Below are 72,089 nucleotides of genomic sequence, written 5' to 3'. Positions count from 1 at the left end.
AGAACATGTGGTTTATTGAATATGTATTCCTAATATGCTCCTAATGCTTGTGTTTATGGTCAGTTAATAGAATCATACCTAATTATCCAAAACAGATTTGAATTACGATTTGGTGAGAAGAGAGGGTTACAGAGTTTACCTTCAAATCATAGAATTTTAGAATCGGAAGGAATCTTTAAGATCAAAATAGTGCAGTCACTTCAGTTGATGGATGAAGTTATGGAATGTGCACAGGGCTTTATGAGAGCACAGATTCCTCATCTCTGGAGGCACAGGGCAAAGCACCGGGGAAGAGCTCCCAGCAGGTGGTGAGGCCGTATCCTGAAATCACAGACAGTTTCATTTTGTGCATCAATGCAGTCAGTTGGTAGAGCCCGTCAGAGTCACTTCACTGGGACAGATTTTGAGGCTCAGTTTTGGCCCAGCAGGAAAGAATGCCACAACCTCTTAGCAGTATCTTCATGGGTGCCGTGGGGGCAGTGACAGCGTGCTCCACATATGTATAATCTCTGTTTCAAAGGATGAATGTTAGCCAGGAGAATAGAAAGAAGACTGTTCCAGCTAGGGGCAGGTGAGAACTTGCTGGGTGGGGCCGCTCCACGGGCTGGTGCCTTGCTGGGGCAGAAAGGCAGGGAGGGAGGGGGAGAGACGAGCCTGGAGAAATGCCGGAAGGCATGGGGTACCGAGGTGAGGAGCTTGGGCTTTAGCTCTTAGGGAAGAGGGAGCCACTGAAGACTGTTCTGGAGGACTGTGCCACGCTGAACTGAGAAAGAGGTTTGAGACGACAAACATGCTGCTTTGAAAATGTGTTTTTAAAAACCTTCTTCTGCATTCTAGCTATAAGCCGATAGTGGAATATATTGATGCCCAATTTGAGGCCTACTTGCAAGAGGAACTGAAGATCAAACGTTCTCTCTTCAACTACCACGACACCAGGATCCACGCGTGCCTCTACTTCATTGCCCCTACTGGACATTCTCTGAAGTCCCTGGACCTGGTCACCATGAAAAAGCTCGACAGTAAGGTACTCACTGCTGCTCTGCTTACCATCCACCCTTCTTTTAGCTCCCCTTTATCCCAAGGCCCCAGTTTATTCTCTGCTCTCAGTGTACTTTGGTTTTTTGTTTTGTTTTATTCTAAAAACACTTTTTAGAGCAGTTTTAGGTTCAAAGCAAAATTAAGAGGGAGGTACAGGGATTTCCCATATACCCCCTGCCCCCACACATGCACAGCCTCCCCCATTATCAACATCCCCCACCAGAGTGGTACATTTGTTCTAATGTTGATACATCATAATCATCCAGAGTCCATATTCCACATGAGGGTTCACTCTATGTTGTGCATTCTGTGGATTTAAAGACAAATTTATAGTGACGTGATCCATCGTTACAGTGTCCACCAGAGCAGGTTCACTGCCCCAAGAATCCTCTGTGTTCCACCTGCTCATCCCTCCCCCGCCCCCAAGCCCATAATTGGTTTTTTCTGGTTTACAGAACCATAGGGTTTAGCACTTTGAGAAAAATGCTTCAAAACCTCTCTGGGTGTTAGGATACAACAAAACAAAACAAAACAAATAAACAAAACCACATAGCTTGTTGCGAAGTATTTTTAGCTCTTAAATTAGCACCAGCGTATGTTCTGTTGAAGGTTGGGGATTATGTAGTGGAGACACCTAAGCGGTCATAGGAAGGGTTAAATTTGGGGAGATTGAACTATAATTCATGATTGATTTTCTTAAAAACTTTCTTTAAATCTCTCTCTGAAAGGTTTTTAGAGGTTTGGTTTTAATTTGAAATTTAGAATGAAAAAAAAAAAAAAACTCAATTTTTTTTCTATGTAATAAGGATGGTCCAGCTTCTTAGATTTTAAAACCGAACTGCACCCGTGTGTTCAACAGAAGGAAAGTCTGAGTTCCAGTTTGACCTCTGAGCTTTCCACTTTTATAACCTCTCTGTAACTACATTTGGAGGAAGAGCCTGATAAGTCTGATAACATTTGGTGATCTGCTTCACAATTAATTTGATTTTCCATTTTGAAAGAAGTGGAAGACAATACATTCTGAAATAAGGAAGCAGCCAATGGCAACAAGAACCACCACAAAATTAAGCTCTGGTATTTTCTCTTCGATTCTAACCTCCTTTTGAGTTCAATAAAATGTCTTCTCATCTTTAGAGGGCTTTGCTGGTGATATTTTCTGTCCAAACAACACTGATTAAAAGATGCTTTCTCTCCAGAGGGACACAATAGTGAGAGAATGCTGAGAAGATGAGCCTGTCCCCAGGGCCTCTGTCTGAACCGGCCTACAAAGGGCCTGCAGTGGCTGAGGCAGAGCCCGCCTCCTCAGACTTCCAGCGCGCGCACAGCATTGGTTTACAGAGAATATTCTAACGGCCTCAAAGGATTACCGCAGCTGGGGTACTGTTGGCAGGATGAAGAGAAACCCTTCTTCATCTCCTTTGACTCAGCTGCAGTTAGCCATGGCCGGTGGAGGGATCCTGGGCAGTGAGGCAGCTCCCTGTGCCCTCACGTCCTTGAAAGCAGGGCTGAGAAAGGAGGAGAGGAGAGTGGCTTCCTCACTGAGTTTGTAGACCGAGCCAGGCCAATATCCAACAATAGGGTTATGTGAAATAGAGTTGACTTAAAAAGGAAAAGAAAATAAGGCAAAACAGACACAGCTAATTAAAAAAATGATCACAAAGCAGGTTAAACCGCTCTCAGAGAGCCGATCTCGTTGTAGGGTTGCAGTGAGTGGTAGGGAGCGTCTGAAAACAGTACTGTCAGAGCTTTGTTTCTACCAGTGAAGAGTTAAGGCAAATGTGTGATAATTTCAGAAAAGATTTTCAGGCACCTGCCACCTAGGAAAAGGATGTTAAATCTAAATTGCTTGTTTGTCTGTCTGCTCTGATCAAATTGGCCAGGAGACAGTGAGCCTCTGCCGTTTGTCTATGTCGACATTAGCCGAATACTAAACGTGTACAAAAGAAGCCAGTAAGAACAACAGGGAAGTTTTCTGTTCCTGAGGTCCTGACCCAAACATTTCCCCAGTGTCAGTGCTGTTTATCTTAGTCTGCAGCTTGTGGAGGAAGCCCAAGCATGATGGGCTTAGGAGTGAGGTAGAGGAAGAGGAAGAATAGATTTTTCTATCAGCCTGTCTTCTCATTCTGGTTTATCAAGGATTTTGAATTTGGCTCTTGGGATAAAAAGAGAAGCAAAGAAATGCAGACATGACCCGGAAAACCTGCCTGAAGACTCTCCTCTTTGGCCAGGACTGCTTTCTCATCGAGCCCACTTCCTTTTCACCTGAGCTGGGTGGAGAGCATGGTCCCAGGCGTCAGATGTCAGTAGCATCTTATTGAAACCTCTGTACCTACCAGCGAATGGAACACAGTTAATCTTTAAAAATGAATTTTAAAAAATATGTCCTGTGGACAGTGCTGGGGGACGTTGGGAGAAGAATATCCCACCTTGGGTTTGGGTCCTGCACTCAAGGCTCTCATTCTGGGCTTTCTGCCGTTGTTGTCATACGCTGAGTTCTCCCTGGCCTTTGTAATCAATGCTGTAAAAGTAAGCCTGGCCTTTGACACTAGGTTTCCTTCTGGCATGAAGGAGTAATGTGATAGAAGCTGGTGTTCGAAAGAATTAGTTGGTGTGATTTTAAAAAATTTAAAAGTTGGTGAGACTATTTTTGTTTTGGTTAATACTTTGGTTCTTCTCTCCTAGCAGTTTTCAGGTCATCAGAAGAAAGAAAGGATGTTATCCTGCATACAGCTGAATGTTCCACTATTCTAAGTAACAAAAACTTTGTTATTATACTGTTAGGAACATGCAAAAATCAAGCTCCTAAAGGAGCTAAGAGGGGGTCTAAAGGAGTGGTTGGTTATTCAAAGAATAGGCCCTCTTTGCTATCGCTATTTGTCATAGAGTAACACTTCCTCTTACTCTGTAAAGAAGAATGAGGTGGCACAGAAGAGGAAATTACAAGTATGCTTTCAGTGCCGAATGGGAGGAAGTAAAAGTGTTCGCAGATGGAACGAAAAGATTATCCCGTATCTTGTTAATTGTGCATTTAGGTAGAAAGTCCAATTCTCAATGTCATCTCTATTTTTTAAGTGCAGTTTTACAGTTTTTATTTGTGTGCTATGTTTTATTCATCTAATTATTTTTCTTATGTTGGAATTGTGTAAAAGTGGATGTGTTTGTTTTGTAGGTGAACATCATTCCAATAATTGCAAAAGCTGACACCATTGCCAAGAACGAATTGCACAAATTCAAGAGTAAGATCATGAGTGAACTAGTCAGCAATGGAGTCCAGATATATCAGTTCCCCACAGATGAAGAAACGGTGGCAGAGATTAATGCAACCATGAGTGTAAGTCTGCAAGTAAGGAAGGACCAACCAGTGACTTTCTCGAAAGCTTTTCCTGGTAGCAGCTTGTAGAGTGGCCAGAACACTGGACCAGGAATCCAATAGCCTCAGTTGTGGTCCAGCTCTGCCACTACCTCAAGTCACTTCACCACCCTGCTCCTCCATTTCTCCATCTGTCACATGGGAGAGTTAGACAAGAGGACCTCACATTTCCTTCTCGCTCTAACAGTTATGATTTCTACAGCAAATCTTGTGGGAAGGGAATGCCAGCCCAGCACCATTTCATAGAAAGCAGCTTAAAGCTTGCTTGTGCCAGTGTCCCCCTGCCTCACTTTGGCTTCTGTGATTGGTTCTTGCCTTTCCTTCCTTTCTATTTCTCCCCTGTTTCCTGAGTCATTAGATAAACTGACAGTTGAGGGTATCATTTCCACAACTCAGGGAGGAACTGGTCAGGAGAGAAATGATTAACGCTCCAGCAAATCCAGGTGCTGTGCTATCATCTGTCCTGGTGCACCTCCACTGTGCCAGGTGACACCTGAATCTTTCCCTCTGCTCCCTTGTGAATCCCATAGCCGTGGCTCATCTCCGGGCCACAATGACTATACGTATCCTTTTTCATTTAGGAATGCATAACTTCTGTAAAAACAGCATTCCTTGCATACAGTTGATGCCCAATGATGGTTTTTGGAATTTGTTGAAATTGTAGGTTAGCTTCAGTGAAATGTAATTAGAAGCTATTAAATAACTTGACCTTCCCTGAATGCATGCTAAAAAATTGATTCAAAAGTGTGCTGGTGGCAGCGGAAGTCAGTCTAGACTTTTAAATTTGTGGTAAGTTGACATATATCCTACTTTCCTTCGAAGATCTGATCATGAAAAGTTGTGTCTAAACAAGTCATTATTAAATGCACTAATGACACTTAAAAAAATTAAGTTTTATTGAGATATAATTGATACACTGTACAATTCGTTGGTTTTTAGTATATTCACAGAGTTGTGCAACCATTGGCACAATCAATTTTAAGAACACTTTCATCACCCCAGAAAGAAACCATGTACCTTTTAGCTGTCAACCCTCTAACCATCCTAGCTGTATGCAACCACCAATCTACTTTCTTGTCTCTGTAGATTTGCCTACTCTGGACATTTCAGAGAAAAGGGGTCATACTGAGGCTCATCCAGAGAATTAGGTGACTCGGTCAAAGCCATCCAGTTGATAGCAGCACTGAGAATTCACTGCAGCCCCTTGGTCCCAGTCCTGTGTTTTTTGCCATCATAATTCAGGAGATCAGAGTTATTCCACAAAACCGCTTCTCGTTTCTTCAGTTCAGCCTATGGATTTTCCCTTATAAGGCTGTTATCATAGAGAGAGGAATTTCTCCCTTGAATTAATCCCATTATGACTAGGACTTTGGCAGCAAATGTAACTTTCCCCCTTTCTGGGGCTGTTATTGTATGAATTTCAAATTTAGGGAGCTCGTTAATGCAGAGACAGTCCAGCTCCACTCTGACCTAGTCTGGTCACACTCTGAGCTGTGTGATCACCCTGGCTGTCATGCTCCTGTGGCCGGGAGAGTGAAGGCTCTGGAATCTCTAGAAGAAACTGGAGAGCTGATTCTTCCTGGGAAATGGCCATGAGGGGCCTGAAAGGAAGGTTGTCATAAGGGAGAGTGACTCGACTTATTCAAAAGACAGAACCAAAACTGATGGCCAAAAGAGCGGAGGGGTTTGGGGCCAGTATGAAGACAGTGTAACGATTGGCACCATTGCAGTGCAACAAACACGTTATTGAGGTAGTGAGTTCCTATCACAAGTGGGTGGAGGACAACAGATTCTATTTCAACCTGCTTAGAAGAGCAGACACCGTGGAGGGAATTCCTATACAGGATCAAACTGGATAATACGTAAGATCTCTTCCACCTCTAAAATTCTCTGGTTATGGGTATTAAGAGTAGTAATAGCAGTACCAGGCATTTTTTACATTTATGGAGCATTTACTATGCACCAGGCACTGTTCGAGTCTTTGCATTTCATCCTCATAACAATCCCGTGGGTAGGTCGTATTATTATTCCCACCTCACAGATGAGGGACCTGCAGCCTTGCACCTCAGACTGCACAGCTGTCAGCAGTGGAGGTGGGATTTGAACCCAGGCAGTTGGGCTCTAGGGCATTTATGCTGACTGCCCCCAGGCAGAGGAGTGTGCTTGTTTATAGCAGTGTCAAAAGCTAGGTCTCAGATGGCACTCGCTCATTCTGCTGTCGAACTGCAATGTGGGATGTCAGGGTGGAATTCAGGAAGTGCTGTGCATGAATATCATCTGATTTTCTCTTTATACCCTTCCTCATCCTTTTAAATAATTTTGCATGGTCATGAAACGAAATTTGTGTTAAACTTGCAAAGAAAATACCCATGAACTTCTGCTGTCTTTCTCTCTTTATCAGATAATTCAACTGAAGATCTTTGACGATCCCAAATTAATCTTGCTCTTTACCAAGAAATGTTCTTTTAGGCTCTTCATTGCAAACATTTCCTGGTGATGAAATCTCACGATATGTGGAAATCTGAGGAAAGCAGATTTCATTGGCGGTTGCTCTGTCACTCAGTTTGAGAGGAGAAGGCAGTTGCCTTGGTTGCTACAGCAAAATGTTGGCCAGGAGGGTCCTACTGCTCCATATCTTCACAGAACACATTTCAGTTTCAGACTTAGGGTTGAGAAAGAGAATGCACTTTCTTTTCTTCCTACAGAGTATGAGATGAACTAGAAAATTTAAATACCTCAAGCAACTTAGACAACCTGGGCTGAGGGCTATGCCAAGCTCTCGGTGGGAGAGGATCGTTTAAAACATTCTTCTCTTTCTCAACTTATCTGTAGTAGAACAACACTGGATCAAAGAACCCTAGATGATAATTCTCAGAGCAGCCATTTCAAATCCTCTTATTATCATATACTAATAGGAAAAAGATGGAACTACTATTTTCCCTCCAGATTGTAGCCATAGCTACCAGATAAACCAACATGGAACGGTCAAGTGTCATGAACACCATCTCTGCTTGAGATAAGTCTGGGTGCAAGGCTCAGGCCAATAGTTTGGGCTACAGTGTATTTCCAACTTAAATTTTGTGAGGGTTCACCTGAATAAAGCAGTGCTATTCAATAGAAATATAATATAAGCCACAGAAGTAATTAAAAATTTTCTAGTAGCCACATTAAAGAACTTAGTAGGTCCAGCCCGGTGGCATGGTTGAGTTCCCGTGCTCTGCTTTGATGGCCCAGGGTTTGCAGGTTTGATCCTGGGCATGGACCTACACACTGCTCATCAGGCCACACTGTGGTGGCATCCCACTTACAAAATAGAGGAGGATTGGCACAGATGTTAGCTCAGAGACAATCTTCCTCAAGCAAAAAGAGGAGGATTGGCAGCACATGTTAGCTCTGGGCCAATCTTCCTCACCAAAAAAAAAAGGAAGAACTTATTTAACCCAATATATCCAAAATATTATCATTTCAACATGCAATCAATATAAAAATTATTAATGAAATATTCTCATAGTAAGTCTTTGAAATCCAATGTATATTTTACAGTTACAGTACATCTCAATTTGGATGCATACCCAAGTCACTCCTATCATAGTTGAAAGTTTTCCACTGTGAAATAAGTACCAAAAAGATGATTTTCTTTTAATGTTTGCATCCACATTGACAAAACTGCTTCTTCTTGTTTTAGAAGATTTGAGTTCGAAGCAAAGTGAAATGCAGTCCTACCAAAACAATAATTTTGGGAATTATTTAAGGGAAAAATATTTTACACTGCTTCCATTTTTTAATTTAGATGTAAATTAGTTAAAAGTAAATAAAATTAAAAATTCAGTTTCTTGATCCCACCACTCCCATTTCAAGTGCTCAGTAGCCACATATATTAGTGTGTATAGTCGCAAAGACTCATGCCGTTTCCTTGAATCCAGCTCATAGCAAATGTTCAGTATTTGGTTGTAGGAGAGGTAGGGTACCCCCAGCCACCCTGCGTGAGCTGCAGCATCTCCTGCCTCTTCCCCCCTCCCTATTTTCTCTTGCCGTGAAGTAGAGGCCTGCAGAGGGTGGGAGAAAATAGAGGCAGGTGGAGAACCAGTCTTGGCAAGGGCTGGGCAAGGTAACTGCTCTCTGTCCTTGTGTTGCTTGGCAGGTCCATCTCCCCTTTGCAGTGGTTGGCAGCACTGAAGAGGTGAAGATCGGCAACAAGATGGCAAAGGCCAGGCAGTACCCGTGGGGTGTGGTGCAGGGTATGTGTGCATCCTGGGGAAGGGATTTTCCACATTTAACCCCTGTGGGGACCGTCCCCATGGCTTTCCTCTTTGGGGAGGTCCACAACCGTGGGCAGGCAGAGGGAGCGGGTTGTACCCCTTGCAATTGTGGGAGTGAGGAGGAAAGAAACGGTGACCAGGTAGGTAGACAATGGAGAGGAGAGGCTGCAAAACCCTAGTGCCCATGCGGCAGCCCCTCAAGGATGTTCACTTGTGGGGGAAATTCAGTATAAAGTACTGATAGAAAAGAGTTCTTCCAGGGCTGGCCCCGTGGCCGAGTGGTTAAGTTCGCGCACTCTGCTCAGTGGCCCAGGGTTTCGCTAGTTCAGATCCTGGGCGCGGACATGGCACCACTCATCAGGCCATGCTGAGGCAGCATCCCACATGCCACAACTAGAAGGACCCACAACTAAACTATACAACTATGTACTGGGGGGATTTGGGGAGAAAAGGTGGGGAAAAAAAAAAAGATTGGCAACAGTTGTTAGCTCAGATGCCAATCTTAAAAAAAAAAAAAAAGACTAATTGGTTTGCAAAATAAGTTTAAAAAAAGAGTCCTTCCCTAGGAGTTTGAACTGCTGTTGAACCAGTTTCTTCAGCAAAGTGTAAGAAACCTGCAAAAGTTTCTTGCAAACAAGAAAATACTTGTTTCTCCATTATCTCTGGAAAAATTGTCTTCCAATTAAATGTTATCTTAGTGAATATCTGACCTATATTTGGCATTGGGGGACATGACCACGGTCCCGAACCTGAAGAAGCTTCCCATATGTCACCTTGATGGGCAAATACTCTATTACCTTGTGTCTTCTGAAGGAGTATGGCTATAGAAAGTTCTTTTGTTCTTTATCAGTCCTCCTTTTCCTTTCTTCTGAATAAAGGCAAATAAATCTGTAAGAAGTGAGAAGAAGCTTTGTACCTTTGAGATTCCTAGGAAAATTATAATTTTTATGAATCTTACCGATTTCTCTACAATAAGAAAACTTTTTCATAGTGTTGTTGATTAAATGAAATGATCTCTAAGAAACTGCCTTGCAGAGTTGCAGATGGCGTGCAGTGGTAGAAACAGGCCTGGCTATGGAGCCAGATGGCCCAGGGTTTGAATGTAGAGTCTGCCGCCTCTATCTGGGAGGTCGGCTTGCTTGTCAAAGCCGTGCTCTACATCTGCAAAACAAGGGTCACAGTGCATACTTGGCAGAATTATTAGAAAAAGTAAAGACAATATTCGTAAAGCTCCTCCCACAGTCCCTGCACTGAGCAGGCCCTCGGCAGTCACTGTTGTCATCAGCATTATGATCATCGTTGTCAGAAATCTTGTCTTCATTAGGAATGTAAAGTGACTCCAGCAAAGGATGTTCAGATGGCTTTGACACCTCAGAGATTTCAGGAGCGATGGTAACAAATTGGAAGCATCACTTCAGGTTTTCAGTGACATCGTCGCTGATAGCCCCCCCACCCCGCCTTTGTTCTTCATTTCTTGCAGTTGAGAATGAAAACCACTGTGATTTTGTGAAACTTCGGGAGATGCTGATCCGAGTGAACATGGAGGATTTGCGGGAACAGACTCACAGCCGCCATTATGAGTTGTATCGGCGCTGTAAGCTCGAGGAGATGGGCTTCAAGGACACTGACCCTGACAGCAAGCCCTTCAGGTAGGAGGGCACCTAGCCATCGGGTGCTTCCAGAAACAGACAATGCTGAGAGTGGCGTGTTGGTAATCACAGAAATGCTTATTGGATTGAGGTATCAGGAGGGAGGGACCTGATTGGGCGCAGATGAAGAGCCCACATTGCCAGGCGTTGTGAGAACCACTTTACTTGCGTTATCGCAAGTAACCCATGGAGTTGATGTCGCTATTCTCATCGTCGTTTCACAGATGAGGACACTGAGGCAGTGAAAGTATAAACCAGCCCAAGGTTCTACAAGTAGCAAGTGACGGGGCCGAGTTTGAACCCCTGCTTTTAATCATTATGCTTGCAGAGCCACAGAGCCTGGTCCAGGCATTGACAAAGGTGTCGCCACTCATTACAGTTTATCTCCTTCGTTTCTGCTAACCAGGTTTAACGTCCCCCGGCTCTTACTTTTTGAAGCCCTTTCCCAGCTTTCAGTGGTTCCGTACAATTCTAACAACAGAAGAGGAGAAAAGGGAGTAACGTGCAGAAAACTTCCTAAGTATTTTCCGACATCACTGAAGGATGGAGATGAAGGGGCAAAATGTGAAGGGGAGAATATCGAAATTAAAGAAGAACAAATATCTAAATTAAAGAAGAACGAACGGCCTTGGCGAAGCCGCAGGCCCCGGCAGAGTGCGGGGTGGGGGTTGGGGAGCGTCGGGGGGCGGGGCTGGGTGAGTGATGGAGGGGAGGTGGGGCTGCCGGGCCAGGCTCGCCACCTCCTGGCACAGGAGAGGATTGCCTTGTCCAGACTGACCCACACCGTTTCTTAATGGAGATTTGAGTGCAGGTGAGGTGTGTCTGGGCTCAGTGTTTCCTCCTCTTTTGCGGCCAGCCCGGTAGCTCCCACTTTGTGTCTAGGAGCCGGCTGGCTCCTGAGGCAGCGTGTGTGCGGTGTGGCCAGATTCCCTTCTCCGGGATCCGAGCTGCCACTGGGGAGGGAGGGGGTTTATTTTCTTGCAGTTGCTTTAGAGAGAGTTTAGTAATGTCCTGACTGTTCTCCTGGTACAGTGCTACTGTAGAGTGTTGTCAGCGTGTGTGTGTAAGGTGAGAACAGATGGAGACCCCTTGCGAAGGGCTTCTAACCAAGAAGTTAACTTCTAGTCAAGTCTGCACCATTTACTCCTGCCTCGGGAGGTGGGGCGGGGACGGTGGCAGAGGGGGCATCTTCAGCCGGATGAAACGGCTCTTTCTGAGGCAAGGAATAGGACGCCTCTGTGTACACAGGTTAGCTAATTGAACCTTGAAATGCGTTCACCAAAAAATAGTCCCCGCAAAATCAAGCCTCCTCCATGGTGGTTAAACCTGATGAAAATGGGTTTTGTGTGCGGGAGGCTATCTGTATTTTTTCATGGAGTCTTTTTGTTTGATGCCTGCTGGTGGAACGAGAGGAAGTGCGGTAAAATCGAGCTCGTTTGCCCTCTCCCTCATTCAGACGCTGGCCGTGTTGAAGAGCACTGGGCCAAGAGTCAGGAGCGTGGGTTCAAGTTTTGACCCTGCTACTGCTCAACTCCTTACCCTCTCTGGGCCTCAGTTTCTTCATCTATAAAACGAGTTGCTGGCCTAGATCAGGGGACAGATCTAGTAAGAGGACTTTTTCCATAATGGGCCAGATAGTGAATATTTTAGGCGCTGCAGGCCATGCGATCTCTGTCACAGCTACTCTTGTAGTGTGAAAGCAGCCAGAAACCATAAGGTAAATGAATGGGTGTGGCTGCCTTCCAATAACACTGTTTACAGAAACAGGTGGGGGCCCGATTTAGCCCGCGGACTGTAATTTGCGGCCCCTGCACTAGATTAGAATTTGGAGCCCGAGAACTGCCTGCAAAAGTTAGAATGCACATGGCTGTTGCTAAAGTCTGTTAGAGGTAATTTACCTACCAATATGTTAAGAACCATCCACCACAGCTGTGTCCTTTTTGGCTGTGGACTCTGAAGAGTCTGTGCTGTGTCCCCTTAGCTGCCTTCCATGTCTCCACCAGGGTCCTCGGGTCCCCTGGGAGCCCGGAGATGGTGAGGATTGTCTCCTGCTGCAGACGTGCAACCTCCTCTGCCGTCTCTGTTTTTGGCTTTTTTTTTTTTTTTACATTGGCACCTGAGCTAACAACCGTTGCAAATCTTTTTTTTTTTTTTTTGCTTTTTCTCCCCAAATGCCCCCAGTACATAGTTGTGTATAAATATATGTACTTTTTTTTTTTTTTTCTTGCGGGTCCTTCTAGTTGTGGCATGTGGGACGCCGCCTCAGCATGACCTGACGAGTGGTGGTGCCATGTCCGCGCCCAGGATCCAAAGCAGCGAGACCCTGGGCCGCTGCAGCTGAGCGCAGGAATTTAACCACTGAGCCACGGAACCGGCCCCTGTTTTTGGCATTTCAGTTAAAATAGCTCCTGCAAGCCCAAGGCAACTGGCCACCAGGGGGAGGTGTTGCTGCCTAGGTCCAGCGTGCCTTCTGTGAGGCCTGGCCTCCCTGTCTTCAGGGGGCTTCAGGATGCGGGCGGATGTCACTGATGCCACCTGACTTGTAGAGAACATGCTTTATGCACACATCTCCCCTTCTCCATTAGCATTGGTTCCATTTCTACTAGACTGAGGTTTCCTTTTTGATGATGACAAGGGGGAAATATATACATATATGAAACCAAGGCCTTTACTCTTTTCTCTATAAGAAAATAAGTAGAGAAAAATAGACCTTCTAAAAATACAATACCTTCTATCATCTCAATTACTGGGAACACTGGGAGCAGTGTTTCTAAGTTTCCTCTTAGAAATCCACTCATTCAACCTCAGGTGCCCCTCTTGGTGCAGGCAAGATCATTTGGAACATAAAAGTTGGCTTTGAATCTCATGTCTTGGCAAATAGCAAGGTGAAATGAACTTGGTGTTCCTTTTCCTGGAAACCACTACTTTACAAAGGGCTCAGCCTTTCCCTTTGAGGAGTTCCCGGCAGCCCCAGCGTGTTTGTGAGCCCACACTGAGGGAGTAGTTCAGTGAAGGACCTCACTGAGGGATGGCGCAATTCAGGAAAAGCAAAATCCACAGCCAATTGGAGTGATTTCCCAGAAGTTCGTCTTTGAAGTCATCATTCCTGGATGCTCTTAGAAGATTTTTCTCCCATATGAATTTAGGGGGAGCCTGGAGGAGTAGAGATGAAGGACTCAAGGTTCCTTTATATTCTCAAAGTAGAGGATCCCTGTGTGGGTGCACAGTGCGGTCCATCCTTCCCTCTGAACAGCCCATGTCCGCCTTTTGCCCTCTAGGCCCAGCTTATGTTTATACCAGGTGTTTACAAAGCACAGAGTCACCTCTAATGCCAAGGCTAGGAAGTCGGAGCCGTCACCTGGATATACTACCTGGTGTGAAACAAGACCAGGAGCTGGGCAAGCACAGTAAGAGGCTGTATTTAAGCCTGGAAAGTAACTAGGCCGTAAAGCTGAGTCTGTCACTGGTGGTGGCCTTAAACCTGCCTAACTTCAGAGATGTGTCTTTCTTGTCTTGTGGCAGAATATAGACACACCTGGCTATCTGCATATCTGTCTCCAGGTGTCGACCTGCTTTTCCTCGTGCCCTTCTTTCCCGCCTGCTGCCCTGCGGTCTTGGAGCTCATGCTTCAGCCCAGCAGGAGCACCGTGCCTTCCCTGGACCCGGGTCCCCTCCCCGCAGACCTCAGCCCCTTTCTGGCTGGCATTTGGGGTAGAAGAGGGGAATGGGATGTAGGACACGAGTAGGGACTGATCTTGTCTCTGCTTCTTTCTCCTGAGACACCACTGCCCTTTTCCCAACAGACCCTGTCCGAACCAGAGATCACAAAGTTTTCAGGCCCCTGGGACCCTTTCATTTTTATGAACATGTGGGCCCCAGTTCCGTGCAGTGCAGTGGGTAGAGCTCCTGCTTGAGCTAAGTGGCCTGGGTGCAAATCCTGACTCTGTCACTTCATTGTGGCCTGGACAGATCACTAAACACCTCTGTGCCAAGTTTCTCCAACTATAAAATGGGAGGTCATATTCATACCTACCTTATTGGGCTTGTAAGGATTAATGCATTCACCTTTGTGAATTGCTCCATACATACTGGTGGTGTGTTAACCTCTGGCCTGCCCTTGACTAGGCGGTTCCAGGAGACTGTAACAGGGAGAGAATTGTGCTGTGTGAATTGCCAGAATGAAGGATGAACTGAAATGTCTGTACTCATCTCCCTTCTCTTGACTTCCATGAGCACAACTTACCTCTACTGAGGGCTGTTAAGAGAAAATGGGAAGACAAAATCCTCATTTTCAAAGCAACCGAAAACCTCATGAAAAAATTATACATGTCTTACTTAGAAAAGGGCGTTAATAACTACAATTAAAAATTAAGTTGGGGGGCCAGCCCCGTGGCCGAGTGGTTAAGTTCGCGCCTTCTGCTTTGGTGGCCCAGGGTTTCACTGGTTCGAATCCTGGGCGTGGACATGGCACCGCTCATCAAGCCATGCTGAGGCGGCATCCCACATGCCACAACTAGAAGGACCCACAACTAAAAATACACAACTATGTACCGGGGGGCTTTGGGGAGAAAAAGGAAAAAAAATAAAATCTTTAAAAAAAAAAGTTGAAAGAGCTAAAATTGCAAAAGACATCATCCCTTTAGGCACTGAGTGGATGACATAGAACTGGTTCCTTGTCAACTGGTCCTTTTTTTTTCCCCCCCGAGGAAGATTAGCCCTGAGCTAACTACTGCCAGTCCTCCTCTTTTTGCTGAGGAAGCCTGGCCCTGAGCTAACATCGTGCCCATCTTCCTCTACTTTATATGTGGGACGCCTACCACAGCATGGCGTGCCAAGCAGTGCCATGTCCGCACCCGGGATCTGAACCCGCGAGCCCCTGGCCGCCGAGAAGCAGAACGTGCGAACTTAACCACTGCGCCACCGGGCTGGCCCCCCGGCTGGTCCTTATTGACTGGAAGCACTGGGGAGGGTTTCTGGTGTCTCATTTACAGCTTAGTTGGTAGAGGTGCTGGGGAATCTGAGTCTGCAAATGCCGTGGTTGTAAGTCATTTCTAAGTGGCTTACTGTAGTGTGGCTCCCTGGAGTCAGGTCTTATGATTTCTTTCTTATATATTGCTTATCATTTCTAACATCAGTTCAAAAGCTCGTTCATGTCCTAGGATACAGTGATGGGATAAATAGCATTTGTTGAGCCCGTTTTCCTGTTTCAGCACAGGATGTCAAAACTGCCACCAGACTCCTGGCTGAGGCCATTTGGCCAGTGGCAACGTTGCTCCTTAGTCTTTCTCTAGGACAAGGACTTGCCAGCTTTGGGCTGAAACCTAAACTATAGGATATGTTCTGTGTCCTAGTTTACACATGTCATGAAGTAATACCTGCTTTTATGGTTTGCACTGCATTCTGGTATTTTCTCTCCTATTCTCTTAAACTTTCTCTTTTAACATAGTGGTTAAGACCCTCAATTGGGTCATGACCAATAGTTTGAAAATACGTCTCCAGAAACTGGAGCCTAAGCTAGGTTGTGGCTGGTACTGGATAAGGCAGAGTCATCTTGAGAGTTCTCAGTATTCTGGGTAGCATTAGCCAAAGTACATTCTCTCTGTGGCTGATTTAAAATGAGATTCTGTGAGTAAACACATTGGAGGAGCTCTAAGTTCATCAACTTAAACAGATTTTTTACTGAAGGACTTCTCAGAGCATTTAAGAGCAGCAGTGGTTGGCAAACTAGTTACATCAAATCACCTGGGAAACATTTAAAAAAAAATACAGAGGCTGGCCGCATGGCCGAGTGGTTAAGTTCACGCGCTCTGCTTCGGTAGCCTGGGGTTCGCCGGTTCGGATCCTGGGCGTGGACATGGCACTGCTCGTCAGGCCATGCTGAGGCAGCGTCCTACATAGCACAACTTGAAGGACCTACAAGTAGAATATACAACTAGGTACTGGCGAGCTTCGGGGAGAAAGAAAAATAGAAGAAGATTGGCAACGGATGTTAGCTCAGGGCCCATCTTTTGGAAAAAACAGATTATTTTGCCTTAGGCTGCATGCTGAATCAGCATCTCTAGGAGTGGAGTTAGGAGACTGTTAGAAAAGTCCCATAAAGCATGCCCAGGCAGTCCTGGGTGCTGCCAAGGTTGGAGCCGCTGTGCGTTGAGACTCTCCTGAAGGGAGGTCTCACACAGCATTCCCATTTACGGCTTCGACATGGGAACCTTCTTTTGAAGATCTCTTGAAACTAGTGATCTCTGAAACATATTTTGGGTAGCGTTTCTGTAAAAGGTGTTCCACTGTTCATTAGAAAGAAGAGGGAGATGTATTCGTTATCCTAAAATCAACTAAAACTGAGCTTCCCCCCAAATTTCATAGCAAGGACCAGTCATCTTCTGCCTTTGGCAATTCTGACACAAATAATGGTGATTAAAAGTTTATTGGAAGCTAACAAGCAAAGTGAAGTTCATGAATTATTTTATAGTTCTATTACCAATGCATTTCTATATCTCTGTGGCTATGTATCTTTTTGTTTGTTTGTTTTTTGCTGAGGAAGATTTGCCCTGACACCCATGCCAATCTTCCTCTATTTTTAGTATGCGGGCTGCCAGCACAGCACGGCTGCTAACAGAGTGGTGTAGGTCCAGGCCTGGGAGCCCAACCCAGGCTGCCTAAGTGGAGCACACTGAACTTAACTGGTAGGCCACCGAGGCTGGCCCTATATATCTTAAATTTCAAGTCCAAATATTGTTATTAATATTAGCCAACATTCACATTGGCCAAACTTCTTGTCTCATAAGATAATGTGAAAGCTAAATATGCCACTGGAAATTCAAAACACGCGATTGTGCATTAACAGGTCGTGTTGATACTCTTGAGGGCAGGAGAACTTATTTTTAGTCAACCAATTACAGTGTTGATCTAGAAGTATAAACAACCCTAATTAATACATTTTCTAATTGTTTAGTCCTTTGTAAATCTACGCGCATGTGTGTCTCGCCACCCAAATGTCCTTTTTCTCCTTCTAAAAGGATGAGGGTGAATGCTAGCGGGCGGCTCTGCATGGCGCCTGGGTCGCCTGCAGCCTCTCCGGTTTGGAGTCAGCACTTTGGGTGAATTTGGTCCATGGGGAAGGGTGGATAATCTTGCAGACTTGTGTTACTGTAACAACTCTGGTTCTAGGAAAACTGCCAGGGGGAAATAGAAATAGCGCCTTATAACATCAGGAAATGTTTCTCTGTTTGGGTGTGGGTCTGGGCATGTGTTTTCTTAAGTTCTGTTATCAAAGATGATTTTTCTGTAAATATGTTTCTTCTGTCTTAGAGATAAAGCTGTGTCTGACATTTGATTTAAAATATTGGGCTCTAAGTTCTGTAGACACTCAGGAGGAGGATAGGGTTTAAAATAAAAATAAAATTCCTCCCTGCTTATTTACAGTTGGTAAGATAACTTGAAAAGAAGCGATTTCCTCTAATCTTTAGACATACTTTGTCTCTTTAGATGCTTCACTGAGTCTGCTTTCTAAATTGGGGGCTGGAGGGAGGTGAGTGTGGGGGTACCATTTGTCAAGCCCTGGCGGTATGTCCACTGCTACTCTCCCTCTGCCCCCATTTAATTCCCGTAATCATATCCCTGGAAGGTGAGTGCTGCTGGATGCATGGCTCACACAGAGAGCGCCGAGGCTGAGAGGCTGTGCCCTTCCCACGATCAGTCAGTCAGTTGCTGTGGCCGAATCCAAACCCTGATCTGTCTGGCGCCAGTGCCTGTGCATTTCTTTCCCTACACCATCCTACCTCCATCTTCTAAAACTCGAAATCATATCTCGTTTGCTGATCTGGAAGATACCAGCCAGCCCAGCCCAGGCTTTCCTGGTATGAGTATACGTAGCATAAACCTTGGCCAGTGAGAGACATAACTTTAGTGCTGCCTTGCGCTTATTGACTCATTTCTGGTTCTTGACGTGCTTGTCTTTATAATTGCTGCGTAACTAAAAAGAAGATGGTGCCATTTTGTGTGTCCTTTAATATGGTAAGTGGCAGCCTTATCTATGTTTTAGAAGTGGATGGGTAGAAATTATATGAAGTGACGTTTCTTACTGTGCGACTTCACGACGCTGTCCTTGGTTTGTGGCTTTTGAATAGTCTTCAGGAGACATACGAAGCAAAAAGGAACGAATTTCTGGGAGAACTTCAGAAGAAAGAGGAAGAGATGAGACAGATGTTTGTTATGAGAGTGAAGGAGAAAGAAGCTGAACTTAAAGAGGCAGAGAAAGAGGTAAGCCATCTGTCCTTCAAGGGAGAGAAACACAGCAAGGTGTTTTATTAGTACTTCACATTGTGTAGGACTCCGTGCTGGTCGGGCACTGTCTGATGGGTGATGGCTGCACATGCCATGTCTGTGCTCATGCTGCCGCCTTCGTAGGCATGCTCCTTGTTCCAGCGCCCCTCTGACTCCCTCTCCCTCCCCGTGCCCGGACCAAACGAACTGCTTCCTAGAAATTCACATGGATTTCTGTTACAACACTCATCCCATTGAGAGAGAGAGACAGAGTGTGCGATGTTTGCCTCTTATAGGAGATGAGGAACTCAAGTGCTTGACCTGTAGCTCAATACAATTCCAAATGAAATTGTCTACATAATTTCCTCATCATCCCCTTTTAATTTATCTTTATAAAGACTACTGAAATTTGGAAGTTATTTAAATAGCTAAGCATTCAATATAGTTTTGCTCCACAGAAAGGAAAGTTGAGCCTTATTTGCTGTTGGCTTTAAGTACCAAATGGATGCTAGGTAAAAATCTAGAATTATCTAGTAAGAATTGTTTCCTCCCTCCCTTCCTCCCTTCCTTCCTCCCAGTTTTCATTTCTGCATTGTGATAATTTTTTAAATTCAATTTGTCAAGGGCCAGAAATTTCTGAACATACTCTTATTCTTTGACTAGCACATATATATATATCTGTAGTCACTGTGTATGCCCCTAAGGAAATGTATATTGTACATTTTGAAAAAGGACCAGAAGTAAAGAACTACTCTTAGCATTAGGGTGTTTCCTACTAAGAGCATGGCTAATTTTTATTTTCTTCCTGATGTTTTTTACAATGAATATGTACTTTATTATCAGAGAAAGTGTACAAGGATTCTCCTTCGTCCCAGGGGGTCTAAGTTTCAAAGGAGTGTAGGGCTCCAAGGGCTGCTCCTCACCGTCTCTGCCTGGCTCTTCCAGGAGCCCGTGTAATTGAAGTGCGTGCAGCAGTGCGGCACACGGTTTGTTTTTGAACAGATCCCAATAACCTTACACCGGTAACCTTCTCATCCCCCTCTCCAAGGCTGTCTTCCTCTTCTTCTCTCCAGCTCCACGAGAAGTTTGACCTCCTAAAGCGGACACACCAAGAAGAGAAGAAGAAAGTGGAAGACAAGAAGAAGGAGCTGGAGGAGGAGGTGAACAATTTCCAGAAGAAGAAAGCAGCAGCTCAGTTACTGCAGTCCCAGGCCCAGCAGTCTGGGGCCCAGCAAACCAAGAAAGACAAGGATAAGAAAAAGTAAGCAGGTGTCGCCCAGGTCCTGGGGCCCTCTCACATTTTATTCTTCTTGCATGTCTCTACTTTTCCCATTTACAGACTGGAAACTGGTCTGTTACCAGAAAGATAAAAGCAAGTATTTTCTCTACAGTGCAGGGAAGATGATAAAGGTTTTTAAAGTATTTCTAAAGGGTACACAAACATTAATTTAAAACTTGACCACACGATCAAGCAGTCGGGACTGGAGTAGCGTGTTGTCTCCGGTAGCATCTTCTGCACCAACACTAGGACTCTCGAGAAGACAGTTTATTTCTCTTCACTTCTCTCTGGAGACAATCCTCATGACTCTTTGATAAAGAGCACCCTAAAGTTACGATTGTTAAAATTATTTTTCTATTCTTTGTTGGTAAGGCTTGGTGAGCCAGTCATTGAAAGTCTTGTTCCCAAAATGAAAGATTTAGAAGAACTGCTAGTGGCCAGTAGTTTTCCTCTAAATTCAACAAGATGATGAATTGTTTTATTGTGAAAATGGGATCAAAATGCCCATGCAGTTAAGATACCCCCACCAACCCTCAGGACACACCTATAATCCACACAAAAAACATTTTTAAACATGGCCTTGATTTAATGTGCCAAAGGGTTAGGTTCTGCTCTTCCGTTGGTCACTTCCTGTTATACTCCAAAAGCAGCTGCCTGAATCCAGTGGGAGATTTGGGCCTTCCTTAAAATTTTCCTCTGACCTGAAGCTCATGGCAAATCACCTGAAGACCAGAGAGGGCGGTTTTATGACAATTGCTGTTGGTTGACAGTCAGCACAGTGGTCAGGAAGATCCCTTTGAGGAAAACCTTTGTGGTGGCCGGATGGTGAACCCACTGATGCCGCCCGCCTTTGTCTGTTGAATGTGTGGTGTTCTTAAGGCAGCAATAAGGCAGCTCAGAACGTATTTCAGGACCCTTGCTCTTCATCCTTAGATGCTAAGGCTCTAGGAAAAACGCTGACAACTAAGCAAATAATAAAAATGTTGGTACTCGAGTAGGCCAAGAATTACATTCTTTAAAACTCCAGCAGGTAAGATTGAGTCTGCACAGTAATTGAGACCTGTCACAGGGGAGTGAGACGATGGTGCTATTCGCCTAGTCTTGGTGAACATGGAGACTCGCCCCTGAGGAATCTTGTTATGTTGCTTGTGGTAGGAATCAAAACGCACTGCTACAGTGACACACAGAGAGAGTTTTAAATTATACTGTACAAACTTTGATTTCCCAAGCTCTGACGCAGCAGAAAATGTGTCAAGAGAGCAAGAAAGCAAGCACGTTTTCCAAGCAATAGAAAGTAATTGGTGTAGGTGAGGTGTGATTTTAATGGGATTGATACAGACCTAAATGATCACAGCACCCTAGGGGCTGAAAATTCAGTTATACTGGATTAATTCTGAGTAACAGCTGCCCAGATTAAAATGCAGTTCAAGAAAGCGCTTTTGCAGCTACACATGTTGGGAGAGCATTGGTCACTAATGGGTACGTTCTCCGTGCAGAGATTCAGAGATTGCGGTGACTCTCCCAGTGAGGACAAAATGAAAGCCATTTGACATCATACCCTGTTGATGGAAACTAACCCAAGACAAGAATAGGTTGTGTGAATGTGTGTTTGTGTCTATATCTATAGGCATGAATGAAACAGAAAAAGCTCCCAATTGACAGCTTAGGAAACCCAAGGTCAAGTTTTTCTTACCCTGAAGTGCTTAAGTGCATGAAGGTACATGTTTGAGAACTCAAAACGTTTATAGAAGACCAGCAATGTTCCAAGGGTATTTCATGTATACTGGATGTGCCTTTCAGCAATAAAAATTCCAAGAGCTGATTGATACTGTGCCTCCAATAAAAAAAGGTCTTTCTAGTAACACACTTCGCAGTGTAGGGAGGTTGTTCCATGCCCTTTTTAACATTTTAGTTTATTTTCTTCCCAGCCTTGGGCCTTAGCAATGTATAATGCTTTTCAAGTTTACGTGAAGTATGTGTGAATTCTATTTTAGCCTTATTTATATGTTCTCATTTATTATGAATGGAATTAGACGTAATTTGGTGCACAATAGTCACCAGGTTTTGTGCCTGACCGTGGCACATATTTTTTTGGTAACTTCCTCTAGGTTCTTCCCTTTCCCACACTTTCCCATTTGAACAGTGAAAGTAACTGCCAGTGTTGTACAGTGAAGTGTAAAAGTAAAAAAAAAAAAAAATCACTCTTTTTACTGCCAGTGGAGAGTTTTGTTTAGAGGGGACCACAGAAAGACAGTAACCAGGGTAACCAGAGTAGCACTTTGAAAATACATGGAGACTCTTTGCTCCTCGTGGAGCTGGAGGAGATGCTGGAGTCGCCAAACATGCCACTTAGGAGCTGGCTTCGTTCTAGCAGTTGCTTATTTATTCACATTCTGTGCTTCCACCTCAGAGCTTAACTTAGTTTTTGTAATAGTTTTAAATTCTGTTTTTTCTATTCTAATGTCACGCTCCCTTTTTAACGTAGGTAAGGCTTTATGCTTTTCCTTGACCTGTAGTGGCATGAGAATGTATAACATTTCCTAAGGTTACAAAGTAGAACTAACCCTGGCACTGCCGTTAGCTGGATCCCATCTCCTGCCATCTCTGGCCACCAAGTCACCTTCCTTGTTGGTGGCTACACCACAGGGGTGGGACTGCCGAGGGTAAGTTGTTCAGTGGACAGTGTTCATCTTTTCTGAAAACTTTGCACCATTGCCAGCAGGATGCATCCATCCCAAAAGCAAGTTTGAAAATCCATTTTAAAACTGAACCTGGTATCTGATAACTACAGTCGACACAATCATCCACTCATCTTTTTTAAAAAAAAAAATTAATTTGGTTCTTGCTAAGGAATGCAGTTGCATGTTTTGGACTTGCCTAAAATTAGACTGTGGACCTTGGGTTTGGCACTGCTTTATACCTAAGAGGGGGAAGGCTCCTGGCATTGCTGTAGCTGTAACCATGTAAAGATTGTCTTTTTTTCCTTCCCGAGTAGATTAATAGCATGTCCATCATCCACTATATTCTAATCTCCAAGTTAATTGTTCAAAGACATTTATTGTATATTTATTCTCTGACTCCAGCAGCTCAGAAATGGAAGATGCAGTCCCATTCCGTACCGACGTGGTGCCCAAATCTGATAGCTAATGATTTTGTGTTATTTGAGAAAATGAAAATTGAACAGTAAATCTTTCCACTAGAACATGTAGTGGTTTCAAGAAGTCACTCGTGAATTCTAAATTACATGCAAATGGAAACTAACCACGTGTTCTTTAATTCGGTATTAAAATTTTGCTTTTGCTTGTTATGTAGAACAGCTTACTCAAATTTTTGGTTTTAATTTCAGTCAATTCCATAATCATTGCATGAGCATTTACCATCACCGAATGCTGGTGCTGGCGCTCCTAATTTTCCTTTCTTTTTTATTTATTATTATTTCTAACTTTTTTGTTTTGTTTTTTAACTTGCAGTGCAAGCTTCACATAAAGCCTGGCAAGCCAAGGATGGTCCGCATTCACCTGCTTTTGCAGTAATATTGTATCTCTGCCATATGTGTCCTTTTGTTTTATTTTTATTTTTTTTTACCCTTCCCAGACACCAATAACTATTAACTCATTTTGCTGAATATTGTTGGGTGGTGGGAAATCCTAGAACAAGGGAATAACAGCAAAATCTCTGTGCAGCTGGACTTTGTTTCTGGAAAGGAAATGATTTGCCTTTCATGCCTGTTGAGAGCGGCGGCAGGAAGCATGCCTGTGACTTGTGTGTTGCTTTGGACGGAGGGAAGGAGGGTAAATTGCCACATGTACGCCTGACAGGAAACTCACCACCTCAGCAGCTCAACTGTAAACCTGAGTAGCCAGGCCAACAACTTGCTTTTCTCCATCATTCATCTCTATGACGGCAAAAGCTCTGAACTCACTCTCTCTCTTCCCCACACCAGCTCCAGACCAGGGTAGCTTTGTCCATAGGCAGAAGCGGGGTAAGCTTTATGTGGCTTCTATGGATTTTTCATTCTTATATATAACATTATTTGGCCTGGGTTGTAGGTCTGTTCAGACTGACTTTCTCCTCTCATGGCTTTAAAAATGTGTCTGAACCCTTGTCTCTCAAATCCTGGCCAAGTGGGACTGTAATAAGAACACTGTGATTATGTTCACTTTTATCCGTGCGACAAGGATGATGGCCTTTCCACGACGTACTTACTACTTATGATAAGCAGTCTTTCATAAGCACACCTAAATTTGCTCTCTGTGGACTGAGGGGGAGGGCCCAATGACTGCTTCTATGATATTAGTACTTCTAATAACATTTTTCAATAATCATGAGAAGAAATTTTTCAGAAATACTTCAACTAGAAATTTTGTAATAAACCGTGTATCACCTGTAGCACAAATTTGAGGGGACCTTGGCAATTTAAGGTAGAAATAGGAAGGAACATAACACAAACCCGTGAGTCAAGAAAGGAGAAATTCAGCTTCACGTTCAGCGTCCTTGCATAATCTCCTTTCCATATTTGGCAAGAAAGGGAAGAAGAAATAGAACAGCTGGTTTTCCAAATGCAGTTGTCTTGAAGGAATTCCCCCACTTTTCCCTCACCACGACTGGCTCCACCTGCCTTCGTGTCCAAGGCCCATCGCCCCCTCAACGAGGATTAGCACTAACCCATATCCCAGGACACAGATGCCAATTTGTAGAGAAAAGAGCATATTTAATCTCTTCTCTGTACTATTTCTTTTTGAGCTTATCCTTTCATCATCTTGATTTTTTTCCCTCTACTAACAAGATTCCCCCCGCCCCCCGACTTTCTCTCTAACTCTGTTGTCTCCTGTTTCTTAAAAGAATACATTTCTCTTGAACCCAGTACTTCCCCTTTTCATTTTCCTTCTGGCCTTCACTAGTCTTACATTAATAGGACAGGAGACAGTGTACCTCCCTGGACGTACGCATACACACACACACCCTTTTTTTTTTTAATTAGTAAGTCTCTGGTTGATTCCAATAAAGATTTTTGTTTTCCTTCTCTTATTCCTCAACCATATTCTTAGGGGAAAGAAGCAATGGTCTTCCGTGAACTGATTTAGGCTTAATGAGACAAAGTTAAGAAATCACTTTCATTGAAGCCCATACTAAGCTGGGATAGAAACTGCAAGCTAGAAGCAGTAGTAGTGGTATAAAGACAGGTTTAGGAGCTACTGGACCAGTGATTTTGTTTTTTTAGTGATTGTAGTCTGAAGCTAGTTATGGAGCAGCCAAGTACTAGATGGCATGCTGATTCTAACCATGGGCTGAATTTGCTCATACGCTGTGCACCAGACAAAAAGCTTGAATACTTGTGTTGTCTGCTTGTTCCAACCATTGCTTGTGTGAGCATTTTTGTGCCTTGTAACAGAAAATATACTTGTAAATTCTAAAAATATATTGCTTTAAAATTACCATTTTTAATGCATCACTAAAGCCTTTTTAAAGTGAGCCTAGCCATGGAAGGCATTCAGCTGACTTTTTGATTCCAAGATTATTGATTGACTGATTTTTTTTTTTCCTTCCCATTAAAAATTTTTCACAGCAAAATAAATCATACGGAGAGTCAGGGAATAAAGAGTCAAAAGAAACATATAGAAGCTTTTTTTTTTTAATGCGTTGCTTCTGAACTTTTTTCTGCCCCTGGCCCTGTTTGGTTTGTTATTGCTGCCCTTCTCTTCTTTCTGTATCTGTGCCTTTTTTCACAGTAGTCCTTGGCTCTGCACGGAATAAATGATACCCTCAAATCTAATTGGATGTGCTTTCGCCTTTGCATGTAAGTACGGTAGTAAGAAACCTTTGAGATCTTTCTGACTTTTTAAGATTAGGGAAGCAAATGGGATAGATGGATTTTTTTTTTTTTTTTTCCTTTTTTGGAGGGGGGTAGTAGGGAGGTAATGATTTGAGTAGTCTTTGTTTAAAAAAATAACTAAACATATTTTAATTGGCCACGTTTGTCTTTTTCACAAGAAACACATAGATTCAACTTCTCTTTGATATCAATATAGAAGTAAGAAATTACTAATCCCAGGCTTTCTACACAGCATCGTGGGCATCATCGGATATTACAGAGGGTCCTTGGTTCTGACTTTGTAAATAAAGCTAGAATGAGAAACCTTCCACTGGAGAAAATCAAGAGGAAAATATTTTTTATGCTAGGCTGCCTTTATGACTGCCTAATTTTTTGGTGATCTTGGTTTAACGGTCTCTCCCTTGTGCTAACTGCTGGCAGCGATCACCTTTTTTTGCCAGACAGCTCTAGCTGGCCTCTCCCTACATCTTTTGTTCAACCATAATGACCATCTTTTTACTGCTTCTGGACTTTAGATACCCATAACAGTTGTATATGTGGTGAGATGTGACGGAGAAACATTTATGAGAATTTTTGGCAGTTCAGAGACTGTTTTCCCAGGTTAGGCTCTATTAATTGGTCAAGGTTTTGTCCAGAAAGGGCATCTCAACCAGGGGAACATTTAAAATGACACTGGGCACAAGTTACTTATTATCTTCCCTCTCTGCTTTGTAAATCTCACCAGCAATAACACTTAGTCTTTCTATCTTGTGCACCTCAAAGTAATAGACTTGCTTTCCTCACCTTCTTGACATATCCCTAAGTGTTTCACATACAAACTGTTGAAGTAGGTTTTTCAGCTATTCAACCCATGTCATACTGTCTCTGTGTGGTCCTACCAAAACTGTCCATTCAGATCCCTTTGCTTTGCCATTTGCAAGTGTCTGAAATTGTCAAGTCTCAGCTTCCAGAAGTCTTGGTTCCATTGACAGGATACATATGTGATGACTCCTTAGTAGAAATTATGACCTACAATGTCTAGACTGTATGTAGGTATGAAGGGAATTTTTTAAATAAATTGAAAACTAAGCTGTGAACAGCATTAGAACTTTGTCTATTTCTTAATTTTAAAATATGCTGATATGCCTTAAACTGTAGTTGTAGATCATTGTCATTTTGCTGTTTGAAAATAACCAGTGTGTTTCTAAACTGTTATGTAATCTACTTTCAGTGTTAATGCAGAATTGTCATATATGTAAGCTGCATGTTAGACACTTGTCTTTTTTTAAAAACTAAAATAATTGTATTGATGTGAAGCATATCATTTTTTCAAGTATGAAAGTAATCACTTAGCAAGAAACCTACTTGGTAATTTGGTGTCTGTTAAGGTAGGAGAGTGGTGGACAGGTAATCTATGCATATATCACTAGTGCCAAGACATAAATTGGGGGAAAATATATTTTTACCCAAACATCGTGTGCCCTTTTGTGAGTTCTTTTTAGTCACTGTTTGAAATGCATATGTACACATGCTTACTATATTGGATAAAAGAAATGGATGAAAGAGTCCCATGCTTTCCTGCCTTGTCTGGTGGACTTCAAATGCTACCATCTGGGCAGCACCAACTTCTCCAAGATACTTGCCATGTGGTATCCTGTACTTCACATACCATCTCTGCCACCATTTCTCCCCCATTCCCGTCCCCTTCTGCCCTAATTAGTGTCCCTTGGCACCCCACTGTCCCTCTGCCCAGCTGAGGCATCCTCTTTTTCCCCAGCCTCTGGTGCCAACACTGCTGCTGCTGCATCTGCCCCACCCCCACCCCCACCCTGTGCTCAAGGAGTCATCCTTTTAATTGACACACTGCTCTTCTTTCAGTTTGTTGTAGAGATGCTCCTGGTTTTTTTTTTTTTTTTAAGACTTTAAGAATCAAATTTGAATCTGAACCTTTCTTTTTTCTCTTCTGTAGCTTCTTCTTTATGTAACCATCCTGTTGACAAGCCCTACTCTCTCCTAATGGACATAGAGCATTAGAAGAGCAGGAGCTGTCTGTTCACACGTGTTGGGGAAGAGTTACCTCATTTCCACCATCGCCTTCTATTCTTTTAAAGTCTGGGTCAAATATTGCACTGCTGTTTGTATTTGTCGATGTCTGTTTACAAACCACTGCCCATAGTGGTTACTAAAGTGACTTATCACTACCAAAACCAGTAATACTTAATATTACTACTTAAAAGGAAATTGAGTGAAACAGAGAACTTGGGCCAAGAGCCGAGGTAGCCATATGTTGGGATCCTCTTGCTTAGCTGTCATGTTCTTGAAGCTGCTGATCCAAGAACTCACGGACTGAAGAGAGTATATACCCTAATCTGAGGTGGCTGCCACCTCGAGGGTCCACAAACTTGATCTCATGTTAACTCCAGACCTCTCTGTCCCATGAGCGACATTCTCAACAAGCCCATCAGGACCCTCAACCATCAATCAGGTCATAAGATCTGGGCAACATTTTCCTTCCTTTTGTTACTTTTGTGGGTTGTTTTGAGTTTGGGGTTCTTTTTTTTAAACATTTGATATTGCATGAACAGAGATGGCTGCAGTTTTTATTTGGAGTGTTCTATTGATACAATGTTTTTATTTTTCAGCTGACCATCTGCCTCTTGAGAGAGAGAGAAGTGGGCATCCTTCCTTTAAATTCAGGAACCATTGTTGTTTTTATTTGACTCTTTTTCTGTTACCTGCATCCCTGATATAAGTTGTTTTGGATTTGGGATTCTGTTTTGGAAAAAAAAAAAAAAATCCAGTTAGCCAGTTCTGTATTATGTATTGGTTATTTGAATTTAGTTTTGGTATCAAAATTCTGCCAGTTTTAAGCTCAAAGGGAAATTTAAGTGAAGTTTAAGTCACCAAATTCCATTTCAGATGCTCTCCTCATCTCAGATACAACCAAAACATCCCTTTGCTGTCACTGGGGTTTTGACCTACAAGTCTTACTCATGTTTAAAATGTGCCAGTGGTTGGGTAGATGACTTTTCTGCCTTTGGGACTCAATATTTAAAGGCAATATAACTTTCTGACCCATCCCTGGATTTTTATTTATTGTGAAACTCTGCTTTACCTTGTTTCCAGAGTTTGTGTGTCCTGGACCATGGGAAACGAACCCTGAATAAGTACATATCCTGTCCCAGACAACAGCGTTATTAACAATGGTTCTAATTCACATTGTCTTCTCAGCCTTCCCAGGTGGCTTTCTCCACTATGTCTGCAAAAAAAATCTGCTGGAAATCACTTAAAATAGACCCACATACAGACACACATGCTTCTGCCAGCCGAATCTGTGATTTCTAATGCTCACCTGGTTTGTGATGGGCTAGATTACTTTATTAGCAGTAACCTCTTAGGGCCAGCTTTCATAGTCAAGGGACAATTTTCAAATTCATTTCTATTTTAAAGCATGAACATGCATTTTAAGTTAACTTTTAATTTCATTACTTGTCTATAGTCTACATATTTCCATCATTTTCCAGCCCCCATAGTAGGTAAGATCATGAAAACACTATTGATGACATGAGTTGCATTTGGTGAAGATCCTTAGCAGTGTTCACTTCTATATCAAGAATGGTAACATATGCTTCTGTTGAATGGTGAAATGATGAAGCAATAGTCTCTGCCTCTTGAATCATTTGATTCTTGGAAAGAGGTGGTTTAGAGCAATTGAATGAGCATGCTGACAAGAGGCTGTCTTTACCTAGAAAGACACTATTACTCAATGCAATAAAGTCGGATTCATCTGAGCCACTAAATTATCAAAATACAAGAGTTAAGAGCCATCCCTTCCATACTACACTATAATCTGTAAGGAAAGAAATCTGCCAGTGATGTGGCCAGTGTTTGGGGGTGGGAGGTTGGGGGGAGGGGACCAACTCCTTAACTGATGCCAGAGCATGGCATATCAGTTTTGTAAGTTAAACACAAGCATCCTGTCGTGTGAAACCACTGTAATCACTACGGACAATAATTGGATTTACTTTTAAACTCTTTAACATTTTAATACCAACTTTAACTACCCTATCACCCATTTTAAAAACAAATTTTGCATCAAGTTGTAAAGACATTTTTTGTGCGATATTCAAACATCGAATTAGGCAGTATTTTTTTAAGTAGGGCAATGTGTAGTCTATTATTGCTATTCCCTTTTTTCCCCCCTTTTAATCCTCAGGTCACAGGACATGTAATAGTAATCATCTTAATGGGAAGGGGTAGAGGAACAGACTATTCTAAGTAGGTTGGCCTCTGTTCAGTTACCCAGGGAAAGCTGAGCACAGACACCACTGGTCAAGTGCGCTGCCATCTCTCCATTGACTTGGCATTTTACTTCAGGTGGTTCCTTTCCTCAAATATTGGTAAAACTGGTAGGTTCTCAGGTTTTCCTGGCTGACCAACTAAGAAAGAGATATGAAACCACCCCGCGGCTAATTGTCATCAATAATAAAAGTTATTTGCTTATCCCTAGCTACATTGTGGAAAAGCAAGGACAATTGAGCCATCTGAACCTATTTCCATTGGTAATAGGCTTTCTCATTCAATCTTTAAAAACATTACTTGATTTCAGATACAGATTCTGCCTTATTGCTACAAGTTTAGTCTAGCCTAGGTGGTCTACTTGAGATTGGCACAGCACAAGTATAAAGGAGAGATCCCATCTTCAGAATCAGTAGGCACTGAGCTGGGACAGATAAAAACTAGGTCATCTTCCCAATATGCTTAACCAAACTTTTTTTCCCAATGGTACCTATCAAATTAAACTTCCTTCTTAGTTATTTTAGTTATGTTTTCTGCCTATCATTGGCCCAGCTTATGGGTAAACCATTCTGGGTATCTGAAAAACTAAGTACATAATTTTCACTGTATTTAAATGACGTTTCCACACAAAACCCTTTGCTTTGCAGGTGACTGTCATCTTTGCCCTGGAGACTGACAGTGAGGGCAATGTGGCTCACTTTGAAGATCCTTGTACTTGAAATCTTAAAACCATGGTATTTAGTCCTTGTGAGTGACACCATCTGGCTTTCAGAGCAATATCTAGCAAGCACCTGGCACCCCCAGGGCCGGTGAAGGGACTGAATGTTAATTTGAAGAGACTAATTGTGAGCCTAGGTATCCACTCACCTCCCTTTCCAACCTTCCTACTGACAAGTAGCTGTATATAAATGAGATCTTTTGGTTGATAAGATGTCACATCTGCCTCAAATCAGCTACCTGGAGTGCTGCAAGTTGAATGGCATTTTGGTCTGCTGTGGAAACTTACCTTTCAAAATTATGCCCTCTAGATTAGAAGAGGCAGGCACTATTATAACAAGGTTGGTCTCTGTCCCACACACACAAAAAATGTGTGTACAGGCGGACAGTGTGGAATAACAATTCTACAAAGAGCTCAGCTTAATCATGCAGTCTCTGCACAATGCTTCTCGAACTCTGAAGAGCTGCCATTCTAGCTCTCCTCGCCCTTTCTTCACATCCATCCATCCATCCAATTTCCTCACCTGCTTCCTCTCTCCCTCTTTCCAAATACTTTATTTTATATACTCCACCAGGCCTACATTAGGTGTTGGGGATGCACTATGAATTGCACTTGTCTCTGTATACCTCATAAGCACAGCAAATATTTGGAGTAAAAGAGTAGGTAAACCCTTTCTATGCTAAATTGCTGAAGATTGTATTCTGAAAAGCAAAAGGGCCCCTCCCCACCCAATTGCTTTTCAGTGGTTGCTTGCTTAAGGTTGCCCTTCATTCTGGAGTGTCCTCTTGCCAAACAAAATAATAAGCTGTTTCTGAAAAAACAGACCAGTTACTGGACCTATGCTTTTCTACTGCCCTACTACTGTGTAACAAAATAAGGTCAACAGTGCTGACATTTGATCAAATTCAGATTCTCATGAGCTTGGCTGAGGGAAGAGCTCTGCTCCAGCTTCTTCAGAACCTAAGGCACAGTGTCAGCAACATTTCTGACAAATTGGTTATATCTGATTTTTTACTGGCATTTGGGAGGACTCCCCCTTCCCAGCACCCGCTTCTCCCTCCACACTAATAATATAAGACATCTTCTGGAGAAAAAAAATTCAGTTCTCCACACATAACCAACTTCATACCAATCTTGCAAAGAGAAGTGAACATTTAGCTTCTGCCAGTCTGATCTTCAAGAGCCAGAGCATACACTTTCACTTTTTCTGTTGAATAGAAGATTAGAGAGTAACTAATTTATGCCTGTCCAGTTTATTCCCTTGCCTCTGCGGAGGCTTCATGGAATGATAGGTTTTCTAACCACCAGGAGGCACCAGACAGTTATGACCCATAAAGCTCAAGTTTCCAAACTACGGAAGAGAATAGTTTGTGATGTGATGCCAAGATTTAAGACAAGTAACTTGGGACAAACTAATGAGAACAGTTTCAAGTACAACAAAATCCAATTTAACAGCAGGAACATTCTTAAAGAAAAGTTCCACACTGTTCAAGAATATTGTGCTTTTTCTGTCTCAATCCATGAGTTCAGACCCCTCAGAGCCAACGTTCTCCAAGAGCCCATGATAGCTCAGATCTCTGGACAGTGGCGGAGCGAGAACTGAAAGGGTGTTCAGGAGGGTCTGGTCTCCAAAGTGCTATCGTTTAATTGAACTATGGGTTAAATAAGCTTTGAGGCATGGGGGCCAGCAGCCCAACCATCCCACTTCAGTTTTCCATGAAAACAATACTATGTTCCAAACTGATTCACCATCAATTTCTGATAAGATTAGAACACCTCAAGATGAAGTACTAAAATCTTATTGTCCTCTAACTTCTGTTCAATCTGTAGCTACTGGACTACAAATGAAATATTCTGACCCTAGACTCAATTTTATCTTTAGCTTTCTACATAATAAAAATGTTCATTATCTGTTAAGTGGAGGTGGGGGGACTGAGTGCCATTTATTTTACACAAATGATGAACATGTAGACTTCCTGGAGCTCCCCAGACGTCAGGAGAAATTAAGAAACAGAACCAAATAATGACTAGGATGAGTGGGAGTTTTTAACATGTATCTGCAAAGCCAGCCTCTTACTATCTTTACCCAAAAACAGTTCATTCTTTTATCTTCCCTCCCACTCCCTGCACTTACAGGTAACTAAAAGTTTCTCCTTTGATTAGTTTGTAAGGTCCTAAGTAGGTAGGTAGCCAACCCTCCAAGAATTTCAAAAAAGTCAGATGTTGACCTGAGAATACTCTTGCTCTGCTAAACAACAAAATCAGTGGGTTAAAAAGGACACATTATCTAGATATGGGTCTGTGCCTGCCCTCACAAACAGTTCCATTAAGATGAAAATTCACTGTTTGGAAGGTCCACAGTCCAGCAGTGAGAAAACAGTATAAAGGGAAAATTCTTACATCAAAACCTACATTCCTCAGTCACATTTAAATCCCCTTTTTTTCATGTTTTATTTTCTGTAAGCACAGTCTTAGGATTTTTACTGTTTTCTACAGTTGAAATAGCAGCACCTAAGCAATCAGGAACTTGCACTTCTTCACAAGCAGAAAAAAGTTACAAGATACAAAGGTTAAGGACAACGTTTATTGCTACCAGAGGCTTTCATCATCAGTACATGGTTCTAACCTGCAATACCTTCTTCAGACTGCACAGGGAGCCCGGGATCCAGAAGTCATGAAGAGAATATAGGTAGGCTGGGGAGGTAGGAGGAACTTTTATCGAGAAAATCCTAATAGCTTAACATAAAACTAGGGTACTGAATTCAGTTATTACATGTTACAGACTCAAATCACAGAGCTGCTCCAACATCTAGACAGTCTCTTCTACTGATTACAAATGAGTGAATGAGTGAAAACTGATTAGTTACAAAAAAAAAATCTAATTTTAATTGTTACATGTTTCTTTGGTGAGCACCTGGATATATTAACTTTATCACAAATTCTTTTATACAAATGTCAAAAATGCTTTCAACAAATCTGAGTGTGTCCTAATTACATACTACTTTTAAGCTCCACTTTAAGATAAACAAAAATGAAACCAATTTTGTTTCCAAACTCTAGAAACTGAAAGGAGATAAACACAAAAATCAATGTGGTAATATGAGTCCTTCTATTAACACCTCTGATTCATATGGGGCAATTTTGAAGTACCCTTTTCAGATTAATCTGAATTTGAATCATAGATTAAACATGGCTGTCACACTGAAATAATCTGTTCACTAAATTGCTAAAAAATAATTCTGAGGGTTTTCTAATCAGTGGAAATCAGGCTATAGATCAACATGCATAAAATTCATTAAGTATTCAATGAAGAAACAAGCAAAAAGCAAGAGGAAATTTAAATCAGGAGGCTGGGGACAGGGTTTGCTAGCTATGAATTTTGAAACTTCAAAAAAAAATATTGAATGTGAGTTTTTGACACAGGGGCAATCTACATTACATTTTATCAGAGAAAAATGTGGAACTGACCAACACTACAAAGAAATTTTTTATGTCAAAAAGATTGGGGATCTTCTGAATTTTACACTTTTTTTTTGGTCTTTAAGTGCTTAAATAATGTTGATTTATAATTACCCACACAAGGAAACAGGTTTTTTTTCTTTCTGGCTCACTTCAAATCAGCCTGAAAAGGTATATACATTTATATAGCCTTTCCTGGTTTTCCATGTTCCCATTCCCAGAGTAGTCTACCTTAGTTTGTACTTGAAGGTAACACCTGAAGCTACATGACAGAAACAGGCTGCAAAGGTGGACAAGGGGAAGGATGTCCCTCTTGCCTTGATAAATCAGTGCCACACACAGACCCCACATTTTCAGAAGCATTATCTTCATTATAGAGCCGTTTGATTCCATCGTAGAAGTCATCCACTTCCATTTCCTCTACTTTGCGTTTAGCAGAGGTATGCTTGCACCCACCAGCAGCTGGGAGATGATGGTAGAAGGCTGCTGTACCTCTGACTGGCACTTCTGGTTTGCTGTTGTCCTTGGAGAAATCTGGGCCTGGGACAGAGGAGGGATGTAATCTGAACACTCCTTTGTCACAGGTCACCAGGGTGTGCTTGAGGGGACGGTAGACATAAACGGAATTTAGAGGCAGGGAAGACTGCAGAGTAGAGAGGTGATGTGCCACAAGCTCCCGGCAGTGGATCAGCTGGGAGCTCTCCATCTGGGCCAGGGGAGAAAAAAACCACAAAGTTGATAATTTATTTAATATAGGCTGCTCTGTCATCTTTGCTGGCCACTATTCCTCCCTGTGCCCTTTGTCCTCCTAGCTTTCTTTTCTCTCCCCACATCTTCTATCTCAAACTCATCTATGCCTCCAGCATATCCATCTTCTTAGGAATTATGTCCACATCTGTATTTCTAATATAAATCTCTTTGGAACTTGAACTCACATTTGCAGTTGTATGCTGGATATCTTCGTGAAAGCAGAAACTACTCTCTTTTGTACACTGCTATATATCCAACATCTGCTTTTGTTCAGTCTCTTCCCCCGTCTAGAAGGCTTTTTCACCTCACCCTCTTTGCCTCTTCTAATCTTTTCAGTGAATACCAAAGTACAAATAAAGACAAAATTCATTAAGAATTTAAGGAAGCCAAAGACAAACAACAACAACAAAATTTAAATAAGGGATGGAGAAGGCTGTCTGGCTAAGAATTTAGAACAATTTAAGTATTTTGTTTTTAAAACTTTTGACAAGTTATATTTTTATAGAAAATAGGGTTGACAACACTAGGAAGAAATGGTTTTACTAATTTTTTTCAAAATTTGGGGCTTTCAACAATTCCTTATCAGAATAGTTCAGGTGTCAATTCTTTCTGAAGCCACCCTCGACTCCCTCCAGCCCCCTACAGATCCAAATTCCGGAGTCATCTGTTTCCATATCAACTTGTCATCCTCTTTACCACATTAAAATAATCTAACCATTTAAGCTTTTCCATTATAGACTACAAGATCCAAGAGGTAAGCATTGTATTTATTTTTATTCCCTGAGTTTCTAGCACAATGACTGTACAGTGAAGGCCTTCAAAATCTTACCTGTGGTAAAGAAATAGTCTCTCTGCCCTACTTTCCCTGTAATTATAGCTCTAGTCAAAATAATCTTCTTCTAGCAACATGTATTTCTCCCCTATTCAAATTTCTTTAGTGGCACCCCAATGCCTACCAGAAATAGGCTAACCTCTTTAGCTTGATATTAATAAGCCTCTCCACAATCTGACCCCAGCCTTCTTTCCTAGCATATCCCAATTTGCGCTCTACCCTCCTGCCAAACAGGCCCTCTCTCCATTCTGCACAAGTCTTGCCCTTTCCTACTTTACCCTTGCTCATCCTGCTTCTACCTGTTGAAATTGTATTACCGATTCCTTCCAGGTCTGGCTAACTGCCACCACCTCCAGGGAGCCTACTTTGACTATTTAACTATCTGGGATCACTTTTCAGTCTTGTGTATTTCATAAGTATTTTTGGACATTTCTTAACCAAGTCTTTTTCATATCTATATAACCTGCAGCATGCAGCATGACTGTTTGCAATACCACAGAGAAAATAAAGGAAAATAACATATCCTGCAAGAACACATTTGGTCACAAAATTATTTTTATCTCTAAATATATTCATTACTTGTTACCCAGGAAAGTATCAGTGGAAAAAAGGATGAAAGGTTGGTGTTAGTCATCATGTAGTACAAATGTAAAAATGCCTGAATTTGTCAGAAAAAATATGTGAAAATGACCGTTATTTTAATTTTTACCATTTTACCAAGTACCAATTTGGTTCACTAATTTTCTTTCTAGTTTGAAAGACACTGGATAACACCCTATGGGTAAGATACTATTAACTAGTATTAGAATTTCTTCTCTTCCCTTAAAGAAAAAAATTACCTAATACTTAAGATAGTCCCCAACTATCAAGCTTACAACCATAGGCTAGGTCTTATCATGTCCCAGAGTTGTAGAACAAGCTGAGACATGCTAAGAACAGCAGAAAAAAGCACCTGGAAGAGAGATGGGGCTTCAAAATTCTTTAAGACAATTGGTACCCTAGCCAACACTTCAAGAAGCCTACAAAAGAGAGGTAATAAAAATGAAACAAATTGGGATGTGAAAAGAAGGCTATAGCATAAAAATTATTTCTAAAAAGTAAGTACCTAGTTTAATGAACTGTTCTTTAGCGAATGAATGATATTTAGTGGCCTAGAAAACTAAAAGTACCACAAATATTCTAATGCCTTGGTCATTGAGCATAATACCACAGCAGAATCCTGAAAAAAGACATATGTATTTCAAGTAAAAGGAAGACTATTACATCACTATAATCTTTCTCTGTAAAAAAAAAAGTAAGTAAATAAGGAGTTATATTTTAGAGGTGAGGACTGGCAGAAAATGATACAGCTAGAAAGACACTGGAGATTATTCAAACCAATACCATATATGTGAACTCTACTTCCACCCAAGTCCTCTGTCTGAAATAACATCAAAATAAATTCCTTCTAATCTAATACAACCTGAATTTGTTCTTAGAACAAAATAATATGACCCTTGTTGAGATCCAGTGGAGGAAACAAAAGAAGCACATATATTGTAATCACTACATCTTTAGACACAAGTCCTCTAATGAAACCATTATAAAAAGTTTCAAAATGAACTCGTTCTAATTGTGTGAAGGGAATATTTATTGTGATTTTTCATGACTATCTCCCCAAATTCAAATACAGTAACCATTTTTAAGTATCCCTTGCTAGAAAAACAAACATAACTATAATTTAGCTCACCAAGGAAGGTGGGGCAAATACCATTGAAAGTTTACAGAGCAGACACCCAAATAGGTTACTGATGGGAAGGGGCCAGAAGAGCATGACATAAATGATAGGTTCAGACTGATCCAGGTTTGGTGGATAGCACAAAGCACTAAAAATATCTACTGCAGTAGTCTGATCTTAGGCCCCTTCGAGAAGAACTGGGAGACCCTGGTGGCTCCGACGGTCTGCTTCTTTAACTCTAGTTTTAAACTATACCATAGCAAGCAACATCTACTTTCACGACTGCCTGGCTAGGGACTAGGGAGATCACCACACTAATCTCAGTTAAAATCCTGAGATTATCAGTTAAAAAGAAGAGGACGTAAGTAAAGCCACAGAAGTAGACCCATGAGAGAGGTAAGAAGAGAGTTTAGCCACCCCAGAATGGTGACCAACAGGTAGCACAAGAACTATGAGAGGCAGAGGGGGAAGGAGGAGGGACAAGAGGAAGCTTGTCTTTCAAACAGGGAACACTCACTGTACTTTGAAGTCCAGAAGGAACTTACACAGAGCTCATGATGGTGGCCCCCTCACAGCATGAGATGTCTGTGATGGACCATTGGCAGTCCTCTCAAACCAGGACACTGGGAAACATGGCAGAAGTAATTCTGGCATCTCACCAATCTGAAGCAAGAATTTATACTAGAACTAGAAATCCAGGGGGAATATCTGATATTACTATGACCTAATCTCACGTCTAATTACAAAGATATTAGAGCTGGTGTTCCTACCTGAGAAAGGTAAACTTAGCAGACAACTGAGTCTTGAAAAATCAGAAGCCACCCAGGTTTGGGCCATAAGGGTTAGCCACCAGTCCAAATTGGTTTTAGAGAACTGCTAAGACCAAGTCCCTAAGTCTCTGAAGTTGATGACCTTACTTGTTTTTAACTTTCTTCCCCATTATAATTTGGCTACATGGGGCAGAGACTTTTTTTTTTTTTAGAATCACTGTATCCTCAGTGCCTAGATCATAGATTTCTCAATAAATGTTTGTGGATTATAACTATTTATATATGTATATCAGAGAATGGAACAGTGGTTTTCAAACTATGCCCAAACAGCTTGCGCAAGGGAAGAGGCCATATTGAAGAGGGCTCTGCACCCAATAGGTCTCTGCCCCAAACACATATTACAAGGTAACACTTTTCTAGGTGGTATTCCAGGATTGTATGGTACAAGATTTTGTTGGGGATGAAGGAAGGGTTCAAGTCCTAAAGGAAACTCTGAAAACCACTGCACTGGAATCTTTAAGGTTTGTGAGGTATGGAAAAAGCACTGGTTCTTTTTAGTCTTCTTTACTACTAAGTAGCCCTGTGAGTCTCTGAGAAAGTCCCAAGTTCCCTGAACTGCAGCTATAAAATAAAGGAGTTGAACAAAATGATTGCTAAGAAGATTCCTTCAAATTCTAAGTTTATCATGTTCCTTCAGTAAAGGGGGGAAAAAAAAGTTTCAGTGAACACTTTCTTCTTCTAGCACCACAAGACTTATGAAAGAGAGTAAGGAATTCTCCAATATTCTTCAGTAGAGAACAAGCCCTTGAAGCTAGGGAATACATGTGCTATTTACAACATTCTTATTACTTACGCTTCAAAGTCTGTCCTTTCTCTGTGACAGTAACGCTTCATATAGCAAATTTTCTCGTACTAGCTTGGGAATAGGCACAGAGACCAAGTCAGGAGGCATTTAGAGATATGTCATTTGTTCCAATAAAAAAATAAAAAACATAACGTAGGAGGTTTTCTGTTAATGTCTCTTCCTCTACTTCCACAGTCCAATGTAAATGATTAATATTTGACTTGACTTTCTAACACCCTAGTTGGGCTAAGTTGGGTGGTCTATGATAGTTTCTAAAAATTCTCATTAGCAACTATCTCCTAGGGTTTATTTTCATTATAAGATTTATTTCAATGAAAAGAAATACTTCTCAATTATTTCACCTAAGATATGCTATTAAAAGAAACTATCTCCCTTGTAAAGGAGAAACAGCCTGTGTTACACTAACATCCTATGTCCCAGGGATATAGAACAAGCTAAGCCATGCTAAAAACAGTGGAACAAAGCACACAGAAGAGGGATGCGGCTCTAGCTGAATACTGCTCTGATCCTCATCCTTTTAAATAAAAGACTCTCAGCCCTACTCTGTTCAAACTAGGGTGTGAAATTCTCAGAGCTGAGAGGTAGCACTGAGGTGGTACTCATATGTCTGCTAACTTTTACAGCTCACATCTATAAGATCATCAATTATAATGATCTTAGAAAATTCAAAGTATCTTACCAAATTCAAGTATTATTCTCTTTTCTTTTTAGTATTCTTCTATACGTTTTATTAGTTCAGTAACTGCAGCTCTTTGCTAAAATTAGTTCATTTTAAATTAGTTTGTTTAAAAACAAAATGTTTCTAAGCTCAGAATTAAAAGGTCTTTTCTCTAAATAAAATAAATCAGAAAGACTGCCAAATGAGAATAAATAGGGACACATAAAGGGAAAGTAGGTTCATACGTCTTTTATGGACTCAGTTGGCAGAGGAGTACAGTTTGCAGCAGATGTAAACGTGCATGTTCTATTTGGTGACATGAATAGCTGCTCACATATATAGCACCATTACTAACTTTGCATTTTAATGAGAATTTTTTCCACTAAACTCTTACATTTAATATAGATGGTTGACAAGAATTTAACTGACCTATAACATCTTATACCAATTTGCAAGTTATAGACTAATCTCAGGAAATAACGGGAACTACCAGGACAAAACCTCTCAGAAAGATAGTTTCTACTTGCCAAAGTCTGGTACAAATACTTCACTTTCTATCTGATGATAAATTATTTGCTTGTCTAAACAGCAATTTCTTGCAATTTATGTTTTTGACGTATTTTTTATAAAGAGTAAAGTACTGAAGTACTATAATGAAACCTATAAATGTAGCCAGGAAGGTTCTTTATACAAAACTTAAGGAAAATATATTATAGAAAATCTTACTAATTTTCCAAGATTCTTAAAGATTTTAAGTAATCTAGAAGGGTTAAAAAGAATCAAGAAAATACTATCTAACTCTTACAAGAGGAAAAAAGACATCTAGCCCATAAATTTAAAGAGCATACTACTTTAATCTTGTCTACTCTTAAAAACAGTTTGCCAAGCCAGCCCTGATAGCCAGTGGTTAAAATCCGGCGCTCTCTGCTTCAGTGGCCTGGGTTTGGTTCCCAGGCACGGAAGCACATCACTCATCTGTCAGCAGCCATGCTGTGGGAGCAGCTCAGATAGAAGAACTAGAAGGATCTACAACTAGAATATACAACTACGTGCTGGGGCTTTGGGGAGGGGGCAAAAAAAGAAGAGGAAGATTGGCAACAGATGTTAGCTCAGAGTGAATCTTTCGCAGCAAAACACAAAAACTGTTTGCCATTACAAGATGAGAAACATCTCAAGTTTTATTCCATCTGGTAACCCTATGTATCCCAGTAAGAGATAAACTTAAAATGAACACTATTAAATTAGACTGACACCTACCTGTGCTTTCTGAAGCAGTTCAATTGTAAGAGGAAGCCAATCAGGAATGAGTTTCTCCATTTCCAAACTAACCATGGCCAGAGCAAGCATGGATCCTTTGAATTGCAGAAGTTGGTTGCAGGCCATACAATGAAGTAGTTGCTTGGTAAGGACTGACAAATGTTGAGATGGGCTCAGTTTGGGCAAACTGAAAAGTAACTGAGGCCTAGCTGACACTGCAATGGCATGAAACTGGAAAAAAAAAAAAAAAATCACGAGAACAACATTCTAGTTTTACTTAAATGTCTAGATAAATTAGATACAGAAATAGTTTGTAACATTCTTTCTAAGTTTGCAATTTTAGCTTCAGTGATTTGACATATATCCTAATTTCTAATTTTTCCTTGGCTAAATGCACTAATTTTCCTTTTCCTAAAAATCAGAAGAAAAGAAATGAGCAATTTACTTTTCAAGTTACTAAAATAGGACTACATATTCAAATAAGAAACTAAAATATTTCAAGTATATTTACAATGTGAAGAAAATCCAATGGTGTGGCTGTGTGAAGATCCCAGTTCAACTTATCCAGAATAATTCTCTCCATCCTCAGAATTTCGGATGAAGAACATCCACAGAAACTGTCTCTTGCCAACACCTTCAGTACTGGAATTCTCTATATAAAGCAAAGGGGAACCGGGAAGGGAGCAAAGGACAGAAAAAAATAAACTCATTTTCAATTTTTGTTTTGGTAAACAGAAAGTTAATAAATGGAGAGAAAATTTCAAGGAAGAGACACGACTAATCATTAAAGGAAAATATTTACCTCATCCTCCTCAACAGTCTTGGCAGCTAAGAAAAAACAGCTGATTGCAATACAACTCAAGTATTTTGGGTGGGCCTAAAATTTTGGAGAGGGGAAAAAGCAACTTCAGTGATTCTTCAAAAAGTTACGATTTCATTTTAAAAAACTAGATATGCAGTTCAGACAAGTACACAATTCTACAGAATTCAATTAATCTGATTCCCACCCAGTGCTTTCTAAGATTAGAGCTAACTTTTAACTTCACAACACTAGCCATATGATATTCTATGGAAATACAAAGATCATTCCATTGCTGGAAGTTCAACCAATGCTAGTTAGCCAAAGTTAATTTCTAGCCAGCAGAGAAGAGACTGACTTAGAAAAAATTTTTTTTAACAAATAAAATTCCCAAAATTAAAATATATTTGTGTGAGTATATTTGTAAGTAGTTTTATTCTCTTTACCTGTCAAATCAGTAAGATTAACATACTAGGTGTTAGGGGAATTAAAGAGAAAGAAGAGAATATTAAAAGAAGGCTATTAATACATTTCAAATGCTTAAAAAAAATTATAGAATGCTAGAAGATGAGGAATTTTCTAATTAGTGTCCACCAAAAAAAAAAATCATATTCGAGTTCCATGATAAAAGAATGAAAGGCTCCTAAATATACACAGAATCAATTAGTGGGGGAAAAACCTTCTTAGGTGTGACACCCACAGGAGGGCCTGAATTTGCCTCTTTTCCTTATTTATAATAAGGTAGGCCCACTTTCTACCTTAGGTAGAATAAAGAGTTTGCCAACCCGGCATCAGAATACAGTTTTAAATCATTGAAACAATTTAGTCCAATTATACCGAATGACAAAGAGATAAGTTATATAACACAAAGAAAACATGTTTCAATTTTTTCTTTTTTTTTGCTGAGGAAGATTCACCCTGAGCTAACATCCACTGCCAATCTTCCCCCCTCCCTTTTTTTATGTGAGCTGCCACCACAGCATGGCCACTGACAGATGAGTGGTGTAGGTCCGCGCCTGGGAACTAAACCCAGGCTGCTGAAGCGGAGTGTGCCAAACTTAACCACTAGGCCACTGGGGCTGGCCCTCAACATTTATTTTATTCTTAAATATTGCATTCCCATAAAACTGGGGGGAGGGGGGGCTTCTGATGACCAGAGTATGGCTTTGATTAATTATCTTATTTAATAAACAGGCCAATGACCATTGCCTCCATATAAGCAGCACACTGTCTAGGAACCTTCCAATCCTCTGCCTGCATGAGAAATTAAAGCTGCTTCAACACTACCAATATTTTAAAATAATCATTAATATTAATCAGAAAATTACAGTTTAGAAAGCACTTCCATAAATACTATGTTTGTTATGTCATCTTTTTACAGATGAGAAAACAGTCTGAGAGGTTAAGGGACACCACACAAGTGATCTAGGAAGTGAAGTCAGATCTTGCTGCTAAGACAGTTTCCAGGCTACCTTATTTCCCCATATATACAACATATCAAACCTACATCCCTGAGGTAATCAGAGTTCATTACAAAGAAAAGAGTCCAATAATTAACAACTTTGGGTAGGCAATGCAACCTCTAAATCGAGAGCACCAACAATAAATTTAGTAATAAAAAGAGTCCCAACAGCAAATGCATAATTTTTTTAAAAACAAACAGCAGTTCTCAGCCCTGTATGCACAGCAGAATCATCTGTGCAATGTTTTTGCTTCTTTAAATTCAGACCTCACCACTAGAGATTCACAATCAGGAGGTCTGGGATAGGGCTCAAGGTTCGGACTTTTAAAGAGCTTCATAGCACTTGCTTCTGCACAGCCAGGCTTGAAGCGCCATTCACTGTTGCAGCCCTTTTATGGTCTGCTTTAAGTGCCTCTATTTATCCTATCAATACATTTTAGATTACTTATTTCAGCATAGATTAATCTTCTTAAGTAAAGAGTATCTGATGCTAATAACATGACAGGATCCATTAAATAAGAAATATGAAAAAATGAGATTATACTTGGCAAAATTCTCTGATTATTCCAGAAACTTGCTCAAATTTGTTTAAAATGTTTAACAATAAGGTTAGTAAGAATCTTTCCCATGATAGAAGCTACAATAAGTTCATTAATAATTTTTGAAAAATATACAACCCAAGAAAGGGCATTAACTTTAACACAACTTTCTATCTGAAAGGGAGATCAGCTGTAGTAGGGGGACAGAAAGGAGGGAGGGGTTGCTGCTGAGATAAAAGGAGACATCTCAGATAATCCAGATTTCAGGCAATTAGTATCATCATAATTAAGGGTTCTTAAGGGTCTCTTAAGAGTAGAAGTTTGAAACATATAAGAAAGTAACTGAGTGGCCACCCAAATTCTTCCACTCCATTATTTTTTTGCTTCTATTTTTTAATACATAATAACAAAGAATACAGTACCCTCAGTGCAGAATTCATAGGTCCCTGAGCTTACATATTCCTAGGCGTAAAAATGCCAACAACTGAATTGCTTTTCTACTTTTTCATGCCTTGCCATTAAATAAATGCTGACTTTCTGCTTTAAATCTGTTGAGGGCCTACTGTGACTCAGTCCACATAATAGAACCAATGACATATTAGACCAATAGAGACAATACAAAACTTATTCATGTATTTGTATGCTGCCAGTCAACAAAACACACCAAAGTTATTTTATGACAGTTTCGTTCATCTTGTTATACTCCAAACGTATGCCTCTAGAAAGTACTTATAGTTTGTTGAGAAAACTACACAATATGGATATTCAATAAATAAGTAGTGATGGAGAAAACTGTGCAATAGGCTTATACTTTTCTAGTCTGATTCACTGTCCACATCTAGTATACCAATGTGTTAAAAGATGACTAAACATTCTGCCAATGCTATATGGTTTGCATGAAAATCAAGATGATAAAATTTCATAGGTTAAATATAAGCTATGAATACTTGTAGCAAAAAGAAAATTACAGAATTAGAAACATTTCTGAAAATTTAAAGCAATAGCAGAAGACAGCATGTCTTCTTATAGATACATATATCATCCACAGGAAGATCCTCTACTTCTCTCCACTTTATAGAATGTTTACTAATAGCCCCTGGTTTAGCATATAAACCCTCAAACAATAAGGTGAGTGTAAGTGTATCCTAAAATATTTACCTTTACAGTAGCTAAAAACCTGTCCACAAGAGTGCTGGCCAGAGCAAATGTTTCTGGGTAAAGGTTGAATTGGTACTTGAGTTTGGCCAGCCACTGAATCACTTCATCTCTCTGGGATGGAGAAACGTTCTATAAGGGAACAATTAAAAATAGAATAAAAACAAAAGAGAACAAGTAAAGTTTCAAGTTATCATCAAGAATATGTCTAGAATTCTCTCTATAAAAGGTTAGCAAATGCTATGGAATTATGTTAAAAAGTGTTTTCAAGTTTATTCAAAATCTATCAAACTTGGGGCTGGCCCAGTGGCATAGTGGTTAAGTTCTCACACTCCACTTTGGCAGCCTGGGGTTCACAGGTTCAGATCCCATGCACAGACTTAGCACTGCTTGTCAAGCCATGCTGTGGCAGCATCCCACATAAAATAGAGGAAGATTGGCACAGAAGTTAGCTCAGGGCCAATATTCTTCACACACATACAAATCTATCAAACTTGAGATAAATGAAGATACTTTATGTACTGGTTACAGCATTTTATATCAATATGCAATATTCTCTTATTCTTTATTAAATAAAATCTTCACTGTCATCTCACCATGTATCTATACTTTAATTAAATTGAAGTGTACAGGGAACCTAACATTTTAAAGTTTACATAACACTTATCAACTGATAGTAATTTTGGAATTAAGTTTTCCCAATTCTTGAGACTAAGAAAATAGAGTGAATTGTTTTCTAACACAGCAAATAGCCACTAAACCATCTTAGGAAATATAAATGACTCTGATAACAGAATGACAGCGCATTAAAAACAAAACTAAAATCAACAGGAATAAATGAAAGCTACCAGGGGCAACAGACGCACAAATTACAAAAATTACACATTTAAAGATGACAAAAGAATATTGAAGGAGAAATTAACCTAAACTAACTTAGCACTGAAGAGCTTATTATACAAACGCAAAACATTATTGTCGTTTTAATCTTCCTACATATTATTTTTAATGGCTGAATATAGGCTTAAGTTTTAGAAGGTACACACTTTAAAGCAATAATGATTTAGATAGCTTTACTCTTTTGCACTTTTGCAAGCACCATAAAAAAAAACAAAAAACCCCCAGTCTTACTTAATGTGCTACTAAGAAATGAAACAGATTCTTATGCACACAGTTGGCTCTTTGTATCAGCAGGTTCCGCAACCCAAGGATATGGAGGGTCAACTAAGGGACCTGAGCATGTGTGGGTCCAGGAAACAATCTCCCTCAGATACAGAGGGACAACTGTACTTACTTCTGCCAGGTAAATGCAACAAAGTACAGAAATGACACTCTGATTAGTGGAAAAACAGTATTTTCAATAAGTTCCAGACAAGTAAGCACTTGCAGTCTTTATCATTGCAACCATTTTTGATGGAAATCTCTTAAAAAATTTATTACTTATCTCATTCCTTAGAAAGTAGAGAGACCAGAGCTTAAACCTTTTTCCTGATCACTCGGGGTCAACTTTATGAATTAATTTCTCAATCACAGAGATGCAATGAGCTATTAAAGCATGAGGGGCTGTATATCTTGACAATATATCTCCTCAAACAGGTATTTCAGTTGGAATTTCTTCTCTCCTTTCTCTTGGCTTTCTTTAGTGTTGTGAGGAATACATGACTTGGTGCTCATTATAATCTCTGCCATTGCACTTGCTAATTTGTCTCACTTTATTCCCACTCCTCTGTCACTTTTCAGCTCTGGTACAACAAAGTACAGTGTTTCTTTGTGTTGGCCAAATCAACTCATCACATGTATAAATTTTTACATCTAGCTCTACACTCAGTTGTAACTGGTATTTTAGAAGGTTAACTGTCATATATGCACCTTCTGGTCAATTCCTTTCGTCAATACTGACAGTAGAATACTGCAAAAGAAATACTGACAAGAAAATAAGATAAAGATAATTTATAACCTCTTATATCAACATCTCACCACCAAGCTGGTGTTAAGACTATGAACAGGGGCCGGCCCTATGGGTGAGTGGTTAAGTTCCCGAGCTCTGCTTCAGCGGCCCAGGGTTTTGCCAGTTTGGATCCTGGGCGCGGACACAGCACCGCTCATCAGGCCACGGTGAGGCGGCATCCCACATGCCACAACCAGAAGAAGCCACAACTAAAAAAAATACAACTATGTACTGGGGGGATTCGGGGGAGAAAAAGCAGAAGGAAAAAAAAGATTGGCAACAGTTGTTAGCTCAGGTGCCAATCTTTAAAAAAACAAAAAAGACTACGAACAATAATCTGAAACCATCTGACAATCAGGACATTTAATTCAGTTCATATTAGTAAACATTAAGTGTCGATCATATGATAGCTCCATGGGAATACAATTATGAAGGAAAAAACTCCCCGTTTAAATTTTAAAACTTAAAGTCTCATGATAAGGTAAACAATTAGAAAATGTCAAGAAACTATATGGTAAGCAATAAAACAGAGGTATACACAGGGTGCTAGGAGAGCACACTAGAAGGGCACCAGGACCAGTGTGGGAGTAGCAGGAAAGCTTCTTAGAGGAGACGGCAATTAACTTGTATCTGAAAAGTTAAAAACTGGGGGAGGGGTGATCGTTTGCGAGGTAAGGAAAAGAGCCACTTTTTTAAAGCCTATGAACTTTACTCGAAAGGACAGGAAGGATGTCAACCTGGAGGCAATAACCTATGGTTAAGCTTCTCAAACTTGAAAATAAAATCAAGGTGGGTGGAAAACACTACTAGAAACAGTACTCTGAGGATCAGTGATGCAATTCCACAAATCAAAAAGAAGCATAAGGCAGTACACGGGACTGAAGTTGTGAGTTGACAGGTTCTGGGTGCATAGACTAGCAGGAGAAATTACCTCCTGCAGAGACTACTGTCCAACATGACAGAGGAAACTGGAGTTAGGCTATTAAAGCCAGGAGGTGGATTTTCCCTCTCACAAAAAGAGTCTGAATAAGGCAGCAACACACTACTGTCTAGAGCTATGGCTTCTTTAGGAAGCTGAGAGGAAGCAGACAGAGCCCTAGAGCTAGCCTGGGTCAAGCAGCCCTTAGCATGGCATTGGTTCTACAACATCCCATTTTCCATAGAGCCCTGAAGTACCACTTTAAGATTTAGTTCTGGACTAGGGGCCCCTCAAGGTCCTTAGGAACCAAGTGAGGGCGGTCACAAAACTTCTACATGGAAAGAGTTAAGCATTCAAGAGAAATTAAATTTCTACCAAGACGATCTTTTACCTAAAATGCCAAAACAAATAAGAAAAGTAATGCTAAGTAAGGCATCCAAACAAATCAATGACAAGGAAATAAACTGACACACAAGGATAAACTGACACAAGATAATGGTGACATAATCTGATGAAACTGGGAAGGCTTTTATGAGGAACAAGAATACCGTTAATTCCACCTTCAGGTCAGATACGATGGGAGTATAAGAGAAAAAACATCCCTAAATGACAGATTACATTACATAATGTGACTAGTCGGTGTTTGACATTAAACAAATAACACAAACATCTAATTGTAAGAAGTACCACAAAAGACAGACAGAATGTGCTATAAGTGTATAAACACACAAGGGAACAGAGTTATATAGAGATTTCCATATCATAGTCATAACTAAATGATATAACTTATGTAAACATGAACACACAATGCAAAAGGCACTTAAATATTAGTTTTGTCTTTTCCTACCTCTAAAAGTATCCAATGCTCTAATAATGCCAGAAAAATCAAATTTACAAAGTATTACATATAAATAATTCTTTAAAACCAATTATAGTTATGAAAGAGATCATGAGAATATTTTTGGACTTTAATATACCTTATATTAAAATTTGAGAATAGAGCCAAGAAAGCTTTCCTGCATGGCTAATATTATCATCACTAGCCAAAACTAAGAGCAGTAAAACCCCACAAAAGATGGTAGTGTGAGAAGGCTCACTCTTAGTGAAATGATACTGATTCTAAGACCACCTTTTCAAATCAATTCAAACACATACTACACAGTAATATTATCAGGATAGCTTTACAAAAATTAAGTTCTGTGCCTAAGTAATCCCATTCAGGAGAGAGGAAGAGAGGAAGGAAGGAAGCAGGCCTGCCCATCCCAGCTAGTATTTCCTGATCAAGGCATCTGCTTTCTCTTATATGGATTGCTTGAACAGGGTTAAGAGGGTTCAGTAAGTTGGTTAACAACTAATCCCAAAGAGAATTTATAATGGATTGATTTAACACGGTAAAACACAGGGCTTTATATTCCACTGCTATTCTGATCATTAAAACACAATCCTCCCCAGCTTTAAACTCTAAAAGGTTCACCATTACCTAAAAGATTAAGTACAATCCCCTAGGCATGGCATACAAATCACTCTATGACCTACCTCTCCAGCCTCACTCACCTTCTATCACTTTCTACCTTAAAATTGATATCGTAAGAGTACTACTTACATTAATGGTTCTTCCTTGCTCCTGCCATGCAATTTCACATCACTGCTCCTTTGCTCATGCTTGTCCTTCTAGTTAGAACAACCCTCTTCCTCTCTTTTACCTGCCTTATTCTCCTTCAAGAGCTATTTCAATGGTTACTCTTCACCACTTTTCCTGGTAACTCAAGTTGGCCTAAGTACCTCCCTGTGCTCCCACAGCATCTCTTGTCATACCTGTTAAGATCAACTTTTTTTTAAAAAATTATCTTTCTGCTTTTGGCTATCATGGAGTAAGGTAGCAGCAAACCTACATTCCAGCTGAGAACAACTACAAAGGCAATTAACATTAACAACTTGTTTTAAAGGCATCAGAACTGCTAGGACAACCAGGCAATGAGAAGTCAAGATTCTGGAGGAGAGGTAACAAGAAGAGATGAGTCAACATTCTGCAGGATGTTTTCCTTCAGGGTATTTACCCATCCTGTGAGTATGGCAAGAGACTGAAAGTTATGGGCAATGAAATCAATTGAGCTTTGGGGAGTCTCACAAAGCTAGAGACAAAATTTGGAGATTTGAGGAGCCAAGAACCTAGTGGAGAGAGGGAGGGTCAGAGATGTAAATGTGACATTCAGCTGATTTTCTCCTTAATACATTTTCTGAATGTAATTCTGAAGTTGGAAAGCACAGAGATCTAAGAAGCTAAGCAGAAAGCCTCTGAAAAGCAAGAATGAGTTCAGGGGAGAGTTCGGCACCCTTCAGGAAGAAAGGGCCCTGGTGAATACTCCAAGCTCTCAGCTGCATTCATTCAAAAGGAGTTGGGGCAAACCAGAGGTAGACGAAACCATATCATACCACAACCCAGCCTCCAATCAGCAGTCCCCCATTGGATTAAAGTGATTAGTCTCTCACTCAGTTTGCACACCAGAGGGAAGACAGAGACCAAACCCTTCTGCAGAAAGATAACATCTAGAGCCTCTACAATTGTTCATAATGCTCAGCATCCAATCAAAAATTACCAGGCATTACAAAAGAAAGAACCAAGTGACCAAAAACTAAGAGGAAAAGGGGGAAAGAGGGGGCAACAAAAAAATCTAAATCTTTTGAGTTATCCGAAAAGGACTTAATATACGAGAAAATAAAGGAAAAGAAGGAAAACAGATGAAAAGATAAAGAATTTCACTAGAGAAACGAAACCTACAAAAAAAATTTAAAGTGAAATTCTAAAACTGAAAAATATAACAACTGAAATTAAGAACCCAATATGTGATGTAATAAAAAATCAGATATGGTTTGACAGCTATGCTTTAAAGAAAACAAATATACAATAGGGAAAATCAACATAACAAAAAGACTAAACAACAGACCACTAGAAAGACAGATTAAGAAAGTAAAAGCACAAATCGCCAATTAAGAAATGAAAGAGGGAACATCACTATGGACCCTTTAGATCTTAAAAAGAGAATATTATGAATAGCTTTACACAAATAATTTGACAATTTAGATGAAATTAATCAATTCCTTGAAAAAACACAACTTACTGAAACTGAAATAAGATTTAAATGAAGACTTGATTAGTCTCATATTTACCAAAGAAATTGAATTAATTATTACCTACTTTCCCAAAAAATAAATCTCTAGGCTCCAGTGGCTTCCTCAGTGAAAACTTCCAACATTTAAGAAAGAAATAATATCAATCTAAAGAAACTGAGAGCATTACAAAAAAAAGCAGGAACACTTCCCAAATCATTTTACAAAGCCAACATAACTCTATCATGAAAACCTGACAAAAGCATTACAAAACCAATCTCACCCGTGAACACAGGTGCAAAACATCGTAAGCCAACTATCAACAAAATCCAGTGATGTATAAAAATTCAATACCTATTTATTAAAAATCTCTTAGCAAACTAAGGCAGAGAAAGAAATTTCTCAATCTGATAAAGACTAAGAAATACATAGCAAATGTTATATTTAATGGTGAAATATAAAACCTTTTCCCTCAAACTGAGACTTCAGCAGTGTTCTGGTGGCCCTAGCTAGTTTTATAAAACAAGAAAAATAAATTAAAAGCATAAAGATTAAAAAAGAAGAAATAAAACTATGATTATTCACAGCTGACATGACTGTGTATGAGATATGGAAAATCTAAGACTCTGTAAACCATTAGTAAACTAATTTAGTATGATCAATATATAAAAATCTACCTTATTTCTACATATCAGCATATAGAGACAACCATACAAAAAAATGATAAATTTTAAGTGATACCATTTGTAACAGCCTCAACAAGACTCAAATACCCAAGAAAAAACCTAAATTACCAAACATTACTAAAAGAAACTGAAGACCACCTTTAAAGACACTGGAGGAACAGTCTATGTTCATGGATTGGAACACTCATAAACATGTCAATTCTCCTCCAAACTGACAGAGATTCAAGACAACCAAAACCCCTACAATTTATTTTTTTTTTGAAAATTGATAAGTATATTTAAAAGTATATATGGAAGAGCTAAGAATAGCCAAGACAATCTTGAAAAAAAGAACAAAGTTTATGCCACCAAAGACTCTAATAATTAAAGCAGTGTGTTATTAAAGAGAGGCAAAGAGACCAATGAAAAGAAAAGCAGCAGGAAACAGACCCACAAATGTATCTACACATATACAGTAGTCACTTGATTTATAACAAAAGTACACTGCAGGGCAGTGGGGAAAAAAATGTCCTTTTAATGAATGATGCTGGTCATCTACATGGAGAAAAACTATTCTTGACTCCTACTTCATACCATACCAAAAAAAAAAAATCCACCTGGAGCAAAGATCTAAATGTGAAAGATGATTAAAAAAACACAGAAGAGGGGCTGGCCCCGTAGCTGAGTGGTTAAGTCTGCGTGCTCCACTTTGGCGGCCAAGGTTCCCCTGGTTCAAATCCTGGGTGCAGACATGGCACCGCTCATCAAGCCATGCTGAGGCAGCGTCCCACACAGCACAATCAGAGGCACTCACAGCTAGAATATACAACTATGTACTAGACGGTTTGGGGAGGGAAAAAAAAGAGATTGGCGACTGATGTTAGCTCAGATGCCAATCTTTAAAAAAAAAAACACAGGAGAATATCTTCATTACCTTGGATTAGGCAAACATTTCTTTAAAAGGACTAAACAAAAAGAAAAAATTTGATTACTAAAAGTTAAGAACTTCTTATTTGTCAAAAGTTAACAACCCAAGTAGAGTTGAAGATATCAGTAGTATATTGAGAGCCTGCAAAACAAAGAACTCCTATAAAAAAATTAACAAAAAAAGACAACTCAGTAGAAACCAGGTAAAAGATCTGAACAGATATTTCAACAAAAAAGCATATCAAATGGCCAATAAGCACATGAAAAGCTGCTGAACTTTATTAGTTATCAAGGAAATGCAAATTAAAACCCAATGTGATATTATAACACACTCACCAGAATAACTAAAATGAAAAACACAGACAATACCAAGAGTTGACAAGGACGTAGAACTTGAGACTTTCATACTGAGCTGAAAGCAGTAAAAAAAAAAAAAAATGTGGTGTAACAACTTTGGAAATACAATTGGTGGTATCTACTAAACCTGAGTATCTAGCAATTCCACCCTCAGGAATATATGACAACAGAAACACACACATATTCACCAAGAGACCTGCACAAGAAAATGACTCTAATGACCATTGATAGCAGAATGGATAAATTCATATGACGGAATAATACATGGCAATGAGAATAAATTATGGCTACATGAAGGAACATGGATGAATCTTACATAAAAAAATGCTGAGCAAGAGAGTCCAGTACCCATTCTACGATTCCATACATATATATATGAAATTCACAACCACGAAAAACTAATCTGTGATATTAGCATAGTGGTTTCCTGGTCGGGAGGAGACAGATGGTAGTACCTATAAGAGGACACAAGAGGGGCTTCTGAGGTGCTGGTAATGTGATGCTTAAACAAGTGTTACTATGTGAAAATTTAGAGTTGTACACTTATGATCTATATTTTTTGTATATCATACTTCAAGAAACTGTTTAAAGAAAAAAAAACCAACCTTGGGGGAAAACAGATTTATTTATTTACCAAATCCACAGATGATACAAAAATGACAGTCAATATTTTAGATTACTTTATTTTAAAGGTAGAAAAAATGGGCCAGAATTAACAATTTTAAACTTAATAATAAATACAAAACACTGCACCTAAGTTAAAAACTAAAAAAGTACAACCAACATAAGGGAAACTTTGCTTAGAAGTACAGAGACAAAAACAAGGTTTTTAAAAAACAAGTTCCATATAAGCCAACACACTGCTGCCAAAACAAAAATAAAAAAACATTTAGGGCTAGATTAATGACCACAACTAAAATGTTGCAATTCAAGAAACACACTAAAAACAGAGAATCTAGAGAAAGAAAAACTGGGATGGTAAAAGGGAAATCTTGTTAAACAAAAAATGGTTAAAGAACAAGGGATGTTTAATCAGGAAAACAGATGACTTTGTGGGCTTAACCCAAGTCTTTAAGTAGATAAAGGGCTATCACTTAAAATAAGAAATGGATTTATCCTATATTGCTGCAGTGGACAGAACTAGAACCAATAAATAGCCACTAGAAAGAAGCAGTTTTCAGCTTCAATTTAGGGAAAACTTCTCAATAATTAACACAGCTTTTCTACAGCAGAATGGACAAAGTATCCAAAAATAAGGATAACATCAGAGATGTCAGAAGGAGAACTTCTGGTGTTGTGCGCGCGCATGCATGTGGAGTTAGAATAAATCAGTGTTTCCCAGACCTAACACTTCTAATAAAACTATGAAGCTTTTTAAAATATAAATTTCCACAGTTGCCACCACAAGCCCAGTAGGTCTGGGTGGACCTGGAATCTCTAGAAGAAGCCTCCTGGGTGATTCTGATACACCTAGTAGCCCAGTGGCTCAAGATCCTTTATTTGGAAACCACACAAATAGATGGACTTTAAGGTTCCTTAAGAGTTCCAAAATTCTAAATAAAAACCATCTTTATATAAATAGCCTGATGCAGTGTTTTATCTTTGTATATTAAAAATTCTTTAGCAAGATAAATTAAGTACATCAGAAAGTGCATGTCACTTTGACCAGTCTTCAATTTTTTCCCCCAAATGCATATAACAAAATTATTGTGTACTTTAAAGTACCATTATTATATTAAAAAAACTTCGCTAACCTGGATGAATTATAAAGAAATGATAATCAATGTTCATTTAACGAATGTTTACTGTGAGCCTATTATATGCCAGTAAACAAAAATGACACAACTCTACCCTGAGGGAACTCACAGCCAAATCATCAGGAAATTACAATATTGTGTGCTATCACAGGAAAGTACAGAGTGCTGTGGGGGCACGCAGAAGGGGAGCAACAGGTATGAGATATTCTTGCGTGACTACTCTGTCTTAAACTGGGGGATAAGGGATGGAAATTAGAAGAAAATTGTGAGAGAATGACTTTGAAGCAGAGTTTAGGTGGAAGAAAAAGGAAGGAAGGAGGAGGAAACTGCATACAAAGAAGCTTAAAAATATTTTATTTTTCCATTTTTACCAGCACTTAAAAAAATTAGGAAAGTTAAAAAAGATACCTGTATGTTTTAGAGACAAGACTGTTTTTCTCTTCTGCAAGGAGTCAAGGAGGAGGAAAATCATGGTTTAGATCAACAGTGGAAAGGGAAGTAGAAAAGCTAGTCCCTGAGAGTGGCAGAAGAAAATAAAGGAATTAGAACTAGAAGAGAGAAGAGTCTTGGAGGTTATTCTAATGGCTCAAGCCCCTAAAGCTCTTTACTCCCATTCCTATCTTAACTCCTATCCTCACCAGACCAACTCACCCAAATTTTACAAGAATTAAGTATGGTTTCTACTTCACATTACTACAGGCAAATCCTTAAGTAGATCCCTCTTAGAAGTTCTGACACGGTTCCGTTCTCTGGTATTGCATCAGTTGTATTCATTAAATCACCTATAGAAAGAGGCCAGATTAAGTGATAATATAGCAATATGCCGCGATCTTGGTAGAAATATCACCTTCAAAGACCATGTTGTGAAAGTGTATTATTGTTGGTTACATGGTGACTCAAGGAGATAGCAGAAGGAAGCAAGGAACAGTTCTAAAGGCAGTTGTAATAAAGCTTTGAGGTTCACCAGAATGTTGGAACATAATAGCAGAAATTTCTACTTTTCTCACTGCTATATCTCCAATGCCTAGAATAGTGCTTAGAATGTACCAGATACTTAATAAACATTTACTGAATGACTGAATCCCCAAGTAGTAATCTAAAAATCACACAAGCACACAAAAATAAAAAATGAAAAACAAAGTATAATAGGAAGAAAACTGCCTCAGGTTCAAATTATAACTCTACTACTTTTTAGCTAAAGTCTTGAGCAAACTGGAACTACTGCCTATTTCTAAGGATTAAATGATATTAAATGTGATAGCACATGTAAATGCTCCTAGCATAAAACGTATTCATTCAGGTTAATCTTCAATTTGCTAAATGACAGGTAATAGTAAATGCAAAACATTTTCTTCAGCTTGTGGAAAAGAATGATAGACGTAGGTTTGAATTAGAAATAGCATATAGATTTCAAGAACCTATGAGCAAAGGTTAACCTAAAACAACACAGGAAGAACTTAGATATTTTCATTCATATTCACAAATCAAAAATTTCTTGGCCACTATTCTTTATCCCAAACACAGTGCTAGGTACTTGGGATAAACAGACATGTAAGACCTCTTATACAGTGAGCTCTTGGAGTGCACAGACTTCATAATTATTTATAAAAAATAACTGATATAATTATATAACAGAAGTAGGAAAATTTCTAAAAGAAAAGGCATATAGCCAACAGTGACTGAGAGATCAGCTATCTCCCCTAGAAGCTTCCAACATTGGTGTTACCTTAGTAGTCTACTTGAACTCCTTATAAATATTCGAGAAAGAGGAATTTTTTGCTCACTAAAGACAGCATAAGAATATGTTCCGCCTCCATGGCTAACTACATATCTAGAAAGAAAGAAGGCTTACTACTACTGTTAGTATTGAACCAGAAGGAAAAAGAACACACCTATTTTTCTAAAGCTGTAACTCAGATAACAACAAAACAAACAAGCCAACAAACAAAACAGTTCATTCTTGTTTTGTTTCAGAATGAAACTAGATGTTTCTCAAATAAAGAACAGAACATATCCTTTAATGGTACATATTTTTCCAATGCAGTGTCAAGATATTGTTATATGACAGTAGTACACTTATTTCTAATAAAAGTCATCTATCTAGAACGAAGAGAGAGAAATCATTACCTGATTTGTAGGCATTTTCGGCAAATTCACCTTCCACATCTGGGCTTCCCTAGAGATTGCCTTTTCCAACAGGAAAGACAATCTCTGGTTTTCCAAAGGTCCTGGAAACTTCATGATATCCTTTGGATCTGCCTGCCACCCAGCTTGATGTAGCTACCTGTAAAATGAAATATAAAACAATGCTCTTTATTTAATTATAGAATAACTAGCACTGTATAAATATGTTGGTACTTATTAAGCAATTTATAAAACAAAATAATAATATGAGGCAGTATAGGATTTTATAGCTCTTTAAAATATCATATATTAAAATATTAAAATAATAATCAGTTATTTAAAACATTCCCGCTTTAAATTTGAAACTGTTATATAAAGAATAAGAACATGGCCATATAATTGATAGACCTTTGGACTCTGATCAAAACATTATTACTATATCACATCACTAATTAGGGAAATGCAAATCAAAACTACAATGAGCTATCACCTTACACCTGTCAGAATGGCTATAATCACCAAGACAAAAAAATGTTGGAGAGATGTGGAGAAAAGGGAACCCTCACACACTGCTGGTGAGAATGCAAACTGGTGCAGCCACTATGGAAAACAGTATGGAGATTTCTCAAACAATTAAAAATAGAAATACCATATGACCCAGCTATCCTATTACTGGGTATTTATCCAAAGAAGTGGAAATCAACAATTCAAAGAGACTTATGCACCCCTATGTTCACTGCAGCATTATTTACAATAGCCAAGACCTGGAAGCAACCCAAATGCCCATCGACTGATGACTGGATAAAGAAAATGTGATATATAAATATATACAATGGAATACTGCTCAGCCATAAAAAAAGACAAAATTGTCCCATTTGCAACAATATGGATGAACCTTGAGGGTATTATATTAAGCAAAATAAGCCAGAGAAAGCAAATACCACATGATTTCACTCACATGTGGAAGATAAACAAACACATGGACAGACAGAACAGATTAGTGGTTACCAGAGGGAAGGGGGTTGGAGGGTGGGCATAAGGGGTAAAGGGGCACATATATATGGTGACTGACAAATAATAATGTACACCTGAAATCTCACAATGTTATAAACTCTTATGACTGCAATAAAATAATTTTAAAAAATTACTACTGTATCAACAATTTTTAAGTCATAGGCTTTTTATACCAGGGATTCTTAGAAGTAGTTGTCCGAAATATTCCTCTTAAAAATCTAATCTGATAAGGGCTAATCTTTTCCTTCATTAAAAAAAAGTTGTATCATTATATTAAATCCCACCCACTTAATTAGTATGAAATCAGCCCCTTAATTATGAAATCATTTTGAATTGCACTTCCAATACAGTGTTCACTAGCTAGTCCACACTAGCCCCGTTTCAAGTGCTCAACAGCCACATGTGGCTAGTGGATACTGCACTGGACACCCTGGAAAAGGAACATTTCTATCAATATAGGAAGTTCTTTTGGACAATGTTGATCTAGAAAGCTAAAAGGTAAGGTGACTGGCACTCTAAAATGAGCAGCAAATCTAAAGAGCAATAGTCTAGACCAGTGCAGGACAACTGAGAGTCCAAGAGAGATGTCCCTAGGTTTAAAAAATAAAAAGGAAATGATAGATTGGAGACGTTTAACTATGTGTAGAAAACTGGATTGAGAAGCTGCTGACGAATGTGAAAAGACTGAAGTAGTTTGATGAAAGCTAAAAGCAACTGAAAAGGTAATTAACTTCAGGAAAAAAAGATTATGTAAGAAGGTAAACGTAATAATTAATACACTACAATATTTACATAGCAATAATGACGAAAATACTGAATAGAGATTTCAACAAATACTGTGATAAAACTACATTGGGAGGATGAGGGGTGTTGGGAGAAGGTAGAAGGACAGTCATATCTTCAAACGTCATAGTAGGAAAACCATAAATAATATCTAAAACAAACATCAAAAAGCAGCAGTAGGGCAAATTATTTGAAAATATGATCTTAAATAACAAGAAAGAGCTAAGAGCTGAGAGTGGCAAACCTCTGGATGGTGAGAAAATGGTGAGGAAGCCCTGCAGTAGGGGAATGCTGTTTTTCATTATAAATCCTATAATTATTTCACTTTTCCAACAATGTACCTATACTATGTATGTGCTTCAGAGTCATGGGATTTAAAAAAGAAAATTCTAGGACCAGCCCCAGTGGCCTAGTGGTTAACTTCAGTGTGCCCTGCTTCAGTGGGCCGGGTTTGGTTCCCCAGTGCAGACCTACACAGCTCTGTTAGTAGCCATGCTGTGCTGGCAGCCCACATACTGAAAAACAGAGGAAGACTGGCATGGACGTTAGTTCAGCGCAAATCCTCCTCATAAGAACAAGAAAATTTTTAATGTCTAGAATTAACATATGAAAAGTTCCAGATTTTTGATAAAAATGTAAAATTTGAAAAAACAAAGAAAAACAAACCTCTTCTTCAATTCCTCCCCAATTCCAGCTACTATCCTCTTTCTTATCAATCACTGCACATACTTCACCTACTTGCTACTCAACCTACTGCAGACCAACTCTGGTTAACTGGAGCATGGGGCTTTTCTCCTTCTTTCTTTCTTTCTTTTGGTGAGGAAGATTGTTGCTGAGCTAACATCTGTGCCAATCTTCCTCTATTTTGTATCTGGGGGACAGCCATAGGATGACTTGATGAGCAGAGTGTAGGTGTGCACCTGGGATCCAAACCTGTGAACTCCATGCCACCAAACTGGAGTGCACGAGTCTTTTTGCTTCTTTAAACCTTTGAGTTATTGCAAATTTTCTATAACAAGCATGAAATATTTTCGTACTAAGGAGAAAAAAAGTAAATAACTTGGGGAAAAGAAATTATACCTATCCTGAAAGATCCATTTCAAAGGTAACTTCTTTCAAGAATTTTAATTCTCTAATCTGGTGTGACTTCTCTCCTTTCTGAAAGCAGCTTCCCACTATCAGGGTCCCTACTAAATAATAAATTCCTTTGCAGTCACATCTACCAAAATCATCTTTTTATCATTCACTGTGACCCCAGCACAGAATCCTGATCAAACAGGGACTCAACCAAAGGTTCATATCAACCTTTGGAGCCAAAAACAACCAACCAAAAACAAACCAAACCAAGTCTAATCTCAGTCTTCCAAATGTTTGAAGCTGCTATCGTGCTCACCAATTCATCTTTTTCATAGCTGAAAAACTGTTCAAGGGTTCCTAACATAACATGATTTTTGCTCTCCTAAGTCAGCACTAGCTTAACTATTAACACAGTCTAAAATCATCAGCTATTTTTTTGGAGGCCACATTACCAATTCAGATAGAATTATGGCCAACTAAAACTATTTAAGACTTTCTAAGTTCTACTCTTAAGCAAACTCCCCCTCCACCTGCCCCACTCCATTGTGTGGGTTTTTTGGTGTCTTCTTTTGTTGCTGTTCAAGACGTTAAATGGATTCTTTCTTTTAAAAAAAAAGTCATCTTGTTAAATCCATCCACTGTTATATTCTCCTGAGATGTTCTCAGATTCCAGTTTTGCTGCCTTGGTACTTTTCTCAGATTCTCCACAATTTCATGAACAGACTCACTATAATTTCATCTAAAGCAGATACAAATATTAACCTCAGAAGTGGAATGTAGACTAGATGACCATCTATCAAGAGATATTTAGAAGAAACACCTATATTGGATGGAGACTGAACTTAATAGGTTCTAAGCTTTCTTCTAAACCTAATTTTAGTCTGTAATCTATTAACTCTTGTCAAAACTTCAAACTTACTTAACTAATTATTCCATTAGCTACACCCAACAGGTGGCTCACAAGGATCCACCAGTCTTGTCAATATACCCAAATGGCTGGCTGCCCCTAGTGATTACTCTTCTCTTACAACGCTTCCTTTGAAGATTATTTTCAGGGGAGGAGGGATGGGGAACAGAGAGGGACATATAGGATAGAATCATGTACAGAGGGTTTAAGGGATTCCTGTTCTCCAACCTCCTACAATTAAGGCCCTTAGTGAGACTTTCAAATATTAAGATGCTGTAACAACATTTTTAAAACGAAGGAATCTGAGTCAAAGAAGAAATCATAAGGGAAATTAGAAAATACTTTGAGATGAATGAAGAAGATCCAGCATACCAAAACAGATGGGATGCAATGAAAGTAGTGCTTAGAGGCAAATTAATACCAGTAAATGCCTATATTAAAAAAGATCTCAAAATCAATACCCTAACCTTTCATCTTAACACACTGGAAAACGCAGAGCCAACTATACCTAAAGCAAGCCAGAAGGAAGAAAATAATAAATACTGGAGTGGAAGGTAACGAAGTAGAGAACAGAAAAATAGAGAAATCAATGAAAGCAAAAGTTGGTTCCCTGAAAAGATCAACAAAATTTGCAAACCTTTAGCTATAGTGACCAAGAAAAAAAAGAGAGGATAAAGTACTAAAATCAGGCATAAAGAGGGGACATTACTACCTGCATTACAGAAATAAAAAGGAATATAAAAGAATTTTATGAACAACTGTATTTAAATATATTGTACATTTTAGACAAAATAGACAAATACCTAGAAACACAAACTACCAAAACTGACTTAAGAAAAAATAGAAAAGCTGAAAAGCCATATAACAAGTAAAGAGATTGAACAGAAAACAAACTACTGTCAAAGAAAAGCCCATGCCCAAATGGCTTCACTGGTGAATTCTACCAAACATTGACAGAAAAATTAATACAAATTCTGCACAAACTCTGTCAAAAACTAAAAAGGAGGAGCACTTTTCAACTCATTTTATGAGGCCAGTTATTACCCTGCTACCAAAACCAAACAAAGACAACGGCACTAGAAAACTAGACCAATATCTATTCTAAATATAGATGCAGAATTCCTCAACAAAATACTAACTAACAATCTGGCAACATAAAAAAAAGGATCATACACCATATCCAAGTGGAATTTAGCCAAGGAATACGAAGTTGGTTTAATATTCAGACATCAATTAATGTAACATACCTTATCAAAGAAGAAGATAAAGGAATCATTCTTTGCTCACACTAGGGAAACGTAACAAAGAAAAAGGAAAGATGGTTAAAATTTCCTTAAACTTTTAAAAATGGGATATAAATAATGCAAGCGAAACACAAAAAGGATGGAGGACACCTGTGGGGATGTTCCAGATTAAGTGAGGCTACAGCAAAACCAAAGTGCCGTACCTGACCCTAGACTGGATCCTATATTGGACAGAGATAAATACTATTAAGATCATTACTGAGTCAATTTTCATAATGGAAACATGGACAGTAAAGTAAATGTATCAGCATTAAATTTACTAATATTGATAGCTTTATTGTGATTCTCTAAGAGAATATCCCTATTCTTAGGGAATACACTAAAAATTTAGGAGTAAAGGGCCATAATGTATGCAATTTATACATAGAGAGAAAAGGAGAGAAGACAAATGATAAAACAAATGGGGTAAAATGCTAACAACAGTTGAATCTAGGTAAAGGGTTTCCTTTTGAAATTATTTACAAGTAAAGTTAAGAATGTAGAAAAAGCAAAAAAGAAAATTCATGGAAGTGCTTATATTACCAGGGTACTTTTTACATTCCTTTTTTAAGACAGATAATATAATACAGTGGAGAAAGCACTGGCTTGAGTTTTACCTCTTTTACCGATAGTGCACAAGCCTGTTTTCTAATGTGTAAAACAGACTGAGTTAGATGAGTAATGAATCCTGCTAAGGAATAAAATATGAACACTTAAAATACAATTTTACTGTTTTAAATAACAGAACTTTATAGTCGTATCTTATTTTATGCCAATTGTTGGTTACATCCAGAATTCTGAACGCTTAGATAGAAAAGTCCCTAGGAACTAAAAAACAAAAAGACTGTATTTTGGTTGGCATAGTCCACACACTTCTAACTTTATGATAGTTTCACATTTTTCCTTCCATGATTTCAAGTGCTACTTGTTTCTTTTCTCATGTTATCAAACAGCTTAATGTTTGAGTGAATAGTTTACAAAATGCTTACTGTACAGCATAAACTGTATCACAAATCTAGACACACGGACTCTTGCTCTTCTGAGGAAAAGTACTACACAGTGCTGAGTATACAACAGAAACAATTTCATGAGATATGGAATTATTACATTTATTATGATCATAACACCAACTCAATTAATAATTCTGTACTGGTGCTGCCTTCTAGATCTTAGTTTCTCTTCCAAAAAGAGGATTTCTTAATCCTTAATCCTTAATCAAGAACCTCATGTTCTAGTATGACCTCCTTGACTTCATGCCCCAAACTAATAAATTACAGGTACTTCTAATTCCAAAACAGCTCTTTCCCAATCACCATGCCTTTCCACACACTGTTCTTTCAACTTGAAATGTCCTTCTCTAGCTTGCATTCCCTGTCCTAACAGAGCTGTCATTTGCATCAGTCTGTGAATAGTACCCTGCCTTTCAACATCTGTACTTGGACATAATTCTACCTTTTCATTTAATTGCTCCATAAGAACTGATTATTTGTAGATTTGTCTCTACTAACCATGACTTTCTTGATGGTAAACACTCTCCAGAGTTTAGCACTATGCCTAATAAACAATAACAAACTTGCTCAGTGCTTAACAACTAAAAGCAAAATGATTCTTAGTTGCAAGCTTAATACTTGGCCAGGTATTGTTCAAAGCACCATGCCATATTAACTCATTTAAGCTTCACACCACCTTAGGAAGTTGGTATTATTCTTAAGCCCATTTTAAAGATGAAGAAACACACACAGAAAAGTGAACACTTTTCATTTTTAAAGTATTACACAATCAGTATAAAACATGTACACACACACACTGCTTCCAATCTTGACCAAGAAACATTCGAGTTCCACTCTAACCTGCTACGATGTCACACTGCCACAAAAATTCAAATCTCTAACTGTAAATCATCATCTATTGCCCCTTCCTAATGCACGCTGATTCTCTCTACCAGCCTGCTCGTCATCAGCATTAAGAAACTTCTCCTAGTCCAAGCTCAGAATCTCATCAGTCTGGTCCCAGATTAGCGAATCTAAATCCTGTCCATTCTTTCTTAACCTGTTTACCCACTCCCTTCTACTTCATCTGCCACAAATCACCTGGAAAAGCCAGAAGCAGATAACACTTCTGTTAAGCTTTTCAACAAATTCTTTTTCGGGACGGAGACTATATGGCATAGTCAGACTGCTCAGGTTTAAATCTGGCCAGCGGGCTCTAGCTGTGTCATCTAAGAGGAAAATTACTTAATTTTACAGAGCCTCAGTTTTCCTCATCGGTAAAAGGAGACTCCTGAACTACCTGCCTCAACGAGTCCTTGTGAGGGTTCAGAATTGCAAACGGCTTAGAACAACGCCTGTCAGATAAAAAGCCTCAACAAGTGGTGTTATTAGCATCCTAACGTCACACTGCTGCTACTCAAAAGTCGAGCGGCTCCCCACAGACAGAATAAAAGCTAAATACTTGAGCTTGACGTTCAAAGATCTTCAGTCTGATTCCATCCCACCTCCCGAGAAAGACCTTCCACTATTGTTACCCAATTCACAACTCCTGCCAAAATGATCTGCGAGGGAACCCCTAGCTCAGCAGAGGACCTCCTACCTCTACAGAATTCCAGTGTTTTTATCGGTCCTTCAAGGTGCAACTCAAATCTCACCGCCTCGCCCATCTCCCGCACCCACCCAAACCCCGGGGCGCGCAGCCGCCCCCGAGCTCCCGCAGCCGCGGCGGTTCTCCCCGTTCACTGGCATTCTCAGCTTTGCACCGTAAACCATCTCCCCGTGGCCCCTGCAGGCACGCGGAAGTCTACGGGTGGGGGCGTGTCCCCGTCTTTGTGCATTGCACAGGCTCGCTCTACAGAGGCGGCATATCGCTGGGGCTACAAAAAGTTACTCGCTGACACAAAAACTGGCCCAAAAGGGAACAGAGCAGAGCCGTTTGCAAACTGGGCAGGGGCCGAGCTGTCCCTGCGTGCAGGGGGCGGGGGCCGGGGGCGGGCCTCGGCAAGGGGCGCGCGGTTCTGGCGCTCCCACCCGGACGGCGCCGGGCGGAGGGGAGGAGGGGCGGAGGGGCGGCGCGCGGGTCGCGGAGACGCCTCGGGCCCCCCGCCCCCTCACCTTCTCCTTTTCCTCCTCTTCCTCCTCCTCCTCCTCCTCCCCCCCGGCAGAGCTGTAGGCCTCACAGTGGTGACGCGGGGTCATCCGGGGGCTCGTTACCACCTCATCTTCCTCAGCGCGCGGCGACGGGGCGCGCGGGACGAGGACCGGGCCGACTGAGGAGGGAGAAGAGGGGGAACCGGGCTGGGGGGCGCGGGCGCTCGAGCGGGGCGCACGGCTGCGGCCGGTCGGTCGGTCAGCGAATTAGTTCCATGACGCCCCCGGACCTCAGGCCGCCGCCGCCACCGCCGGTCCCGCTCCTCCAACCGCCGCCGCTCGTGCCCGGGTGGGGAGGGGGTTCCCTCTCGCCATAAGGCGGCGGGGGACGGGGAGAGGCGCGGGGGAGACCGGCTCTGCCCCTGCCCGGGGGAAGCGCCTCCGAGGGGAAATGGTGAAATGAGGGGGGAGGGGGAAAAAGGAAAAAAAAAAGGAAGGGGAAAGGGGGGAAAATAAGAAAAAGCGAGACAGAGGCGCTGGCGCGTCCGCTCGCGGGGAAAGCTGGGGAGGGAGGGGGAGGAAGAAGTGCCGGCTTCCTTGGCTCCGCCCTCGCGGACCGATTCCCAGACTCTCGCACTCCTTGTAAACAACAGTGAAGCGGTTTCTCACCCTCCCCCTTGTTTCTCTCCGCCGCCTTCCTCCTATGAACACGCAGATCAGTCCGGCAAAAAGCTGTGCTGTTGGAAATGGGCTGGGGCAGTCGTAGGGAGTGGTGTGGAATGACGAAAGCCATTTTTATGCATAAGAAAAGCTAAAGGTGCGTGGACTCGTTTTTCCTTGGAGGAGCGGAAGGGTTCCTCATCGACCGCACGGTGACGTAAGCGCCTGCTCGGCTCGCTGGAAGAGGCGTGTGGTCTCCGGCGAGTGCGGTGCGCATGCGCCGCGGAGAAGAAAGAAGCGGCTTTGAGCTCTGCCGGGGGTGGGTTTTGTTGGGGTGCTCTTGGGGCTGAACGTGGAGCTGCCTGGTTTTATCCAACCTAATTTGTCTCTGGCTCTTATGAAAGGCTTTATTGGAAAGGGGTTAGTGATATGTTCTGTAAAGATCTTGCATTCTTTATTAGCCTCGCAAAAAATTGTGTTCTCGTCTTACCGTTGACGTGTAAATAGAATTTGCGGTCGTTTTCGTTGCCACCTCGTGGGTGGAGGGAGAGTCAAAAGCGCTTTAGAAATCGAGAAATTTGGGGGAGCATATCCGTAAGCACCTTCTCTTTTACAACGGTAAATTACACTGCTGACGGCCGGGAACCTGCTTGGTGATGCGCCAAGAGAATTCCAGCCGCTTAACCAACACATCTGAGTATTTCAGAGTAGGTTTTATTACTAGGTCTTTAACGAGTGTGTGGTGACATATAAATGTATTTTATTTGGAGTTCTTTTTCTCACCTCTGGTAATTTTTTGCTAATCTTAATTGTTTTATTTATAAAAATAATATGTAGAATTACAGAAAGTTTTGAAAGAGAAAAGGGGAAAAGCCTCAAACTCAACCATTTACAAAACTAGTCACATTTGTGTTTTCCGTTTATGTCTTTGATATGCCTATTTTAAACAGTCATTTAAAAAATTTGTATTGAGCTTATTGAATGGGGCAGACTTGGTGCTAAGCCCAGAAAATTGGAAGTAACCAAGACAAAAATAGCTTCTCCCTTCAGGGAGTTTAACCGTTGAGCTGATAATCACTATCTAAAATCACCCAGTGCATTGATTTGTTTACTTGTACATTGCATTCCCTCCCTACAATATAAGATCTAGGATGGCAGGGTTCTTGCATGTTTTGTTTCACCCTGTATCCCTGCATGTGCTGTAAAATCCTCTCAATATTTTATTACTGACTGAATAAACAATTACCAGTATCAAAAGTATTAAGATGGAAAATTGCAGGCTGCTGTGGAAACACTTAACCCTAGCCTAGTTAGGGATATCAGAGAAGGTTTCTCTGAGGAAGTGACATTTAAGAAGAGACTTGAAACCAGTGGGCAAAGAAGTGGGGAGAGAGTGATGAAGGGAAAGGAAACAACGTGTGCAAAGGCTCGAGCTGAGACATTCTAAAACTCTCTGAAAGGTAGTGTGGCTGGCCCTCCAAGAATTAAGGGGAAAGAGCTCAGGCCAGGGGCAGGGGGTGAGTACTACCTCAAAGCAGGGAGTGAAAAGCCCAGGCATTTTAAGTGAGTTGTATGCTGCTCTTTTTGCTTCATGTACCCTTTTTCCATATTACATGGTTTTCCTTCTACATAGCTAATATTTTTCTGCTATGATGCTGTTGAGAGTATAGCATAATTCCATTGTTGGACCATGAAATTGTTTCTGATTTGTACTACTATAAGAATAATACAAATTCCACTCCTACTATGTAGTCAAAAGAAATGAAAACACGTCCACACAAAAACTTGTACATGAATGTTCATAACAGCATTATTATTTTTTTTTAAAGATTGACACCTGGGCTAACAACTGTTGCCAATCTTCCTTTTTTTCTTGTTTTTTCTGCTTTATCTCCCCAAACCCCCCCTGTACACAGTTGTATATCTTAGTTGCAGGTCCTTCTAGTTGTGGGATGTGGGACGCCGCCTCAACGTGACCTGACGAGCGGTGCCATGTCCACGCCCAGGATCCGAACCCTGGGCCGCCGCAGCAGAGCGCGTGAACTTAACCACTCGGCCACAGAGCTGGCCCCATAACAGCATTGTTTATAATAGCCACAAAGGTGAAACAACTGATGAGTGCATAAATCAAATGTGGTATGTCTATACAATGGAATATTATTTGGCCATAAAAAGGAGGTACTGGGGCTGACCCCTTGGGTGACTGGTTAAGTTGGTGCACCCTGCTTTGGTGGCCCAGGGTTTCTCCAGTTCAGATCCTGGGTGTGGACCTAGCACTGCTCATCAGGCCATGCTGAGGCGGCGTCCCACATGCCACAACTAGAAGGACCCACAACTAAAATATACACCTGTGTACTGGGCGGCTTTGGGGAGAAGAAGGAAAAATAAAAAATAAAAATCTTAAAAAGTTTTTTTAAAAAGGAGGTACTGACATATGATGTAACATGGATGACCCTTGAAAACATAATATGCAGTCTTTTGTGGCTAGCTTCTTTCCCTTAGCATAATGATTCCACTTATATAAAATGTCCAGAATAGGCAAGTCTCTAGACAGAAAGTAGATTAGTGGTTGCTTAGGACTGGGGGTGGAGATGGGATTGGGGATGATAGCTAAGTGTTGTTGGGTTTCTTTTTGATGAAAATCTTTTAAAATTGATTGTGGTGATGGTTACACAACTCTGAATATACTAAAATATTAAATTGTACACTTTAAATGGGTGAATTGTCTCAGATGTGAATTATGTATCAATAAAGCTGTTACCAAAAAATGAAAAACACCTTCATGTATAACCTTTTCTAGGTTATTCCGGGATCCAACAGTATTTACATTGTTATGGCTTTTGCTGGTTACCAATTTGCCAAGTTGCTTGGCAGAACCTATTAAAATGTAACCAGGAGTATTTAAGAGCTCTCACTTAATTATATACTATCCTTTTTGAAGCTTAGGTTTGTTAAAGCTATCTTACTGTCTGTGAGATTGCCAGTGACAACTTAATCTACAATACCATAAATATAATTATAAGTAATTAATAGATGGGCAAGGAACTAATTCTAGTTCCAACAAAATATATGGACACTCTTTCTTCACAATTCACTCATAAGATCTTACTTTTAAGCAACATCTCTTTTTCTTAATAACTGTAATATTGTTTTTATTACAATGACTTGTAAAAAATGAAAAGGCTTTGAGACAGTAAATAAGGAATATAAAGAAAACATTAATATCAATGTATTGGCAAGGAATTCATATTTCTCATTTTTAAAATATTTTTTAGGAATATTTCCCTTTTGTCCGAAATAGTGAAAATAAACTACTTTTCTACATGGCATTTGAGAATGATAGTAACTAAAATATATTGACGACTCACAGTGTACCAGCCATTGCACTAGGCGATTGATTGCATTCTCTTGTTTTCCTCTACACTCAGTATTTCTGTTGTCCCCATTTTACAGAAGATAAAGAGGTAAAGGAAATCGGCAAGATTGGACGCCCAGCTTGGAGAGAAACAGCTGAGGTTCAGACCCAGCTCGTCTGACTCCAGAGCCTGGTGTGCTCTCAGTCACTGCCCTTTCCTGCCTCACCCAGTGGGTATTTCTGGCTTGCATTAAGACTTCCAACAGAAATACTCACCCTATGGTTATTTTTGGCTTGCTTTTAATCTTAGAACAAATATTTTTTAAAAAAGTTTTTGGTGAGCGGTTTATATTTTTGTTTCTAGAGAGTTGACTTTTGCTTGAAAAGGAGTTATTAAAATTTTCTTAAGCTGGTTTTGCTTCATGGCTGGACTGTTAAACCTTGAAATACAAACAACCCTCGCTGCAAATGCAGTGGTGGGTAAGGGAACGCCTGAGACACGTGTGCTGTCATAATAAAGGCTGTTCTGACAGAGGGCAAGGCCGTGTAAACGGAGACCCCGTCAGAAGTTTGGGACAAATGAAGGGAATCAAGTTGATGAGCACAAAGTGGTTTGCCATCTTTAATCTTTCGAGAAAAATCACTGGAAATGCACTGCTTACATTTTTATGAGTATAGAAGACAAGGCTATTTCATCTTTAATTACAGAAATTTCTAGTTTCCTTTGTCTTAAAAGAAATTTTTAGGGTAATGTTTCTGGCAGACAATTTATGAAGGTACTATCTTGTAGGAGAAATGCTAAGGCCAACAGGAACAGAGGAAGAGATTTATTGACGTTATAATCAGTTATCTTTACCATCTGCCTACAGTAAAGGAAACTTTTTACAGCTTCCAAAATATTTGTTTTCATTAATCTTTACAGAGACAGAATGTAAGAGGAGTAAACTTCCAAAATAGACATCACGAGAAAAGGAGTCCCCATTCACCAAATGACTAAAGACCTCCTACTTACTGTTAAGTGGGGAGAAAGTGCTCAGACAAAACAAGTCAAAAATTCTAAAATAGGAAGTTGCAAGCTGCCTTCCGGACTTTGACCAATGCCAAATGTAAACTAGCTTTAGGTTTCTCATATTTAGGTGCTTATTTAGAAAGACCTCACCGGGAGGGATCATGGGTTACATGCTTTACTAGGAGGAGCCCCAGAAGTCAAATAGCAGCCACCTATTTTTAATTTGTAAATCAAAAAGGCTTCAGTGGAAACATTTTATTCTTTTGTTGTTGGGAGGAAAACACACCATTAAATAACACCCTTTTACTCTTTCACTAACTATTTTGACTCCTGAACCACAAATTTAGTAAATTCAGAAAAAAAACCTCTTTTTATATATTTTATGTAATCAAACTACCAACACACTTTATTTCTTGTCAAGCATTTATAAGAGGGGTGTGGAGAGAAAGGCAAACATCTTCTAAAGTGTATTTTTAGTCTCATCACAACATATGTTTACTGTAACCCTTATTTCTTCTCAGTAAAGGAAAGGAATTATGTTTGGGGAATCAATTTAAATTATCCACAATCAGAGTTTCCAAGACTTTTTTCTCACATAACTAAGCTGATTTTATTACCAGATGGTGATTTAGTAAATATTTGAGTCCCAGTTGCATACTGGGCCAGGCATTGTAAGAGACTCTTATGTGAGTCATATATGGTCGTTTGTAAGAAACATTCTTTCATTCATTCATTCTTTGATTCAGCAACATTTACTAACTGTGTGACTGTGAGCAAGTTAATCAGCTTCTCTATAACTTGACCTCAGTTTCATCATTTGTAAAATAGGGGTAATAATACTATATCTCCTAGGTGTTTGTGAGGATTAAATGGGATAATATTTGCAAAAGGCTTAAAACAATGTATGACACATAGGAAACATTAATTGTTAACTTAACTCTTGTCAGAGTCCATTATGTGCCAGGCTTGAGTTTGATTCTTTTTTCACTTAATACAGTTAAAGATGGCCCACCCTCCAGCAGCTCCCAGCCTTGCAAGGGGGACAAACACATAAACAAACATTGTTAATGTAACATTAAAAGTTTTATAATAGTTATATGCAGAATGCTATGGGGAAACAGAGAAAGAAGAAATTCTGCGTGTTGATCAGGGAAAGCTTTTATAGACTTGAATTGAATGTGGCATTAATTATTTGCTGTGTAACAAATTGCCTCAAAATTTAGCTGTGTAAAACAGCAAGTATTTACAATCTCACCCAGTTTCTGAGGCTCAGGAACCGAGAGTACCTTAGCTGGGTGGTTCTGGTTGAGGATTGCTCATGTGGTTGCAGTGAAGTTGTTGGCTGGAGCGGAAGGCGTGAAGGGACTGGGGAGTTGGCTTGTAAGTTCAGTCATGTGGCTATAGGCGGGAGGCTTCAGTTGCTGGCCGCTGGGCCTCTTCAAGGGGGTTCTCATGACCAGGCAGCTGGCTCCCCCGTAACAAGTGATGAGAGAGAGAGAGAAACACTAAGATGGAAGCTGTAGTCATTGTGTAACCTAATCTGGGAAGTGATGTACTGTCACATCTGCCATATTCTGTTCATTAGAAGCGACTCACTAAGTTCAGCCTACGCTGAAGGGGTGGGGGATTCAACTTGACGGGAAGAGTATCAAAGAAGTTGTGAACATATTTTTAAAACCACTACAGGATGGAAGGAAACGTAAGGTTTAGCTAAGCAGACAGGAACACAGTTATGACAGTCAGGGGGGTAGCAGAAACAAGGGAATAAAGATATTTGTATTACATGGCATGTAATCTAGCATGGCTAGAGAACTGAGGGAGTTATTGTTATTCCCCATTTTTAGGTGAGGAAACTGAGACTTAGAGATGTAAAGCAACTTTCCCAACATATATTATACAGTTAGTCAATGGCAGAGTCAGGTAGAATCCATGATCTTATTACTACCTGTAATACCAGGTAGTGTTCTAGAGAACTCTGACCAGGCAGGGTTCTCCAGAGAAACAGAACCACCAGGATGTGTGTCTATATTAAGGAGTTGGCTAACCTGATTGTGGAAGCTTGGTAAACCCAACATCTGTAGAGTAGACTGGCAGACTGGAGACCCAATTGCAGTTTGAGTCCAAAGGCAGTCTGCTGGCAGGATTCCTTCTTGCTCAGGGGAGGTCAGTC

At 40.1% G+C, this 72,089-nt stretch overlaps 2 protein-coding genes across 12 annotated transcripts in view; one reads left to right on the top strand and one right to left on the bottom strand.

Moving 5' to 3' along the window:
• SEPTIN11 (septin 11) overlaps positions 1-28,481 on the top strand; it is an 86,600-nt gene extending 58,119 nt beyond the window's left edge. The window contains exons 4-11 of one of the 7 annotated variants that reach the window (XM_046656282.1): positions 838-1,024; positions 4,208-4,369; positions 8,550-8,646; positions 10,148-10,316; positions 18,443-18,575; positions 19,652-19,839; positions 25,587-25,654; positions 28,312-28,481. In XM_046656282.1, the coding sequence (XP_046512238.1) occupies positions 838-1,024; positions 4,208-4,369; positions 8,550-8,646; positions 10,148-10,316; positions 18,443-18,575; positions 19,652-19,839; positions 25,587-25,611 (961 nt within the window). In that variant the 3' untranslated portion in view covers positions 25,612-25,654; positions 28,312-28,481. The other 6 variants (XM_046656283.1, XM_046656286.1, XM_046656285.1 and 3 more) reach the window with 6 other exon arrangements.
• Positions 28,482-33,250: 4,769 nt separating this feature from the next.
• Positions 33,251-65,466, bottom strand: CCNI (cyclin I). 5 transcript variants are annotated; one of them, XM_046656288.1, is made up of 8 exons: positions 64,920-65,464; positions 61,780-61,820; positions 56,755-56,911; positions 44,953-45,081; positions 41,797-41,871; positions 41,506-41,646; positions 40,995-41,225; positions 33,251-34,851 (listed from the first exon to the last, which is right to left on the bottom strand). In XM_046656288.1, exons 3-8 carry the CDS (start codon positions 56,866-56,868, stop codon positions 34,408-34,410), a joined length of 1,134 nt encoding a protein of 377 aa, XP_046512244.1. In that variant the 5' UTR covers positions 56,869-56,911; positions 61,780-61,820; positions 64,920-65,464; the 3' UTR covers positions 33,251-34,407. The 5 variants fall into 5 exon arrangements, with proteins under 5 accessions (XP_046512244.1, XP_046512245.1, XP_046512243.1 ...); XM_046656289.1 differs by lacking the exon at positions 61,780-61,820 and having other exon boundaries at positions 64,985-65,464; XM_046656287.1 differs by lacking the exon at positions 61,780-61,820 and having other exon boundaries at positions 64,920-65,463.
• Between the last annotated feature and the right edge of the window lie 6,623 nt (positions 65,467-72,089).

This window comes from Equus quagga, chromosome 3, assembly GCF_021613505.1.
Source record: "Equus quagga isolate Etosha38 chromosome 3, UCLA_HA_Equagga_1.0, whole genome shotgun sequence".
In the NCBI taxonomy this organism is placed as follows: Eukaryota; Metazoa; Chordata; class Mammalia; order Perissodactyla; family Equidae; genus Equus; species Equus quagga.
This window is presented reverse-complemented; position numbering and strand designations above follow the sequence as displayed.

What these genes read in the sequence shown, in the direction of transcription:
- CCNI (XM_046656288.1), bottom strand. Translation starts at nt 56,868, where the DNA reads ATGAAGTTTCCAGGACCTTTGGAAAACCAGAGATTGTCTTTCCTGTTG. An exon ending in AGACTGTTGAGGAGGATGAG is followed by an intron (nt 41,647 to 41,796) that starts GTAAATATTTTC and finishes TGCTTTATATAG; the next exon opens with AGAATTCCAGTACTGAAGGT. An exon ending in AACTGCTTCAGAAAGCACAG is followed by an intron (nt 34,852 to 40,994) that starts GTAGGTGTCAGT and finishes CCCCTGGCCCAG; the next exon opens with ATGGAGAGCTCCCAGCTGAT.